Source organism: Mus musculus, chromosome 2 (genome assembly GCF_000001635.26).
Source record: "Mus musculus strain C57BL/6J chromosome 2, GRCm38.p6 C57BL/6J".
Taxonomy (NCBI): domain Eukaryota; kingdom Metazoa; phylum Chordata; class Mammalia; order Rodentia; family Muridae; genus Mus; species Mus musculus.
The window spans coordinates 89,501,242-89,573,330 of NC_000068.7; the positions used below are offsets into that span (position 1 = coordinate 89,501,242).

Below are 72,089 nucleotides of genomic sequence, written 5' to 3' on the forward strand. Positions count from 1 at the left end.
CTGAGACAGGAAGGAAATATATGAGAAGAACAATATTAGAACCTGGTCCTCAGTTACAATGGTGTTCATGGCAAACAGAAGGGGCTAAGGAGATAGAAAAGAGAAATAAGACCAGAGATATTAATATTTCTTAAGATCAGCCTAGTTGTATGCTGAGGTCCAGATGAAAATAGGATATGATGAGACAACCTTGAAACTAAGTAGCATGGTAACTTAAAGAACCTGGGACAAGATTGAAGAAACAAAACAGACTTGAACCATTTACTCAGATTATGCAAGGTTCAAAAGAAAAATTCACTGATTTTTTTTTATTAAGGGTGACTTTAAATATAGATAGAAGGGTATAACATCTACAAGGTATTAAAGCACTGATTGAATCTTTTGCCTTTGAAAATGCTAATGTTGAATGCAAGGGGGTGATCAGACTCTTAAAGGGAAGATCAGCAGCACTAGATGAATGAATTAGAAATTTAGTGGGTGATAGAACTCATTTATATAATATGACTTTATTGAAAAAAAGTGATTCTCACTTGGGCCCTTCAGCTTGTCAACCTTCTTGAGTTCTGTGGACTGTGTCCTGCGCATCCTGTAATTTTTTGGCTAATATCTACTTATTAGTGAGTACATGGCATGTATGTCCTCTTAGGTCTGACTTACCTCACACAGAATGATATTTTCTCTTTTTTTGATATTCAAAAATATTTCTCCTTTTATTAGATATTTTCTTTATTTACATTTCAAATGTTATCTCCTTTCCTAATTTCCCCTCTGAAAATCCCCTCTCCCCTCTCCCCTCTCCCCTCTCCCTGCTCCTCAACCCAACCTCTCCCATTCCTGCCCCTGGCATTCCCCTATACTAGGGCATAGAGCCTTAACAGGACCAAGGGCCTCTCCTCCCATTGATGACCGACTAGGCCATCCTCTGATACATATGCAGCTAGAGCCACATCTGTTTCCTTTGAATGGTAGTATAGTTCCAAGGAGCTCTGAGGGGTACTGGTTAGTTCATATTGATGTTCCTTCTATGGAGCTCCAGTCCCCTTCAGCTCCCTGGATATTTCTCTGGCTCCTTCATTGGGGGTCTTATACTCTGTCCAATGGATGACTGTGAGCATCCACTTCTGTATTTGCCAGGCACTGGCAGAGCCTCGCAGAGAGAGCTATATCAGGCTCCTGTCAGCAGGCTCTTGTTAACATCTACCTAGACTCTGGGTTTGGTGGTTGTTTATGGGGTGGCTCCCCAAGTGGGACAGTCTCTGGATGGTCATTCCTTCAGGCTCTGCTCCAAACTTTGTTTCTGTAACTTCTTCCATGGGTATTTTGTTCCCCATTCTAAGAAGGAACGAAGTATCCACACTTTGGTCTTCCTTCTTCTTGAGTTTCATGTGTTGTGTAAATTGTATCTTGGGTATTCTAACTTTCTGAGCTAATATCCACTTATTAGTGAGTGCATATCATGTGTGTTCTTTTGTGATTGGGTTACCTCACTCAGGATGATATCCTCCAGATACATCCATTTGCCTAAGAATTTCATAAATTCATTGTTTTTAACAGCGGAGTAGTACTCCATTGTGTAAATGTACCACATTTTCTGTATCCATTCGTCTGTTGAGGGACATCTGGGTTCTTTCCAGCTTCTGGCTATTATAAATAAGGGTGTTATGAACATAGTGGAGCATGTGTCCTTATTACAAGTTGGAACATCTTCTGTGTTATGACCAGGAGAGATATTGCTGGATCCTCAGGTAACACCATGTCCAATTTTTTGAGGAACCACCAAACTGATTTCTAGAATGGTTGTACCATCTTGAAGTCCCACCAGCAATGGAGGACTGTTTCTCCATATCCTCACCAGCATCTGCTGTCACATGAGTTTTTGATCATAGCCATTCTGACTGGTGTGAGGTGGAAAATCAGGGTTGTTTTGATTTCTATTCCCCTGATGATTAAGGATGTTGAACATTATTTAGGTGCTTCTCAGCGATTCGGAATTTCTCAGTTGAGAATACTTTGTTTAGCTCTGTACCCCATTTTTAAATAGGTTTATTTGATTTTCTGCAGTCCAGCTTCTTGAGTTATTTGTATATATTGGATATTAGTTCCCTATCAGATTTAGGATTGGTAAAGATCCTTTCCAATCTGTTGGTGGCCTTTTTGTCTTATTGACAGTGTCTTTTGCCTTACAAAAACTTTGCAATTTTATTTATTGTATTTATTTTTAAATTTTTTTATTAGGTATTTTCCTCATTTACATTTCCAATGCTATCCCACAAGTCCCCCATATCCTCCCCCTCCAACTCCCCTACCCAACCACCCACTCCCACTTCTTGGCCCTGGCGTTCCCCTTTACTGAGGCATATAAAGTTTGCAAGACCAAGGGGCCTCTTTTCCCAATGATAGCAGACTAGGCCATCTTCTGATATATATGCAGCTAGAAACACAAGCTCTTGGGGGTGGGTTACTGGTTACTTCATATTGTTGTTCCTCCGATAGGGTTGCAGACCCCTTTTGCTCCTTGGGTACTTTCTCTACCTCCTCCATTGTGGGCCCAGTGGTCCATCCAATAACCGACTGTGAGCATCCACTTCTGTGTTTGCCAGTCCCCGGCATAGCCTCATAAGAGACAGCTATATCAGGGTACTTTCAGCAAAATCTTGCTGTTTTATGCAATGGTGTCAGCGTTTGGAGGCTGATTATGGGATGGATCCCTGAGTGTGGCAGTCTCTAGATGGTCCATCCTTTCGTCTCAGCTCAAAACTTTGTCTCTGTAACATGGGTGTTTTGTTCCCAATTCTAAGAAGGGGCAAAGTGTCCACACTTTGGTCTTCTTTCTTAAGTTTCATGTGTTTTGCAAATTGTATCTTGTATCTTGGGTACTCTAAGTTTCTGGGCTAATATCCACTTATCAGTGAGTACATATTGTGTGAGTTCCTTTGTGATGGGGTTACGTACTCAGGATGATGCCCTTCACGTTCATCCATTTGCCTAGGAATTCATAAATTCATTCTTTTTAATAGCTGAATAGTACTCCATGGTGTAAATGTACCACATTTTCTGTATCCATTCCTCTGTTGAGGGACATCTAGGTTCATTCTAGCATCTGGCTATTATAAATAAGGCTGCTATGAACATAGTGGAGTATGTGTCCTTATTACCGGTTGGGACATCTTCTGGATATATGCCCAGGAGACGTATTGCTGAATCATCCCATAGTAGTATGTCCAATTTTCTGAGGAACTGCCAAACTGATATCCAGAGTGGTTGTACCAACTTGCCTTCCCACCAGCAATGGAAGAGTGTCCCTCATTAGCCACATCCTCACCAGCATCTGCTGTCACCTGAATTTTTTTTCTTTTTCTTTTTTTTTATTAGGTATTTTCCTCATTTACATTTTCAATGCTATCCCAAAAGTCCCCCATACCCACCCCCCAATCCCCTACACACCCACTCCACCTTTTTGGCCCTGGGGTTCCCCTGTACTGGGGCATATAAAGTTTGCAAGTCCAATGGGCCTCTCTTTGAAGTGATGGCCGACTAGGCCATCTTTTGATACATATGCAGCTAGAGACAAGAGCTCCGGGATACTGGTTAGTTCATATTGTTGTTCCACCTATAGGGTTGCGGTTCCCTTTTTTCTAGCTCCTCCATTGGGGGCCGTGTGACCCATCCAATAGCTGACTGTGATCATCCACTTCTGTATTTGCTAGGCCCCGGCATAGTATCACAAGAGACAGCTATATCTGGGTCCTTTCAGCAAAATCTTGCTAGTGTATGCAATGGTGTCAGCATTTGGAAGCTGATTATGGGATGGATCCTTGCATATGGCAATCACTAGATGGTCCATCCTTTCGTCACAGCTCCAAATTTTGTCTCTGTAACTCCTTCCATGGGTGTTTTGTCACCTGAATTTTTTATCTTAACCATTCTGAGTGGTGTGAGGTGAATCTCAGTGTTGTTTTGATTTGCATTTACCTGATGATTAAGGATGTTAAACATTTTTTCAGGTGCTTCTCAGCCATTTGGTATTCCTCAGTTGAGAATTCTTTGTTTAGCTCTGTACCCCATTTTTATAGGGTTATTACATTTTCTGAAATCCAACTTCATCTGTTCTATATATCTATTGGATATTAGTCCCCTATCAGATTTGGGATTGGTAAAGATATTTTCCCCATCTGTTGGTGGCCTTTTTGTCTTATTGACAGCATCCTTTGCTTACAGATGCTTTACAATTCTATGAGGTCCCATTTGTTGTTTCTCACAAGCATGGATGTCCTGTTCAAGAATTTTTCCCCTGTGCTCATATCTTCCAGGCTCTTCCCTACTTTCTTTTCTATAAGTTTCAGTGTCCCTAGTTTTCTGTGGAGTTCCTTGATCCACCTAGACTTGAGATTTGTACAAGGAGGTAAGAATGGACAAATTTGAATTCTTCTACATGTTAACCTCCAATTGAGCCAGTACCATTTGTTGAAAATGCTGTCTTTTTACCACTAGATGGTTTTAGCTCCTTTGTCAAAGATCAAGCGACCATAGGTATGTGGCTTCACTTCTGGGGCTTCAATTTTATTCCATTGATCTACCTGTGTATCTGTCGCTGTACAATTACCATGCAGTTTTTATCACAATTGCTCCGTAGTACAGCTCAAGGTCAGGAATGGTGATTCTACCAAAGGTTCTTTTATTGTTGAGAATATTTTTTGCTATCCTAGGTTTTTTTGTTTTTCCAGATGTTTTTGCAAGTTTCCCTTACTAACTCAGTGAAGAATTGAGTTGGAATTTTGATGGGGATTGCATTGAATCTGTAGATTTCTTTCAGCAAGATAGCCATTTTTATTATATAAATCCTACCAATCCATGAGAATGGGAGATCTTTCCATCATCTGAGATTTTCTTTGATTTCTTTCCTCACAGACTTGAAGGTCCTATCATACAGATCTTTTACTTCCTTAGTTAGAGTCACACCAAGGTATTTTATATGATTTGTGAATATTGTGAAGAGTCTTATTTTTCTAATTTATTTCTCAGCCTGTTTTTCCTTTGTGTAGAGAAAGGCCATTGATTTGTTTCAGTTAATTTTATATCCAGCTCTTGCACTTAAATTGTTTATCAGGCTTAGGAGTTCTTTGGTGCAATTTTTAGGGTCACTTAAATATAGTATATCATCTGCAAATACTGATGTTTTGACTTCTTCCTTGACAATCTATCCCCTTGATCTCCTTTTGTTGTCTAATTGCTCTGGCTAGGACTTCAAGTACTATATTGAATAGGTAGGGAGAAAATGGGCAGCCTTGTCTAATCCCTGATTTTAGTGGGATTGATTCCAGTTTCTCTTCATTTAGTTTGATGTTTGCTACTGGTTTCATGTATATTGCTTTTATTATGTTTAGTTATAGGCCTTGAATTCCTGATCTTTCCAAGACTTTTATGATAAATGGGTTTTGGATTTGGTCAAATGTTTTCTCAGTATCTAATGAGATGATCATGTGGTTTTTGTCTTTGAGTTTGTTTATATAGTGGATTACATTGATGGATTTCCATATGTTAAACCATCCCTGCATCCGTGGGAAGAAGCCTACTTGATCAAAATGTATGATCGTTTTGATGTGTTCTTGGATTCGGTTTACAAGAATTTATTGATTATTTTTGCATCGATATTCATAAGGGAAATTGGTCTAAAGTTCTCTTTCTTTGTTGGGTCTTTTAGCTTTAGGTATCAGAGTAATTGTGGCTTCAAAGAATGAATCGGGTAGAGTACCTTCTGTTTCTATTTTGTGGAATAGTTTGAGAAGAATTAGAAATAGGTCTTCTTTGAAGGTCTGATAGAACTCTGCACTTTTTTTGGTTGGGAGACAATTAATGACTGCTTCTATATCTTTAGGGGATATGGAACTGTTTAGATCGTTAATCTAATCCTGATTTAACTTTGGTACCTGATATCTGACCAGAAAATTGTCCATTTCATCCAAGTTTTCCAATTTGGTTGAGTATAGGCTTTTGTAGTAGGATCTGATTATCTTTTGTATTTCCTCAGATTCTGTTGCTATGTCTCCCTTTTCATTTTGATTTTATTAATTAGGATACTGTCCCTGTGCCATCTAGTTAGTCTGGTTAAGGGTTTATCTATCTTGTTGATTTTCTCAAAGTACCAGCTCCTGTTTTGTTGATTCTTTGTATAGATCTTTTTTGTTTCCACTTGGTTGATTTTAGTCCTGAGTTTGATTATTTCCTGTCCTCTTCTCCTCTTGGGTGAATTTGCTTCCTTTGTTCTAGAGCTTTTAGGTGTTTTGTCAAGCTCCTAGTGTATGCTAGCTCCAGTTTCTTTTTGGAGACACTCAGAGATATGAGTTTTCCTCTTAGGATGCTTTCTTTGTGTCCCATAAGTTTGGGTATAGTACAGCTTCATTTTCATTAAACTCTAAAAAGTCTTTAATTTCTTTCTTTATTTCTTCCTTGACCAAGTTATCATTGAGTAGAGTGTTGTTCAGTTTCCTCTTGTGTGGGGGCTTTCTATTATTTATGTTGTTATTGAAGATCAGCCTTAGTCCATGGTGATCTGATAGGATGCATGGGATAATTTCAATTGTTCTGTATCTGTTGAAGCCTGTTTTGTGACTAATTATATGGTCAGTTTTGCAGAAGGTACCATGAGGTGCTGAGAAGAAGCTATATCCTTTTGTTATAGGATAAAATGTTCTATAGATATCTGTTAAATCCATTTGGCTCATAACTTCTGTTAGTTTCACTGTGTCCCTGTTTACTTTCTGTTTCTAAGGTCTGCCCATTGATGAGAGTGAGACGTTGACTTCTATTGACTACTATTATTCTGCCATGCAATGTGTGCTTTGAGCTTTATTAAAGTTTCTTTAATGAATGTGGATACCTTTCATTTGGAGCATAGATCTTCAAAACTGTGAGTTCCTCTTGGTAGATTTTACCTTCTATCCCCAAAGCCCCCTTATACCCTCACCTTGCCCAACTCCCGAACGCACCCACTTCTGCTTCCTGGCCCTGGCATTCCCCCATACTGGGTCATGATAAAAAAATAACAGTAAAAAAATAAAGAAGGCAAAAAATATTGAACAATAAAAGAAAGCATCTTCAACAAAAAAAGAAATGTAAATGAAGAAAATATCTAATAAAAAAAGGAAAGGAAAGGAAAGGAAAGGAAAGGAAAGGGAAGGAAAGGAAAGGAAAGGAAAGGAAAGGAAAGGAAAGGAAAGGAAAGGAAAGGAAAGGAAAGGAAAGGAAAGGAAAGAAAAGAAAAGAAAAGAAAAGAAAAGAAAAGAAAAGAAAAGAAAAGAAAAGAAAAGAAAAGAAAAGAAAAAACTTGAGTCCCAAGGGTCAGAGCACTCCCTGGATGCCAACTCTTCTCTGGCGGGGAAGGTGCACACAGGTCTGAGGATCACCTCTGCCTCCTGGCTGAGGATGAAGGCCCTAAGGGACCCTTTCCAAAAGCTCTGTTGCTACTGCTACCTGCATGCTCTCCTGCAAAGACCAGCCTCAGAGAGACCCTGGATAGGTGGAACAACAGTATGAACTAACCAGTACCCCCCAGAGCTCGTGTCTCTAGCTGCATATGTAGCAGAAGATGGCCTAGTCGGCTATCATTGGGAAGAGAGGCCCCTTGGTCTTGCAAACTTTATATGCCCCAGCACAAGCAAATGCCAGGGCCAAGAAGTGGGAGCGGGTGGGTAGGGGAGCAGGGCGCGGGGAGGGTATAGAGGGCTTTCGGTATAACATTTGAAATGTAAATGAAGAAAATATCTAAAACATTGAAAAAAACATTAAAAAAAGAAAATCTCTATTTACTTTTTTTTTCAGTTTTTTTAATGGGTATTTATTTCATTTACATTTCCAATGCTATCCCAAAAGTTCCCCACACGCTCCCCCACCCACTCCCCTACCCACCCACTCCCACTTCTTAGCCCTGGCATTCCCCTGTACTGAGGCATATAAAGTTTACACGACCAATGGGCCTCTCTTTCCATTGATGGCCGACTAGGCCATCTTCTGATACATATGCAGCTAGAGACTCGAGCTCCAGGGGGGTATTGGTTAGTTCATATTGTTGTTCCACCTATAGGATTGCAGATCCCTTCAGCTCCTTGGGTACTTTCTCTAGCTCCTCCATTGGCGGCCCTGTGATCCATCCAATAGCTGACTGTGAGCATAATTGTTTCATTTATTTACATTCCAAATGTTGCCCCCTTTTCAGTCCCCAGTCCAAGAGCTCTTCACCCCATCCCCCCCTATCCATTTGCCTCTGAGAGGGTACTCCCCAAACCTCCCACTCACCTCCCTCATCCATGTCCCCCACCCCAATTCCTTGGGGGCATCAAATATCTACAATATTAACCAAATCCTCTCCCACTGAGGCAAGTCAAGAGAGTCTTCTTCTACATACATGCCATGATCCACAGAGTATTCCATGTATGCTCTTTGGTTGGTGCCTTAGTCCCTGGGAGCTCTTAGGGGTCTAGATTAGTTGATACTGTTGATCTACCTATGGGGTTGCCATTTCCTTCAGCTCCCTCAGCTCCCTCAGCTCCTTCAGCTCCTTCAGCTCCTTCAATTCTGCAATCCTTTCCCTAACTCTTCCATAGCGATCCTCAACCTCAGTTCAATGGTTGCCTCTAAGTATCTGCATCTGTCTTAGTCAGCTGCTGTTAGCACTTCTCAGAGGAGAGTCATGCTAGTTTCCTCTCTACAAGCACAATACGTCTGTATAGGGTCAGGGTTTGGTGCCCACTTACAGGATGGATTCCACGTTGGATTGATGACTCGATGGCCTTTCCTTCAGTTTCTACTCCATTTTGTTCCTGTATATAGTTTTTTAGACAGGAACAATTCTGGGTTAAATATTTAAAGGTAGGCTGGGCAGTGGTGGTACATGCCTTTAATCCCAGCACTTGGGAGGCAGAGGCAGATGGATTTCTGAGTTCGAGGCCAACCTGTTCTACAGCCAGGGCTACACAGAGAAACCCTGTCTAGAAAAACAAACAAAAAAATGTTTTTGAAGGTAGGTAGGATGGAGTCTCCATGCCTGCACTGAAGGACCTGTCTATCTACTGGAGGTAGTGTCTTCAAGTTTCATCTCTCCACTGTTAAGCATTTAGGCTAAGGTCATTCTTACTAATTCCTGGGAGCCTCTCACATCCTAGTTCTCTAGGACTTTTTAGAGGTTCCCCTGCTGTCCACATCCTGTAGCTACATGTTTCTATCCTTTCTCCTGGCCCTCTGGGCTTCTCTTCTGTCTCAGTCCATACCAGGTCTTGCCCCTGTTACCCCTCTACCTCCCCTTTCACATCCATGTCCTTTCCTTCCTCATCCTCCCATGACTATTTTGTTCCCCTTTCTCAGTGAGATTGAAACAACCTCACTTGGGCCTTCTTTCTTGTTAAAAATTTTTATGGTCTGTGGGGTGAATAATGGGTATTCTGTACTTTGAGTCTAATATCTACTTATCAGTGAACACATAGCATGCATACTGTTTTGGGTGTGGGTTACCTCACTCAGGGTGATATTTTCTAGTTCCATCTATTTGCCTGAAAAATTCATGATGTCCTCATTTTTAGTACCTGAATAGTATTCCACTGTGTAAATGAACCACATTTTCTGTGTCCATTCTTCACTTGAGGGACATCTGCACTGTTTACAGCTTTGGGCTATACAAATATGGTTATTATGAACATAGTGGAACATGTGTCTTTGTGGTATGGTGGGGCATCTTTTGGGTATATTCCAAGGAGCTATATAGCTTGGTCTTCAAGTAGAACTATTTCCAATTTTCTGAGGAAACACCAGATTGATTTCTACAGTGGTTGTATCTATCAGTTTGCAATCCTACCAGCAATGGAGAACCATTCCTCTTTCTCTATATCTTTTCTAGCATGTGATGTCACTTAAATTTTTGGTCTTAGCCATTATAATTGGTATAAGATGGAATCTCAGGGTCATTTTGATTTGCATTTCTCTGATGACTAAGGATGTTGAATTTTTTTTAATCTTTAATCTTTTCTTATAGTCCAGTGGCTACTCTCCTCTTCTTTCCTCCAACTATTATTCCTCACCCCATTCATCTTCCTCCATCTCTAAGAAGATGTTCCCACCCTCCCATACCCCACCCTACCAGACCTCTCCATTCCATGGGGCCTCAAGTCTTTCAAAGGTTAGGTTACCTTCCCTCACTGAGGCTAGACCAGGTAGCCCTCTGATCTATAAATGTCAGGGGCCTTGGACCAGCTAGTGTATGCTGCTTGGTTGGTGACTCAGTGTCTGAGAGATCTCAGGGGTTCAGGTTTGTTGAGAGAGTTAGTCTTCCTATAGATGTGCCCTTCTCTTCAGCTTTTTCCAGCATTTCCCTAATTCAAACACAGGAGTCCTCGACTTCAGTCTATTGGTTTGGTGTATCTGCTTCTGTCACAGTCAGCTGCTTTTTTGGGCCTCTTGGAAAACAGCCATGCTAGGCTCCTATCTGTAAGCACAGTAATAGTGTCAGGGCTTGGAGCTTCCTTCAAGGTGTATCCCAATTTGGGCCAGTCACTGGACTTCCTTTCCCTCAGTCTCTTCTTCATTTTTGTTCCTGCAGTTCTTTTAGACAGGAACAATTCTGGGTCAGAGTTTTTAACTGTGAGATGGCAACCCCCTCCCTCCACTTGATGCCCTGTCTTTCATAAATGTATGGAAATATGCAACATTGGGAGGTGGTAAGTGGGGGGACCCTCTAGACCATAGCAGAGACCTGGGAAGTGAGAGAATCTTAGTACACAAAGGGAGGAACCTTAGCTGAAATACCCAACAGTGGAGAGTGCAAACTTCTTAACTCCACCTCCAGTAGAAATACAGGGCTTCACTCCTGCCCCCCAATATCCAATCATAGTCCCCCTTTTGCCTGCCTTGACCTCTCTTTTCTCACATCCAGTTTCCTCCATCCCTCTGCCCTCTGATTTCTTCTCCCTCCCAAGTTGGATGGAAGCATCCACACATGAGCCCTTCAGTGTGTTAACCTTGAGCTCTCTGGATTTTATCCTGGATATTCTGTACATTTTTTTGGCTAATATCCATTTATTAGTGAGTACATACCACACATGTCCTTTTGGGTCTGAGATAACTTACTCAGAATGATATTTTCTAGTTCCATTCATTTGCCTATAAATTCATACTGTCCTCATTCTTACTAGTTGAATAGTATTCCAATGTGTAAATGAACCACATTTCCTCTATACATTCTTCCATTGTGGAACATCTGCATTGTTTCCACCTTCTGATTATCACAAATAAGGCCGCTATGAACATAGTGAAGCACATGCCCTTGTGGCATGGTGGGGCATCTTTTGGGTGTGTACCCCAAATTGGTATATAGCTGGGTCTTCAGGTAGATCTATTTCCAGTTTTCTGAGGAACCTCCAGATTGATTTTCAGAGTGTTTGTACAAGTTTGCAATCCCACCAGCAATGAAGGAGTGTTCCTCCACATTCTCTCCAGCATGTGATGTCACTTGAGTTTTTTATCTTAGCCATTATGATTCATGTAATGTGGAATCACAAGGCATTTCCCTGATGACTAAGGACTTTGAACATTTCTTACGTGCTTCTCGGCCATTCAAGATTCTTCTGTTGTGAATTCTCTATTTTGTTTTATACCACCCCCCTTTTTTTGATTGAGTTATTTGGTTTTTAGGAGGTTAGCTTCTTGTGTTCTTTATGTATTTTGGATATTAGCCCTCTTCAGATGTGGAGTTAGTGAAGATTATTTCCCAATCTGTAGGTTGCCAGATTGTCCTATTAACTATGTCTTTGCCTTACAGAAGCTTTTCAGTTTCATGAGGTCCCTTTTATCAATCCTTGACATTAAGAGCCTGGAGTTCTATTTAGGAAATTTCCCCCATGTCCATAAGTTTGAGGCTCTTTCTCACTTTCTCTTCTATTAAATTCAGTGCATCTGGTTTTATGTTGAGGTCCTTGATCCACTTGGACTTGAGCTTTGTGCAAAGTGATAAATATGGATCTATTTTCATTTTTCTACATACACACTGACTGACAGTTAAACTAGCACAATTTATTAAAGATGCTTTCTTTTATCCATCTTATATTTTTGACTTCTTTGTCAAAGACCAAGTGTCCATAATTGTATGGTTTGATTTCCGGGTCTTCATTCTATTCCATTGATCAATCTGTCTGTCTCCGTACCAATACTGTGCCATTTTTGTCATATTGCTCTCTGTAGTATGATGATTGAGGTCAGGGATGATGATTCTCCAGAAATTATTTTATTGTTAAGAATTGTTTCCACTATTCTGGGATTTTGCTTTACCAGATGAATTTGAGAATTGCTCTTTCCATATCTATGAAGAATTGTGTAGGAATTTTGATGAGGATTGTGTTGAATTTGTATATTGCTTTTGGTAGGATGGGAATTTTTTACTATAATAATCATACCAATCCATGAGCATGAGAGTTCTCTCCATTTTATGAGGTCTTCTTCAATTTCTTTCTTGCAAAACTTGAAGTTTTTGTCAAACAGATTTTCACTTGTTTGGTTAGAGTTTCCCCAAGACATTTTATACTCTTTGTGATTATTGTGAAAGGTGTCATTTCCGTAATTTCCTTCTTAGCCTGTTTATCATTTGTATAAAGAAAAGCTACTGATTTCTTTGAGTTAATTTTTACATTGCTGTAGTTGTTTGTCAGCAGTAGAAGTTCTCTGGTAGAATTTCTGCAGTTTCTTTTTTATTTTTTTTCCCATTTTTAATTAGGTATTTAGCTCATTTACATTTCCAATGCTATACCAAAAGTCCCCCATACCCACCCACCCCCACTCCCCTACCCACCCACTCCCCTTTTTTGGCCCTGGCGTTCTCCTGTACTGGGGCATATAAAGTTTGCATGTCCAATGGGCCTCTCTTTCCAGTGATGGCCGCCTAGGCCATCTTTTGATACATATGCAGCTAGAGTCAAGAGCTCCGGGGTACTGGTTAGTTCATAATGTTGTTCCACGAATAGGGTTGCAGATCCCTTTAGCTTCTTGGGTACTTTCTCTAGCTGCTTCATTGGGGACCATGTGATCCATCCAATAGCCGACTGTGAGCATCCACTTCTATGTTTGCTAGGCCCAGGCATACTCTGACAAGAGACAGCTATATCAGGGTCCTTTCAGCATAATCTTGCTAGTGTATGCAATGGTGTCAGCATTTGGAAGCTGATTATGGGATGGATCCCCGGATATGGCAGTCTCTACATGGTCCATCTTTTTATCTCAGCTCCAAACTTTGTCTCTGTACCTCCTTCCAAGGGTGTTTTGTTCCCACTTCTAAGGAGGGGCATAGTGTCCACACTTCAGTCTTCATTTTTCTTGAGTTTCATGTGTTTAGGAAATTGTATCTTATATCTTGGGTATCCTAGGTTTTGGGCTAATATCCACTTATCAGTGAGTACATATTGTGTGAGTTCCTTTGTGAATGTGTTACCTCACTCAGGATGATGCCCTCCAGGTCCATCCATTTGGCTAGGAATTTCATAAATTCATTCTTTTTAATAGCTGAGTAGTACTCCATTGTGTAGATGTACCACATTTTCTGTATCCATTCCTCTGTTGAGGGGCATCTGGGTTCCTTCCAGCTTCTGGCTATTATAAATAAGGCTGCTATGAACATAGTGGAGCATGTGTCCTTCTTACCAGTTGGGGCATCTTCTGGATATATGCCCAGGAGAGGTATTGCTGGATCTTCTGGTAGTACTATATCCAGTTTTCTGAGGAACTGCCAGACTGATTTCTAGAGAGGTTGTACAAGCCTGCAATCCCACCAACAATGGAGGAGTGTTCCTCTTTCTCCACATCCATGCCAGCATCTGCTGTCACCGGAATTTTTGATCTTAGCCATTCTGACTGGTGTGAGGTGGAGTCTCAGGGTTGTTTTGATTTGCATTTCCCTGATGATTAAGGATGTTGAACATTTTTTCAGGTGCTTCTCTGCTATTCAGTATTCCTCAGGTGAGAATTCTTTGTTCAGTTCTGAGCCCCATTTTTTAATGGGGTTATTTGTTTTTCTGAAGTCCACCTTCTTGAGTTCTTTATATATGTTGGATATTAGTCCCCAATCTGATTTAGGATAGGTAAAGATCCTTTCCCAATCTGTTGGTGGTCTTTTTGTCTTATTGACGGTGTCTTTTGCCTTGCAGAAACTTTGGAGTTTCATTAGGTCCCATTTGTCAATTCTCGATCTTACAGCACAAGCCATTGCTGTTCTGTTCAGGAATTTTTCCCCTGTGCCCATATATTCAAGGCTTTTCCCCACTTTCTCCTCTATAAGTTTCAGTGTCTCTGGTTTTATGTGAAGTTCCTTGATCCACTTAGATTTGACCTTAGTACAAGGAGATAAGTATGGATCAATTTGCATTCTTCTACACGATAACAACCAGTTGTGCCAGCACCAATTGTTGAAAATGCTGTCTTTCTTCCACTGGATGATTTTAGCTCCCTTGTCGAAGATCAAGTGACCATAGGTGTGTGGGTTCATTTCTGGGTCTTCAATTCTATTCCATTGGTCTACTTGTCTATCTCTATACCAGTACCATGCAGTTTTTATCACAATTGCTCTGTAGTAAACCTTTAGGTCAGGCATGGTGATTCCACCAGAGGTTCTTTTATCGTTGAGAAGAATTTTTGCTATCCTAGGTTTTTTGTTATTCCAGATGAATTTGCAAATTGCTCCTTCTAATTCGTTGAAGAATTGTGTTGGAATTTTGATGGGGATTGCATTGAATCTGTAGAGTGCTTTTGGCAAGATCGCCATTTTTACAATGTTGATCCTGCCAATCCATGAGCATGGGAGATCTTTCCATCTTCTGAGATCTTCTTTAATTTCTTTCTTCAGAGACTTGAAGTTTTTATCATACAGATCTTTCACTTCCTTAGTTAGAGTCACGCTGAGATATTTTATATTATTTGTGACTATTGAAAAGGGTGTTGTTTCCCTAATTTCTTTCTCAGCCTGTTTATTCTTTGTGTAGAGAAAGGCCATTGACTTGTTTGAGTTAATTTTATATCCAGCTACTTCACGAAGCTGTTTATCAGGTTTAGGAGTTCTCTGGTGGAATTTTTAGGGTCACTTATATATACTAACATATCATCAGCAAGAAGTGATATTTTGACTTCCTCTTTTCCCATTTGTATCCCCTTGATCTCCTTTTGTTGTAGAATTGCTCTGGCTAATACTTCAAGTACTATGTTTAAAAGGTAGGGAGAAAGTGGGCAGCCTTGTCTAGTCCCTGATTTTAGTGGGATTGCTTCCAGCTTCTCTCCATTTACTTTGATGTTGGCTACTGGTTTGCTGTAGATTGCTTTTATCATGTTTAGGTATGGCCCTTGAATTCCTGATCATTCCAAAACTTTTATCATGAATGGGTGTTGGATCTTGTCAAATGCTTTTTCTGCATCTAATGAGATGATCATGTGGATTTTGTCTTTGAGTTTGTTTATATAATGGATTACACTGATGGATTTTCGTATATTAAACCATCCCTGCATCCCTGGAATAAAACGTACTTGGTCAGGATGGATGATTGCTTTAATGCGTTCTTGGATTCGGTTAGCGAGAATTTTATTAAGGATTTTTGCATCGATATTCATAAGAGAAATTGGTCTGAAGTTCTCTATCTTTGTTGGATCTTTCTGTGGTTTAGGTATCAGAGTAATAGTGGCTTCATAAAATGAGTTGGGTAGAGTACCTTCTACTTCTATCTTGTGAAATAGTTTGTGCAGAACTGGAATTAGATCTTCTTTGAAGGTCTGATAGAACTCTGCACTAATCCCGTCTGGTCCTGGGCTTTTTTTGGCTGGGAGACTATTAATAACTGCTTCTATTTCTTGAGGGGATATGGGACTGTTTAGAAGGTCAACTTGATCCTGATTCAACTTTGGTACCTGGTATCTTTCCAGAAATTTGTCCATTTCGTCCAGGTTTTCCAGTTTTGTTGAGTATAGCCTTTTGTAGAAGGATCTGATGGTGTTTTGGATTTCTTCAGGAACTGTTGTTATGTCTCCCTTTTTATTTCTGATTTTGTTGATTAGGATTTTGTCCCTTTGCCCTTTAGTGAGTCTAGATAAGGGTTTATCTATCTTGTTGATTTTCTCAAAGAACCAACTCCTCGTTTGGTTAATTCTTTGAATAGTTCTTCTTGTTTCCACTTGGTTAATTTCACCCCTGAGTTTGATTATTTCCTGCCGTCTACTCCTCTTGGGTGAATTTGCTTCCTTTTTTCTAGAGCTTTTAGATGTGTTGTCAAGCTGCTAGTATGTGCTCTCTCCCGTTTTTTTTTTTTTTTTTTTTTTTTTTTTTTTTTTTTGGAGGTACTCAGAGCTATGAGTTTCCCTCTTAGAAATGCTTTCATTGTGTCCCAAAGGTTTGGGTACGTTGTGGCTTCATTTTCATTAAACTCTAAAAAGTCTTAATTTCTTTCTTTATTCCTTCCTTGACCAAGGTATCATTGAGAAGAGTGTTGTTCAGTTTCCACGTGAATGTTGGCTTTCCATTATTTATGTTGTTATTGAATATCAGTCTTAGGCCATGGTGGTCTGATAGGATACATGGGACAATTTCAATATTTTTGTATCTGTTGAGGCCTATTTTGTGACCAATTATATGGTCAATTTTGGAGAAGGTCCCGTGAGGTGCTGAGAAGAAGGTATATCCTTTTGTTTTAGGATAAAATATTCTCTAGATAAATGTCAGGTCCATTTGTTTCATAACTTCTGTTAGTTTCACTGTGTCCCTGTTTAGTTTCTGTTTCCACGATCTGTCCATTGATGAAAGTGGTGTGTTGAAGTCTCCCACTATTATTTTGTGAGGTGCAATGTGTGCTTTGAGCTTTACTAAAGTGTCTTTAATGAATGTGGCTGCCCTTGCATTTGGAGCGTAGATATTCAGAATTGAGAGTTCCTCTTGGAGGATTTTACCTGTGATGAGTATGAAGTATCCCTCCTTGTCTTTTTTGATAACTTTGGGTTGGAAGTCGATTTTATCCGATATTAGAATGGCTACTCCAGCCTGTTTCTTCAGGCCATTTGCTTGGAAAATTGTTTTCTAGCCTTTCACTCTGAAATAGTGTCTGTCTTTTTCCCTGAGATGGGTTTCCTGTAAGCAGCAGAATGTTGGGTCCTGTTTGTGTAGCCAGTCTGTTAGTCTATGTCTTTTTATTGGGGAATTGAATCCATTGATATTAAGAGATATTAAGGAAAGGTAATTGTTGCTTCCTGTTATTTTTGTTGTTAAAGTTGGCATTCTGTTCTTGTGGCTGTCTTCTTTTGGGTTTGTTGAGGGATTATCTTCTTGTTTTTTCTAGGGTGTGGTTCCCGTCCTTGTATTGGTTTTTTTCTGTTATTATCCTTTGAAGGGCTGGATTCGTTGAGAGATAATGGGTGAATTTAGTTTTGTCGTGGAATACTTTGGTTTCTCCATCTATGGTAATTGAGAGTTTGGCTGGGTATAGTAGCCTGGGCTGGCATTTGTGTTCTCTTAGTGTCTGTATATCATCTGTCCAGGCTCTTCTGGCTTTCATAGTCTCTGGTGAAAAATCTGGTGTAATTCTGATAGGCTTGCCTTTATATGTTACTTGACCTTTTTCCCTTACTGCTTTTAGTATTCTATCTTTATTTAGTGCATTTGATGTTCTGATTATTATGTGTCGGGAGGAATTTCTTTTCTGGTCCAGTCTATTTGGAGTTCTGTAGGCTTCTTGTATATTCATGGGTATCTCTTTCTTTAGATTTGGGAAGTTTTCTTTAATAATTTTGTTGAAGATGTTTGCTGGTCCTTTGAGTTGAAAATCTTCATTCTCATCCACTCCTATTATCCGTAGGTTTGGTCTTCTCATTGTGTCCTGGATTTTTTGGATGTTTTTAGTTAGGATCTTTTTGCATTTTCCATTTTCTTTGATTGTTGTGCCGATGTTCTCTATGGTGTCTTCTGCACCTGAGATTCTCTCTTCCATCTCTTGTATTCTGTTGCTGATGCTGGCATCTATGGTTCCAGATTTCTTTCCTAGGGTTTCTATCTCCAGCGTTGCCTCACTTTGGGTTTTCTTTATTGTGTCTACTTCCCTTTTTAGGTCTAGTATGGTTTTGTTCATTTCCATCACCTGTTTGGATGTGTTTTCCTGTTTTTCTATAAGGACTTCTACCTGTTTGGTTGTGTTTTCCTGTTTTTCTTTAAGGACTTGTAACTCTTTAGCAGTGTTCTCCTGTATCTCTTTAAGTGAGTTATTGAATTCCTTCTTTATGTCCTCTACCATCATCATGAGATATGCTTTTAAATCCAGGTCTACCTTTTCAGGTGTGTTAGGGTGTCCTGGACTGGGCGAAGTGGGCGTTCTGGGTTCTGATGATGGTGAGTGGTCCTGGTTTCTGTTAGTAGGATTCTTACGTTTACCTTTCGCCATCTGGCAATCTCTGGAGTTAGTTGTTATAGTTGTCTTTGTTAAGAGATGGTTCCTCTGTTGATTTTGTTACCCTCAATCAGCAGGCGTGGGAGACAAGCTCTCTCCTCTGAGTTTCAGTGGTCAGAGCAGTCTCTGCAGGCAAGCTCTCCTCTTTCGGGGAAGGTGTACAGTTATCTGGTGTTTGGACCTCCTCCTGGCTGAAGGTGAAGGCCCAAAACAGGATCTTTCCCAGAAGCTCTGTGGCTCTCGCCAGGAAGGTGGCTGGTTATCTGGAGCCGAAGATGGCGCCGCCCCAGAAGCTCTGCGACTCTCGCCCGTACCAGAAACGGCTGGCCTCTTTATTCCACACAGTCACCCGTGCGAAGGCTCCCGCCGGCGCCTGTGGCACAAACCTCTCAGGCCAGGCAGACCCCCGTGCTCTCACCAGGAAGGTGGCCGGCTGTCTGGAGCTGAAGATGGCGCCGCCTCAGAAGCTCTGTGCTCTGCAGTTTCTTATGTACACTATTATATCATCTGCAAAGAATGATACCTTGATTTCTTCCTTTCCAATTTGTATCCTTTTGATCTCCTTCTGTTTTCTTATTGCTTTAGCTAGATCTTCAAGTACTATATTGAATAGATACTGGAAAAGTGGGCATCCTTCCCTTGTCACCAATTTTAGTGGGATTTCTTCAAGTATCTCTCCATTTAAATTGATATTGGCTATTGCTTTGAGGTATTGCTTTTATTATTGTTAGCTATGGGCCTTGAATTTCTGATCTCTCCAATATTTTTAACATGCATGCTAAGGATGATTCTTTGTATCTTTCTCTTTGTTTCTATTTGGTTGATTCCGGCCCTGAGTTTGACTATTTCCTGCCTTCTTTTCCTCTTGGGTATGTTTGCTTCTTTTTGTTCTAGAACTTTCAGGTACGCTGTTAAGTTGCTAGTGTAAAGTATCTCCCATTTCTTTATGAGGGCATTCAATGCTATGAATTTTCCTCATAGCACTGCTTTCATTGTGTACCACACATTTGGGTATGTTGTATTTTCATTTTCATTGAATTCTAGAAAGTCTTTAATTTTTCATTATTTCTTCTGTGACCCAGAGATCATTGAGTAGAGATTTGTTCAGTTTCCATGAGTGTGTAGGCTTCCTGGTATTCTTGATGTTGCTGAAGTCCAGTTTTAATTCATAGTGGTTGATAGGATATATGGGAGTAGTTCAATCTTCTTGTATCTGTTGAGGCTTGCTTTGTATCCAATTATATGGCTAATTTTTGAGAAGGTCTCACGAGTTACTGAGATGAAGTTATATTCTTTTGTGTTTGGGTGAAATATTCTATAGATGCCTGCTAGGTCTGTTTGACTCATAATGTCTGTTAGTTTCATTATTTTCCTGTTTAGTTTTATCTGGATGACCCATCAATTGGTGAGAGTGGGGTGTTGATGTCCCCCACTATTAATGTGTGGGGTTTGATGTGTCAGTTAAACTTTAGCAATGTTTCTTCTTAAAATGTGAGTATCTTTGCTTCTGGGGCATAGATACTCAGATTTAAGATGTCATCTTGTTGAATATTTCTTTTGATGAGTATGACGTGTCCTTTCATATCTCTTTTAATTACTTTTTGGTTGAAAGTCTATTTTATTATATACTGTAATGACAGATCTATATGTTACACATATAGCTCAGTATCCAAAGAGGATGTGCAGAGAGGTCGCAGAAGAACAGATGTCTGCCTGGGATAGTAGGCTTCACAGGGCATCTGAGCTTGCTCTAGAGGACTCAGCAAGCAGGGAAGATGGGTGGGGAAAGGGAAGGTTACCTGAATGGTTCAGGCTCAGCAGGTCTGATGAACGTGGGAGGGGAGGTGGTGGGGGAATGAAAATCCCACTGGGATAACAGGATGGAGTTAGAAACTTTACATTTGGCATTTTCTTTGTCTGAAGTATAGATTTCTTCTAGGATATCTTCTATGCCTGAATTCTTTCCATCTCTTGTATTCTGTTGGTGATGATTCTGTCTATAGTTACTGTTCTCTTTCCTAGATTTTCCAAGATTGCCTTCATTTCTGTTTTCTTTATTGTTTCTATTTCCATTGTTAGGTCTTGGAACATTTTATTCATTTTCTTCAGGCAGAGCTCTGGTACTAGGGTATGAAGTTCAGATCCTTGACTGCAGGTGAGGTTTGGACTTTCAGGAAGATGGATGGTCAGAGATTATGGATTCTGGGTTTAATAGATTCCTAGCAGGTGTGTGTATTTGAATTCACGGGTGTCTCACCTGGGTGTCCTGTGCTGGAGCAGGCCTTCTGGGAGGCAGATGTACCTATGGGTTGGGACACCTAGAGACAATCTAGGATTCTAGGTGGAAGTGTTGACCAGAAGGAAGATAGAGCTCTGATTGAGTGGTAGCTTGATTTTTGATTGACTTATATCAAGAAATGCCCCATACAGATACATTCTACATGCTTCCTCAGGACATTGTAGCATGTTACTTTATGATTAGTAGCATATTCAGTGAGAAGATTTTTTTTCTCTTATTGAAATGGATTTTTCTATACAGTATATCCTGATTACAGCTTTCCCTCCCTCAACTCATATTGCTGCACTCCCTCTGCTCCCAATGCAGATCCACTGCCACTGAGTCTCTGATTAAGAAACAAAATGCCATCTAAGAGATAACTATAAAATAAAACATAATAAGGGAAAAACAAGCAGAAGGAAAAGAACCTAAGAAAAGCACAAGAGTCAGAGACCTACTCATTCACACACGCAGGAATCTCATAAAAAGGCAAAACTGAAAGCTATAATATATATGCAGAACCTATAGAATAAAATAATAAATAAACAGCAAAAATAAAACTTAAAATTAAAAGAAAAAATCCATGATATGAAATTATGAGGCAGGAACCTCCAAAGATGTCATTGAATCTGTGTTCATTCAGAAATGATACACTTAACCATCAAAAGACTGGAGGCCCCAGGGAGTTTAGAGATCAGGTGGAGTGAGGGGTGGGACTATCCACTTGGAGACAAGAGGGTGGAGAGGAGGAGTGGGATGTGGAGCAGACAGAGGGTGGATGGGGTGTGAGGTGGGGAGTGGAATATGGAGTATAAAAAATAAATTAATTTTTTTTAAAAATTGGGAAAGAGGACACTCCTCTATTGTTGTTGGGATTGCAAGCTGGTACAACCACTCTATACCAGCTAAACCACTCCTGGGCATATACCCAAAAAATATTCCAACATATAACAGCATATGCTCCACTACCTTCACAGCAGCTTTATTTATACTAGCCAGGAACTGGAAAGAACCTAGAAGTCCTAAAACAGAGGAATGGATACTGAAAATGTGGTACATTTACAAAGTGGAGTAGAACTCTGCTAATAATAACAATGACTTCATGACATTAGTCAGAGACTTGAAGTTCTTGTAGTATAGTACTCTCTCTTGCTTGGTTAGACTCACATCAAGATATTTTATATTATTTGTGACTATTGTGAAGGTTGTTGTTTCTCTAATTTCTTTTTCAGCCCATTTATCCTTTGTGTAGAGGAAGGCTACTGATTTGTTTGAGTTAATTTTATATTCAGCCACTTTGCTGAAGTTGTTTATCAGCTGTAGGAGTACTCTTGTGGAATTTTTAGGGTCGCTTAGGTATACTATCATAACATCTGAAAATACTGATATCTTGACACCCTCCATTCCAATTTGTTTCCCTTTGATCTACTTTTATTGCCTAATTGCTCTGGCTAGAACTTTGAGTACTATATTGAAGAGAGAGAAAGAGAGAGAGAGAGAGAGAGAGAGAGAGAGAGAGAGAGAGAGAGAGAGAAGCCTTGTCTAGTCCCTGAGTTTATTGGGATTGCTTTAATCCATTTCTCTCCATTTAGTTTGATAATGGCTATTGGTTTGTTATATATTCTTTTATTATATTTAGGTATGGGCCTTGACTTCCTGATCTCTCCAATATTTTTATACTAAAGGGATGTTATATTTTGTCACACTTTCATAGCATCTAATGAGATGATTGTGTGTTTTATTTTCCTTTCAGATTGTTTATATAGTGGTTTATGTTGATGGGTTTCCATATATTGAACCACTTCTGAATCCCTGGAACGAAGCCTACTCGATCATGGTGAAGGAGCATTTTGATGTGTTTTTGAATTCGGTTTGCAAGAATTTTATTGAGTAGTTTTTTGCATTAATATTCATAAGGAAAATTGGTCTGAAGTTCTCTTTCTTTATTGGATCTTTGTGTGGTGTAGGTATCAGAACAAATGTGGCTTCATAGAACATATGTTGTGTTGGGTAGTATTCCTTCTGTTTCTATCTTGTGAAATAGTTTGGGAAGAATTGGTATTAGGTCTTCTTTGAAGGTCTGATAGAATTCTACACTAAACACATCTGGCCCTGGGTTGATTTTGGTTGGGAGATTTTTAATGACTGCTTCTACTTCCTTGGGGGTTATAGGACTGTTTAGATGGTTTATCTGGTCCTGATTTAAGTTTGGCATCTTGTATCTGTCTAGAAAATCCTCCATTTCATCTAGATTTTCCCGTTAAGTGTAAGTTTTTGTAGTAAAAATCTGATGTTGTTTTTAATTTCTTCAGTTTCTGTTTTTATGTCTCCCTTTTCATTTCTGATTTTGTTAGTTTGGGTTCTATCTCTGTGCCTTCTAGTTTGTTTGGCTAAGGGTTTATCTATCTTGTTACGGTCCTGGAAAAAAACAAAAAGCAAACAACAACAACAACAACAACAAAAAACAGTTCCTACTTTTGTTGATTCTTTGTATAGTTTTCTTGGTGTCAATTTCAGTCCTGAGTTGGATTGTTTCTTGTTGTCTAATCCTCTTGGGTGTATTTGCTTCTTTTTTGCTCTTGAGCATTCAGATGTCCTGTTAAGTTGTTACTGTAAGATCTCTTCAGTTTCTTTATGGAGGCACTCAGAGTTATGAGTTTTCCTCTTCGCATTGCTTTCATTGTGTCCTATAAGTTTGGGAATATTGTGCCTTCATTTTCATTAAATTCTAGAAAATCTTTAATTTCTTTATTTCTTCCTTGACCAAGTTATCGTTGAGTAAAGAGTTGTTCAGCTTCTGTGTCCATATAGGATTTCTGTTGTTTTTGTTGTTATTGAATTCCAGCCTTAGTCTGTGGTAGTCTAATAGAATAAATGGGATTAATTCAATGTTCTTGTTTCTGTTGAGGCCTGCTTTGGGCCCAATTATGTGGTCTGTTTTGTAGAAGGTACCATGAGGTATTAGCAAGAAGGTATATTCTTTTGTTTAGAGTGAAATATTTTGAAGATATCTATTAATTTGGTTTGCTTTACATGTTTATATCTGTAGGGATATAAACCTCATCTGAACCTCATTTTGAGGTTTTCCAACAGCTGCAAATTTCTGCATTACTAGAGTCAATATTATTTTAATTGTGTCTTGATTATGCAAGGTTTATTCTTAAATTTATGTGTATGTGTAGGTATGATTCACTGAAAATATGTGTGCCATGAGCATTCATATACCCGCAGAAACTCAAGGTCATCAGATCCCCCTGAAACTGTATTTAGACATCTGTAATCCAACCGCTAAATGTGCTTGGAACCAAACCTCCATACACTAAAAAAGCAGATAGCATTTTCTTAACTGATTAATCCTTTCTGCAAAGTTCAGATATTTAGTAAAGTCCTAATATTTACACAAATAATTTTCAGAAGATAGAAAATCTTTAGCTTTTAGACAGGGATAGATTGCAAATTATGGAGAAAATATACGCTGAAAATTGCAGTAGAGAACAGTTGATTGTGTTCTTAAATATAGTTCTTCCTGGGTAGGCTAAAATACAAATAATATGTAATACCCAAGATCAGCATAATAAAAGGAATAGTTAATATTCACAATAAGAAGACATAGGTCTGGATCACTTCATAAATGAAATTACAAATATGCCTCGGGAGGTACATCAAAAATATATGATATTAAACAAGGCAATTCTATAACCCATTGTACAGAAACTGTGTACACAAATGTCTTGACAGACATTCTTCTTTCTGTTTAACCAACAACTCCCTTAGTCACACAAAAGAATTCATCTCCCAGAGCAAGGAGCCTAGAACAGTCTAAATGTAGTTCCATATGTATTTCTCGAGTCATACAAAAATCTTTGGGCTTTTACTTTTCTGCATAATTGCCATCTAATGTAAATAAAATGAAATGAAATAACTACTGTGACCAAATAGTGACTCAAATTTTTCTAGGAAGAACATAGGGAAATAACCTAAGACAATGGTAAATATGTGGACTCTGGATCCATAACGATTGTTACAAAATTATTTGTATGCCATGAATTTCATTTATTATCAAAAATTAATAAAAGCCACAAAATATATTTTAATGATACATAAATGTGATGTTAAACTGATTAAGTTTGTAAAAAAAATACAAGGATAGCATAAGAAAGGTACATAAATTATATTCAGTAATTTTCACAATAGGTAATCCCCTTTAAAATTAGAAATGAGCTACATACACTACAGGGAAGTGTGATTAATAAAATATTTCTAAATGATGAAATTTATAAGCACAGGTTCATCTATAGCTCCAGAATTGTTCTTCTTATGTATATGAATTTTCTATTTGTCCCATCTAGTGAATACTTATAAAACTGTAGGTAATACAACTAAACTGTACTGGGAGTGATGCTAAAATAGTAGATTTGGCTAGATTTACAAAGAAGTAAACAATATAAAAAGCAACATGTGAGATATTGAGAAAATGTAATTTCTTCATTGGAGCAATCTCTTTATTATGGATTGTATGTTTATCATAACATCACATTGTAGACTTTTAATAACACATTATTATTTTATTATATAAAGCAAACCATATCAAAGCATAAATGCAACTGTATGTAATGTTTCATACTGGAATCAAAATAATGTTACATCACTTTTTGATTTGTGATCTCCTGAAATGGTTGAAGACTGAAAATAAATTTAGTAGTTTTTTGTTATTTTTACAGAAAATACAAAATAAAATATTGATTATAGCAAAACAAAGTGCTTTTAAGTTTGTTAAGTAAAATTGAAGTAGCATGTAACTTTTAGTAAGCTTGCTATTTACACATAAGTGTTCATTAATAAAATCTTCACCAACATTAAGATAACATGAGAGATACATATAATTTGAAAATATAAATAAGTGTATTGATAATAAATATTATAGAAATATGTGTACACTTCACCTTAGCTTGTTCTTCAAGAAAATTTGACATTGTTTGCAGTGGCATGTGATCATTTAAAATTGTTAAATGCTGGTCATCAACTAAATAGTGTTTCACAGCTATCCAAATACTTGAAAATAAAATAGCAGAGACCTTGAGGCAAGAAAAGAGAACACTCATAATCAATGTATATAACATAGACACACAAGTCCACTATATTGATTCATCAGTGAACAATTGCTATCTCAAGTCTTGTTTTTGTTTTACTCATGAATATAGAAGTTTCAAATTTTCTCAAAATGACATTATTTTTAATCTCACCTCAGTGCTACCTGAAAATTAAAGTTCAGGGTGAATTTGTTTTATTGTTATTTGTAATGTGAAAGAGTCGCATAATCTTCATCTTCTAAACATTCTTTAGGCTAAACCACCAAAGGATAATAGTGCTCACAAACACCTTAATAATCTCAACTGAAAATGTATTCTTCATTTTCAATGACTTTGTATGATATCAACATGCCTACATGAGGAGAGCACAGCATCCCTTGTTAGAATTTACCTCTGATTTTCAATTTACAGTTAATAATATTCAGTGAAAAAAACAAGCTTCTTCTATGCTAGTGTTTTACACCAGAGCTTTTTTATAGAATTTTTCATCTCTGAATTTCTCAAGGTATATATCAATGGATTAAGCATAGGACTAACAACCGTATAAAACACAGCAATATATTTATCAATGGAAAAATTGGAAACAGGCCTAGCATATATAAAAATACAGGGAGCAAAAAAGCAGACAACCACCATGATGTGGGAACTACAGGTGGACAGAGCTTTGCGCCTTCCTTCCTGGCTGTGGGTCTTAAGAGAGTTTAGAATGATTCCATAGGAGACTAAGAGAAAGGTGAAAATTCCCACACAGATTACTCCACCATTGGCAATGACAGTGATGCCAAGGAAGTAGGTGTCAGTGCATGCAAGTCCCAGTAATGGATTCATATCACACATGAAGTGATCAATGACATTGGGACCACAAAAAGGAAGTTTATACACAGTGAGAACTTGAATCAATGAGTGTAAGATGCCTCCAACTCCAGCTACCAGCAACAGAAGAATGCACACCCGCTGATTCATGATGGTCAAATAGTGCAGTGGCTTACAGATGGCCACATAGCGATCATAGGCCATGAATACCAGAAGGAAGACCTCAACACCTCCAAATAAGTGCTCTACAAAGAGCTGGAGCATGCAAGCTCTGAAGGAGATATTATTTTTATCTTTTAATAAACCTATAATCAAATTGGGTGAGATAGTATTGCAATAAAAAGCATCCAGGACTGACAGACAGGCAAGAAAGAAGTACATTGGGGAGTTTAAGGAAGGGCTGGCAATCACCGTCACTGCAATGAGCAGGTTACCCAGCATTGTCACAATGTAGGTAAGTGAAAACAAGACAAATAAGGCTTTTTTCCCAGCAGGATCTTGAGTAAGGTCCACAAAAATGAATTCTGTGACATTGTAGCTCTGTCCCATTGACCTTTGTAGGAGAATTATTTCAGAGATGAGAGCTTAAACAAGGACTGTCCTGAAGCATGTATATGACTATAAACAATTGTCTCCTTAGCTTTTCCAATGGTGAACATAGAGTAGGCATTCAGTGACCAGTGAGTCCTCGTATAATAATCACAGTAGACCTAAGGTTGATGTCTACTCTTCCTTGGAAATTTTAGTTGTGCCTAAAAGTACAAGGGTTTATGTTAAATCTTACTGTATCTCTATACTATAATCATGTATTTTAAATGACTTACATAAATTTTTTGCTTTTAGCCACATGCTTGAAAAGTTAGAAAAGGGCACCTGCTTTTCAGAAATATACTGTCTATAATGTCAACACCCATCAATATGAGGGTGGAGAAATACCTCAGTGATCAATATCACAATTTTACTTTACGTTATTTATTTTATTTTATAGAGGACCCCAGTTCAATTCTAGCATGTATAAAGTGGTTCACAGCCCTTTGCAACTACAGTTCCCATGGGCCCAATGTCTGACCTACACACCACCAGGCATGCGTATAGTGTACAAACATACTTGCAGACATTCAAATAAAATAAAATATTTTAAAATGAGTATATAAATTAATATAGTGTCATTACTTGATACTGTTGTTTTGTGGAGAACATATTTAAAGCATCATCTGGATATCTATGAGCATCCAACTTGTCATTGCTTTTGCATTATTAAATATCTGTATATACTTCTTAAAGGCTTGCAGCCTTTACAAACAGCCCATTGAACTTAAAAGAATGGGTTTAAATTGTGTATCCAGACAGGTTCTTGGACATTCTTGCAACAGAAGTGTCATCACTAATGTGACTAATGTGAACTCTGGTGCAATGCACCTTCTGATGCTGTTTCAGGTTCTTTTCTATGAAGGTAATGTTGGGCCACATGATAAACCTCACTGTACCTCAACTTCATCATTTCTACCATTGTAATATTCTTAAATATACATTCCATAATACTTTGTTTGTGGTAGTGGTGCTAGTAGTGGTAGTATATGTAATGGTTTTTAAGTACTCCTCAACACCTGATGAGATTTACATAGATAGCAGTTATCAGTGCTTTGAGTGACTCCCAGACCAAAGAAAATAAGTCATCTTTATCATCCACAATACAGATAACAGCCATAGAACAGAACATATTATGTGGTGGGCTGAGTTTATTGGTGTTCATGTGAGTGTGTGTAATATATATGGGATAACATATTAAAAATTGATGAACACTGCTAAGGTGCACAGATAAATCATAGGGCATAGAAACATTAGGAATTTTCTATGATATCAGATATACATAGATGATAGATGATAGATATAGATAGATAGATAGATAGATAGATAGATAGATAGATAGATAGAGATGATATAGATATATGCAATATTTTCCTATGCAAAAATCTATCTGATCTAGAAGAAGGAAGAATGCATTTCTGGGGATGTCAGAGTGAGATAGAACACATGAAGCAAATCTGGGCTTTATTTAGAAGCTGACCGTAAAGGTCCTTTTGTGTGTATCATTCCCAGTACTGTCTGATTCACAAGATCTGCACTTGCAGAAGTCATAGACTGGAAACAGCACACTATTGAATAACATGAGTAAAATATTCTATATTTACTGTTTCTGATTTCACCTTCCATGAAGTAGTACTTCTTTAACTATCCATGTTGTATTTCCCTAGGACAAATCTATTATTGCTCAATTTAACAATCCTATAATATAGCAAAAGATATTTATGGAACCATGTTATGCTATAAAAGCTATCAAGGATCTGATACTTTGAAAGGGCTGGACTAGTTATACTACACTTTCAATAATAGCAGAACACAGTTTCAGAAAAATAATTTATAGTGTAAGAGCATAGTAGTATGTTAACATTTATGTGAATTTAGGTGCCAGTAGATATGAAAGTCTCTGGTCATGAATTTCCCTCTGTATATGCCTTAACATGTTAATAGACATCATTTTAAGATCCATACATAAAATCCCATAAGAAACCTCAGAACATAAACAAATATATTTCTTTCCTTATACTCTAATATACTTGGTATATGGGATTTAAATTATTTGTATAAACATCCCTTATAACCCACATTTCTTTGTTAATATGCCATAAGAAATGTTACACAAATGAATCAATGTTAAATAAATGAATTGAATTTATCTGACTACTATTGTAACAGATAAATGTTAATTTCCTATATAAAAATGGGGGATTCTGGAGTGGAACCCAGGAAAGGGGATAACATTTGAAATGTTAATAAAATAGCCTATAACAAAAAGGACAACAATCAGACCATAATATTATATAACAAACATACCTCTGATTAAGTTTTGTGTCCTAACCATTTTACAGTTCAGATACTTTTGGGAGTAGAATCTAATATTTAAATTACTAGTTGTACTTCATGTATCACAAAATTATTTACATACCATGCCTACTCCATTAACTCAAGAACTCATACATTGGATTTCTTGATGGATTTCTCATTGGTTGAGAAAATAATTACCTCTTTTATTGACAGTGACTGCAGCAGATAAAATTGATAACATATTTATAAAATCTTACACAAGAGCACTTAAATATAATATCAATATTTAATTTATAAAGCTAACTGAACATTCTTACCTGTTCTGAAAATACTTTTGTAGAAATAAAAATGATGCCGTGATTTGCAATATTATGAATGAAATTGACATAATTTTTGAAAATAAAGGTTTTTGACCCCCACTTTAAAGATGCTAGTAAGCAAAGGTGTTTTTAAAATGCTAATATCAGTTATGTGAAATTTTCTCCTTGCCGCAAATTACAAGGAGACATGATTCACATGAAAGATATACAATAACTTCCATGTGACTATCTACTGTAGTTCTATGTAATGGTGGACAGATTCATATTTGCCCCTATATACAACAGGAAAACACTTTTATCTTGAATAGAGTAAAATATTTTCAACCACTCATTAACTAAAATTAATTTTATAATACTTTTCTAACCTTACTTAAATCATACTCCCATATTTCCACAGTTTCACCTTAAAGCAACTGAGATTATCCATGAATATATGACAATATATAAGTGAGTCTAAGGTCATTATATATTTTTTTGTTAAAATATTGGATCAAATTCAAATGAAGAATTCTCTTCTGAAAAGGTTTCTTTTATTGAATAATCTCTAGGGAGAAAAGACTTGGTTGATACAACAACAAAATTATTTAACTGCCAAGTGACATAGACTTTACTATGAAAAGAACAATTCCAAAGTAAGACTCTTAATAAACTATTATGAGTTTTTATAAATGTATTAGTATAAAATACTTAGATAAGACAAGTCGTACATGAACCAAAGTAAAAAGAAAGGCATCCCTAGCCTATTATCAGCCACATACCAGCAGAGAACTGCTTTACTCTACAGTGAAAGAGACTGTCCAAGAAGCTCTGAGTCCCTGCGCAGGGGAATATATATATACATATACATATATACATACATACATACATATATATATATATATATATATATATATATATATATAATCAGTATTCACTTTACATTCTGCTCACTACCCCCCAATTCTTCCCCCAACCCACCTCCCCTTCTTCTCTAAGTGGGTGAGGATTCCTGGGAATCCCCCTACGCTGCACATCAAGTCTACAAGGCTAGTGTCATCTTCTCTCACTGAGACTAAACAAGTCAGCCCAGATAGAAGAACATGTATGTACAGGCAACAGCTTTTGGGGTAGCCCCTGCTCCAGTTGTTCAGGACCCACGTGAAGACCAAGCTGCACACCTGCTACATATGTGCAGGGAGACCTAGACCAACCTGTGTATGTTCTCTTGTTGGGGATTCAGTCTCTGAAGCACCTGGGGTCCAGCTTAGTTGACTCTGTTGGTCTTACAGTGGAGTTCCTATCCCTTTCAGACCTAGAATACTTCCTCCTATTCTTTTTTATTACATATTTTCTTTATTTACATTTCAAATGTTATCCCCTTTCCTCATTTCCCCTCTAAAGATCCCTTATCCCACCCCACCCCCTCCACCTGCTCACTAGTTCACCCACTCCTGTTTCCCTGTCCTGGCATTCCCCTACATAAAAATGTATATACTTTGGTCCTTCTTAGAAGGGGGATCAAAATACCCATGGGAGGAGCTACAGAGACAAAGTGTGGAGCAGAGACTGAAGGAAAGGCCATCCCATCTGGGGATTCATCCCATATATAATTATCAAACACAGGCACTATTCTGGATGCCAACAAGTGCTTGCTAACAGGAGTCTGATATTGCTGTTTCCTGAGAAATACAGAAGAGGATGCTTTCAGGCATCCATTGGACTGAGCACAGGGTCCCAAATGGAGGAGCTAGAGAAAGGACCAAAGGAGCTGAAGGGGTTTTCAGCCCCATAGGAAGAACAACAATATCAAACAACCAGTGTCCCCAGAGCTCCCAGGAAATAAACCACCAACCAAAGAGTACACATGGAGGGGACACATGGCTCCAGTCACATATGTAGAAGAGGATGGCCTCGTGGGGCATCAATGAGAGAAGAGGCCCTTGGTCCTGTGAAGGCTCGATGCTCCAGTGTAAGGGAATGCCTTCTTCCTTCCCCCTAAAAGTCACAGAAATTTTAAACTGCAGAATCTGTTGTCATTGACATCAAAATTATTGAAAAGACAGCCAGTCAAAGTTCTGAACATTTGAATGGAATAGAGACATTTGAATGATTCCAGATTCTCTATGGAGCTGTAGTGAATTTAGTCTACTCATTTGGCCCCTCACATTAACGCAATACTAGTGGAATAACTGTTTCTGATCATGAGATGTTGATCACTACAGTGCCTAGAGTTTCCAGTATTGTCCCTATAACTATACCTGCCATTCACTTCATTGAGTCCAGTTCATCATGGTTTTATTTGTAAATTGTTATTATGTGTCACAACAGCCTCACAGATTCCACAAAAATTCAGCTATTTCAGTTTATCTAATATACAGATAAAATAACATCCTCCAACATTTCTAGTTATGTCATTATTATGCTTCTCTCTCACTGGTAAGTTTTAAAAGATATGTTAAATGTATATTCAACATGAGATAACAATCTAACATAATAAAACTTCTGAGAGTTTAATTATTACTTAAAGAAATTAGACATTCACATGTTATTCTCTTTCCTATTGAGTTCACAGAAAAATGATATTTCTTTCTTATCTGATTGAAGTTGCTATATCACATGATACTTGTGAGTTACCATCAGTAACCATCAACCACCAGAGACCACCATTACCAATCTACATGCAGCAGCTCAGCAGCTTTTATTAAATGCACTGAAGATATCTTGGAACACAGAAAGAACAAATCCTGGAATGATCATTGCAACTCCTGGCCTGTGAAAGCTGTCATTTTCAGATATACCATGTCCACAATCCTAGGAAATCAGGAGTTACATGTCTGGTGGCTGAAAACGCCACCCAATTAATGAACTCATCCCTGAAATCATAGCAACACATTCCAGTCCTGTGAAAGCAGACATCCCTGAAATCATGAGAGTGGACACCAGCCCAGGAAAACATCAATATCAGGTTGCCAGTCAGTCATTGCAAGGGGACCCAAAATTTTTTTATCCTTTCATTTTTTATTGGATATTTTCTTTATTTACATTTCAAATGTTTTCCCAATTCTAGGTCTCCCCTTCTGAAACTCCCTCCCCTACCCCTCCACCCCAGTCTCTATATGGGTGGTGTTTCCCCACCCATCTACCCTACTCCAGTCTTCTGGTCCTTGCATTTCTCTACACTAAGGCATTGAACACTCTCAGGCCAAAGAGTCTCTCCTCCCACTGATGTCCAACAAGGACATCATGTGCCAGATAAGTGGCTAGAGCTGTGTGTCCCTCCATTCCATGTGTATTCTTTTGTTGGTAGTACAGTCCCCAGGGATTTCTAGGCGGTTTGGCCAGTTAAAACTGTTGCTCTGTCCATGGGGCTGCAAATCCCCTCACCATCTTCAGTCCCTTCTCCAACTCCTCCATCAGGGACCTCATGCTCAGTCCAATGGTTGGCTGCAAGCATCCACCTCTGACTTTGTCAGGCTCTGGCAGAGTCTCTCAAGAAACAGCCATATCAGGCTCCCTTCAGCAAACACTTTCCAACAACCATAATAGCATCAGGATTTGATGACTGTATATGAGATGGATCCCCCGGTTGGGGCAGTCTCTGTATGGCCTTACCTTCAGTCTCTGCTCCACACTTTGTCTGCCTGTGACGATGTACCATATTTTCTCCATTCCTCTGATGAGGGACATCTTGGTTGTTTCCAGCTTCTGGCTATTATAAATATTGCTGCTATGAACATAGTGAAACATGTGTCCTTATTACATGTTGAAACATCTTCTGGGTCTAGGTCCAGGAGTGGTATAGGTGGGTCCTCAGGTAGTTCTATGTCCAATTTTCTCAGGAACCACCAGACTGATTTCCAGGGCTGTTGTACCAGCTTTTAGCTCCTTTGTCAAAGATCAAGTAACTATAGGTGTGTCCCGTCCAGCAGGACCTAGTTATTCTGTGGGTCGAGGAGGACCGAGGCCTGCAAGAGAAGCAGGCCGAGAAAGGGGAGCAAGACCAAGCAAAGCGTTGTCAAGGTCTGTTTAATGAAGGCTAGGAGCCTGATTATAAGCACACAGTGAGAGAAAATAGGGAGGGGTCGAGGAGGCATAATAAAATACAGAGAAAGGGATGGACATCTGGGACATGCTGATTACAGGCTTCTTGCAACTTATCTTGGAATGTGGAGCCTAAAACAGTCCCGGGCAGCCTTCAAACATTCTGCAGTTTATCTTGGAGTGCCCGTCCTGACTAAACAGTCCCAGGCACCAAATGGAGACAAGAAGGAGAGAGTGAACCTGGCAGTCCCAGGCGCCAGGTGGAGACAATGAAGGAGGGGGTGACATAATTCCCTTCAAAGGGTCAGCAGATCTTTAGGGTGAGAGTAACTTCAGGACCTAGTTTCCCACAGTTTGGTCTCTCACATAGGTGCATAGGATCATTTCTGGGTCTTCAACTGATCTATCTTCTTTCTTTGTTCCAATACCATACAGTTTTAAATCACTATTGCTCTGTATTGCTCTGTAATAATACAGACTGAGGTGAGGGGTGGTGGTTCTCCCAAAAGTTCTTTCCTGTGGAGAATAGATTTTGCTATTCTGTTTTTTTTTCTCTTTCTCTTTCTCTTTCTCTTTCTCTTTCTCTTTCTCTTTCTCTTTCTCTTTCTCTTTCTCTTTCTCTTTCTCTTTCGTTTTCGTTTTCTTTTTCTTTTCTCTTCTTTTCTTTTCTTTTCTTTCTCTTTTTGTTATTCTAAATGAATTTGAGAATTGCTCTTTCTAACTCTGTGAAGAATAGAGTTGGAATTTTGATGGGAATTGTATTGCATCTGTAGATTGCTTTCAGCAAGATGGCCATTTTTATTATATCAATCCTGCCAATCCACAAGCATGGGAGATCGATCTGTTTTCTGAGGTCTTCTTCAATTTCTTTCTTCAGAGTCTTGAAGTTCTTGTCATACAGATCTTTAACTTGTTTGGTTAGAGTCACACCAAGATATTTTATATTATTTGTGACTATTGTGAAGGGTGTTGTTCCCCTAATTTCTTTCTCAGCCTGTTTATTCTTTGAGTAGAGAAAGGTTACTAATTTGTTTGAGTTAATTTTATATACAGTCACTTTGCTGAAGTTGTTTATCAGCTGTAGGAGTTCTCTGGTGAAATAGTTGGGATCACTTATGTATACTATCATATCATCTGCAAGTAGTGATATTTCGACTTCTTCCTTTTTGATTTATATCCCTTTGACTTCCTTTAGTTGTCTAATTACTCTAGCTAGAACTTCGAGTACTATATTGAATAACTAGGGGGAGAATGGGCAGCCTTGTCTAGTACCTGATTTCAGTGGGATTGCTTCAAGTTTTTGTCCATTTAGTTTAATATTGGCTACTAGTTTGCTGTATATTGGTTTTACTATGTTTAGCTATAGGCCTTGAATTCCTGATCTTTCCAAGACTTTTAACATAAAGTGATGATGAATTTTGTCAAATGCTTTCTCAGCATCTAATGAAATGATCATGTGTTTTTTTTTCCTTTGAGTTTATTTATGTAGTGACTTACATTGATGGATTTCTGTATATTGAACCATCCCTGCATCCCTAAAATAAAGCCTACTTGATAGTGACGAGTGATCATTTTGATGTGTTCTTGGTTTTGGTTTGCTAGAATTTTATTGAGTATTTTTGCATTGATATTCATAAGTGAAATTGGTCTGAAGTTCTATTTCTTTGTTGGATCTTTGTGTGGTTTTGGAATCAGAATAATTGTGGCTTCATGAGTGAATTGAGTAATATTCCTTTTGTTTCTATTTTGTGTAATGGTTTGAAGAGTATTATTGGTGTTAGGTCTTCTCTGAAGGTCTGATAGAATTCTGCACTAAACCTGTCTGGTCCTGGGCTTCTTTTGCCTGGGAGACTCTTAATGACTGCTTTTATTTCCTTAGGGGTTATGGGACCATTTAGACAGTTTATATAATCCTGATTTAACTTTGATATTTGGTATCTGTCTATAAAATTGCCCATTTCCTGCAGATTTCACAGTTTTGTTGAATATAGGCTTTTGTCATAGGATCTGATGATTTTTTAAAAATTTTTTCTCAGTTTCTATTTTTATATCTCCCTTTTCATTCTTGATTTTGTTTATTTGGATACTGTATGTGTGTCCTCTGGTTAGTCTGCCTAAGGGGTTATCTATCTCGTTGATTTTCTCAAAGAACCAGCTCCTGGTTTGGTTGATTCTTTGTATAGTTCTTTTTGTTCCTTTTTGTTTGATTTCAGCCCTGAGTTTGATTATTTCTTCCCACCTACTCTTCTTGTCTGTATTTGCTTCATTTTGTTCTAGAGCTTTCTGGTGTGCTGTTAAGCTGCCAGTGTGTGTTCTCTCCAGTTTCTTTTTGGAGTCACCCAAAACTCTTAATTTACAATTCTTGTTTAATAACCAATAACATGTCTAATGAGGAGATAGTCTTATACTATCTATAATTCAGAGTCTATACCAGAGTTTTTGCACAGAATTAATTATTTCAGACTTTTTCAAGATGTTAAAGGATTTAAAAGAGGAGCAATAACTGCATTTAAAAAGCTATAGATTTATCAATAGCAAGTTCTTATACTGGATACATGAAATAGTCAATGGCATTAGGGCTACAGAAATGAAAAATTATTAAGAAAGAGAATTTAACCAAAGAGTCTATAACCCTCCCTAGCCCATGTCAATTAAATAAAACAATGCGAACAAATCCAACAGACTTTCTGCTCATCATACAGTTCACTGGCTTACAGATGGCCCCATAGAAATTATAGGCCATCAGCACCAAGAAAAAGATCTGAGGACCAATAAATAAATATTGGCTAAGGAGTTGTCCTATACAATGTGTGATGAAAATAGTAGTTTGTCAGAGATTAAGTCTATGATCAAATCTTGTTAGAGGGATGTGGCACAAGCAACATGTGAGGGTAGCAGGCAGGAAGAAGTACAATGAATAACCTAAGGAATGGCTACCAATCTCTTTCTCTGCAATGGTCACATGGCTCACAGTTATCAAAATGAAGGTGAGTAAAACATTACAAACCGTGCTTTTGCCAAACAGGATCTTGAGTGAAGCCTAGCAGGATAAATTTCATAAAATCGCTGCTTTTTCCCATTCAGAACAGGATCTGTCATGAAGTTGTGAACACAGTTGTCATTCCATCAAGACATAGAGCATATCTTCATCATGATCTACTGTTAAAGTTAAGGCCTGGTTTTTCATTCCATTTCGATACTGCCAGAAATAAGACTCAGATGCAAATATACTTATAATTAAGTTGGCCATATAGCTAGGCTCTTCTCTGACTAGACCACATTAGAATTTATCCATGTATTTTAACATACATTCTGCCACAGGACTGGTTACCAGTGTTCAGTTACCAAGTGTCTGTCTCCTCACATCTTCCCAAGCATATTATCCTATACCTGACTCTATCCCAGAATTCCTTCTCTCTCCTGGATGTCTCACCTCCTAGTGCCTGCCTAAGCCATAGGTCATAAGCTTTTTAATTAACAGGTAATATAGCCATAAAATACACAAGATATTCTCTCTACAATCTTCTATGGTGGTAAGCATGCAGTTAACATTTAATAAGCAGTTCTGAGTTCATCTCTCAAGAAATATGGTAAAGCTTCTAAAGATGATTCTATTTGACCTCAAATGTTTTAGTTTAGTTTCCACACACAAAGAACTACCTTGTCTTTGAGAGCCTCTGCACAATAGTTACTTGTACATTTAAACTTATTTTTAAAAGGTTACCCTTAGCATTATATCAAATAAAACAATGAGAGTGGTCCTACTATTCAGAATGTACTCTCTATGATGAAGAAAGAGACAATATATCAACTAATATAGAGTCATAAGTTACAGATGGTTGTATTGTGAAGAATATCTTTAAAATTTTTGCATCTCCAGAAACATCAGTTCATTGCTGATACTGCCCTAGGTGGAAATTTCAGAGGTTGTAGCTTCATGGAGCTGCAATTTCATGTTAAGAGAATTCATTTTAAACTTCATTATATATTTACTTAGAAAATTATCTTGAAGATTTATCTGATTCTGACAAGTGTTGCAAAAGCAGTAACAAGTTCATCTATGCCTAAACACAATTCAGAACACAATTATATTCACTATCCTGATTGTGTACAAATATGAACTCATTCAGGTGTTCTACCATCACTGCCACCAACTATTTAAGCAATGGTTAATAATTTTTAATCCTGAAATTACTTGGTTGCTAAAACTAGAGAAAATAGAAACTGGGAAATAGAGAATTATAGATCTTGGTATAATTCATAAATAATACTGAGTACAGATATTCCAGGTCTCATAGAGCACCAAAATAAATGGTAAAACTCATACCAGCTAAAAAAAAATACATGAACTGCATTATTTATGCACAAATCAGTATATAAATTACAAAATAAAAGATAAAAGAAGATGTAGTCAGGATCTTCTCCAAAGAAGCACTGCCTCTTCTATTCAGACTGTTTTTGTCCTTTTTTTCACTTATAAATAATGTTAAAAAAAATCCAAGCTTAGATTATTACTTTAAATTGCTGATCAATCACAAAGATGTTGTGATGAATACTGTAGTCAAATAATGCTTTCAATTTTCAGCAGGTAATAGAGACAAGAACCAGTGCAATTTGACAGAAAAGTGAACAATGGAAAATAAATTATCTTGGAGATTTAATTTATCTGATATGAAAGAACTCCATAGTGTAGGCTTAGATTTTTAAAAACCTACTTTTAAGGGGGGTTCTCAAATGCTTCAATCCCTCTTTTAGCCCACCATCCAAAGTAGGTGAGAAAAGATGGTAAATTAGGACAAAAGGATGTGGACACATTTAGGAGGAGTTCTTTGGGGTGATTCCAATCTCAGTTTGTCAGGATTCCAGCAATCCAGTATAGTAGTGTCAAGATGCCAAACATGAATCAGCAACAGTGGCACAATCCAGCAGACAAGCTAGACACCCTTACACACACACACACACACACACACACACACACACACACACACACACTGAATCAGCATAAGTCTGTAAGAGTAGCCAGAACCAGCCAGCTGGGTATCCAGGAAAAGTTCCCTGCCATGCCTTTCCCAAAGAAGTGAAGATTAGATGAGGTGTGAAAGCAAGGAAGTGTTGCAAAGCGAGGTATGCAAGCTCCCCCATCACTGTCCATTGAGTCATATTTATACTCTCTCCAAACATCACATGTCCTCCCATGGGTCTTGCCTCAGCAAAATATCATGTGAGTGTTTATCATATGGCACTACCAGACACTTCCACCTCTTCACAGTCTGTGGTTTGTGTTGAAACTTGAGGTTCTTTCACTCTTAGGACAATAACAATGAACAACAAAGCCAACACCCTAATACCTTTATTTAATCATATCTATCAGAGAGACATGATTTGCATGTAGTTCCCTGATTAGTTGTTGCGGAAGCTGCTGCTAGTGTTGTGTTATTATTGCACTTAATTATTATTATTATTACACTTAATAATTATTCTAGCCTAGCTGGAAGATAAATAATAATATATTTTAATTAGTAAACACTATACTAGAGATTAAATTCATAGGAATTAACTATTTTATCATTTGAAAGTGGAATAAATATTTACCTATGATGAAATGTGTTTAATCTATAGTCAAACAATACGATTTTGTTTGTATGGATTTAGTAGTGGTAGGGGCATGTGAAGTGAGATTTAGAATTTTATTTAAAAGAAGTTTGAGATGCTCCAACAAGAATTATAATTCCCATATAGCCAACTTATTCATGAAATTTGCACTTACAGCCCTATTGAGTGACATAAATATGAAAGTCATTTCTAGTTTTCAAAATGTTTAGTTCTGTAATTCCCATTACCTTTCAGTGCCATTTTTCAGCTTAATGTTCACTCATTAAAGTAAAATATAGTCGTTGGACTATATGGTACATTACGAACTTTATGATTTCAATTATTTGATTCGGTACTCTATAAACAGTTGAAGATGAATTATTTTTCAAAACCAACAGTTAAAAAACACGTTCTTGCTTTATAACCAGCCTCATAGTCAGTTTTGGAGAAGGATACATGAGGTACTGAGAAGAAGGAATATTCTTTTGTGTTTGGGTGAAATATTTTATAGATGTCTATTAGGTCAATTTGATTTATGTTGCTTAAGTTTTGGTTTTTCTCTGTTTAGTTTTTTCTAGATGACCTGTCAATGAGTGAGCATGGGATGATAAAGCCCCACACTACTAGTAGTGTTTTTGATGTACTTTTAAGCTTTAATGATGTTTCTTTTTTGAATGTGGGTGCCCTTGCTTTTGGGGCATACATGTTCAAAACTGAGATGTCATCATGGTAGATTTTTCATTTGATGAGTATGAAGTGTTCTTCATCATCTCTTTTTTTGAACAATTTTCACTAAATATTTACTTTACTAGATATTAGAATGGCTGTCTTGCTTCTTGGGTTTGTTTGCTTGGCAAACCTTTATCCAGCCCTGAACCCTGTAGTAATATTTATTTTTATTGTTGAGATATGGTTTTTGTGTGCATCAGAATGTTGAATCCTATTTTTCATCTAGTCTGTTATCCTGTGTCTTTTTATTAGGGAATGTATCTCATTGATGTTGAGAGATATTAATGATCAATGATTATTAATTCCTGTTATTTTGATGTCAGTGGTGTTACTCTCTGTGTCTCTTTCTCTCTCTGTCTCTTTCTGTTTCTCTGTGTCTCTGTCTCTCTCTCTGTCTCTCTCTCTCTGTGTCTGTGTGTGTGTTTGTGTGTGTGTGTGTGTATGTATTTCTCTTATTTTGTTTTTGCTATTGGGGAATTATTTATTTCCTGTGTTTTCTTGTGTGTAGCTAACTTCCTTGGTATGCTGCTTTCCTTCTAGTATTTTCTGTAGGGCTGCACTTGTGGATTGATATTGTTTAAACTCGTTTTTGTCTTAGAATATCTTGTTTTCGCCATCCAAGGTAATCAAGAGTCTTGTTGGGTATAATAGTTTAGATTGGCATCTGTGGTTTTTTAGAGGTACAAGATATCTGTCCAGGCATATCTACCCTTTAAAGTCTGTGTTAAGAAGTAGCCTGTAGTTCTGATAGGTCTGCCTTTGTATGCTATTTGGTAGTTTTCCTTTGCAGCTATGAATATTCTTTCTTTGCTTTGTAGATTTAGGATGATATCCTTTTCTGCTCCAATCTAACTGGTGTTCTGTAAGCTTCTTGTATATTTATAGTCATCTCTTTCTTTAGATTGGGGAAATTTTCTTTTATGATTTTGTTGAAAACATGTTCTGGATCTCAGAACTGGGACTCTTCACTTTCTTCTATCCCTACTATTTTTAGGTTAGGACTTTTCATTGTATTCCATATTTCTTGGATGTTGTGTGACAGGAATTTAACATTTCCTTTGACTGAGAATCAGTTTCTTTTATCATATCTTTTATGCCTGAGATTCTCTGTTACCATCCCTTCTGTTAGTGGTGCTGTGTCTGTAGTTCCTGTTCTCTTACCTAGCTTTTCCATCTCCAGGATTCCCTCAGTTTTTATTTTCTTTATTGCTTACATTTCCATTTTCAAGTCTTGGACAGTTTTGTTCCTTTTCTTCACCTGTTTAATTATATGTTCTTATATTTATTTAAGGGATTTATTTGTCTCCACTCTAAAGCCCTTTGTTTGATTTATTTTCTTATATTCCTTTAAGATATTTATTCATTTCATTTTTAAAGGCCTTTATCATCATTATAAGATTGAATTTAAGGTCATCTTCTTGTGCTTCAGTTTCTTTAGGCCATCCATGGTTTGTTGTCGTGTGATAGCTTGCTCTGCTGGTACCATATTGCCCTGGGACTTGTTGTGTTTTTACTCTGTCCTTTAGGCATCTGGTTTTCTCTGGTATTGACTTGATAATCCTGATAGCAGCAGGACTTCTCAGGAAGGTAAGGTAAGCCATAGGCCTGATAATGCAGATCAGGGTACCCTTCTCTGCTGACTGTGCCTCAGGCAGACCCCACTCTGCAGGCCTTATCCTGGGTGGACCCTACTCTTCAGGTTGTGCCCCAGTCAGACTGGACTGGGATCCAAACTGGTTAGTTCTTGGGCCCCATGAGGGCTTCCACAAGGACACAGGACACTCTTGGGGATCCATTATACTCTGAAAAACTTACCATATAAAATTTAAATTTTACCATATAAATATACCTATAATACTGAAGGAGACATAACAGGCTATATGGCAGAAAGTAGCTTAGAATAAATGAATTAAGTAAGTTATATATAAGCTAGTTGAGAACAAGCTTAAGCTATAAGGCCTAGCATTCATAAATAAATATTTGTCTCTCATTATTCATGCTGGTGGGTCAAAGACAGTAGTCAATGGCATCCAAATATGAGAGCATATATATCCAAGCTTCCGACCTGAGAAATGTCATGGGTAGAAAGTGGGTAAAACATTTCCCTAGCAATCTAGCAGGTTGGGAGGCTTGACTCCCTTAAGAGTGAACAGAGTTTTAGGGTACAGACTGCTACAAATTCTCTCAAGCCTGCAGTATGGTTAGTTGGCCCCTTACTCTCCTAAGGGACATGTGAGCACTCACAGAGTAGAAGTACAACCACCCTCCTGGACCATGCTGCTCCATATGAGGCTATTGCAGGTCCAGAGTGGGCAGAGGTCAGAGGCACCAACCTAGCCCTGTGTGGGAAAGAGCTAGATGGTAGACAGAGCCCAGGAGTTGGCAGCACAGCGGGCAGAATAGGTCCCTGCACAAAAGCTAAGGCTTCTCTGGTCAGTTGCTACAAGAGCTGAGAGGTAGAACAGCCCCTGTGAGCGGAGTAGCCTATGGGTAAAAGCCTACACCCGTGGACAGGGCTATAAGAGGAAAAGCTTGGCAAGTGGGCTTGCAGCGAGCTGAGCCAGAATAGAGCAGAAGTCTAGACCAACCTGAGAGGGCAGCAAAGCTAAATCTCAGAAGGGCAGAAGAAACATTTTCCCAGAGCCAGGGCCAGAGTGAGAAGCCCTGAACTTCTAGCCTGATAAGGTATTAAGTTTGAAAAAGAGGAGGGAAAAAAAACCCTCATGTAAAGAAAAAAAAATCATAGAAAAAATAATTTGAAAATAATAAAGTGAAGTCTCTGAAGAAAGGAGAGAGTTAGAATAAAATTTAAAAATGTATTCTGTGTTAAAATAAAATGGAAATCATAATGACAAAGGGCATTGGGATCCTATAGCATTTTGTTTTGATTATCAGCATATTAATGATTTTTGGTAATGATTGCAATTGTATATGTCCTTTTAAAAATAGATTAGAATAAAACAGACTTGGATTAAAAAAGGGCTAAAGAAATCCGTGCTCGTCGGCCATCACTGGAAAGAGAGGCCCATTGGACATGCAAACTGTATATGCCCCAGTACAGGGGAACGCCAGGGCCAAAAAAAAAAAAAAAATGGGAATGGGTGGGTAGGGAAGTGGGTGGGAGGGTATGGGGGACTTTTGGGATAGCATTGGAAGTGTAATTGAGGAAAATATGTAATAAAAAAAAGAGTCAAAAAAAAAAAAAGAAAAAGAAATCCGTGCTCAGTTACAAAAAAATGGAATAAAAATTAGACAATCCTTTGAATCATAAAGGATTTTCAGATGAATCCAAGCTAAAGCCTACACTGCCACCTTGTGATAAGACTGCAAAAGTGACAGTCTAAATCCATTAAAAACCCTAAAATGATTTTTCTAGCTATGATAAGGGAATTAGATGCATATGTGAGAAATCCATTTTATGACGAATTCAGGTGCAGCCTATAGATGCACTAGGCTTAAAAGATTTTAAAAAGCAGCAATGAACTATGGCTTACATTCACCATATATTAAAACACATAATTAGTAACTGGGCCACACATAAATCAGATAATTCCAAAATACTCGAAAGATCTGATGACAGCCATTTTAGCCCTAATCTATAATGTCTAACATGACAGAAGGATGAGGCTTTGGTTATGAAGCAACAAAATAAAATTAGAGGTACTAATATTGTCAAGGATCAGTAACTAAGTGAAGACCCACATTCTGAGTTAACAGTACAGGTTATGGCCAGCCCCTCCATTTTCCACCTGAACCAGTCGGAGGCCACCAGGGTCCCCAGTGTACTCTCCATGAGGCGGGACCTCGGAATCACCTCGGGATCACAGGTGAGTAGAATGCAACATCAACTCCAAAGAATCACAGAGGGTCTTGTGACAGCAGGAACAGGGACAGAGGAACCCCACCCCACCAGAGGCTGGGATCAGTTCCAGTCAGGGCCAGCCCCTCAATCTTCTGCTTGAACCCAGCCGAGGGTGCCAAAAGCCCCAGAGGACTCTCCACTCTGCAGGACCCCTAGCACACCCAGAACCTCATGATCACAGGAGAGCACGTGGGCAACAGAAGCAACAGAGCTTCTTGGAAAGGGTCCTGTTGGGCCTTCATCATTAGCCAGGAGTCAGAGCTGAGACCCAGACAGCTGGGCACCTTTCTTGCCAGAGGAGAGTCAGCCTACAGGGAGGGCTCTGACCCCAGGATTCAGGTGGTAGATCAGAGCTCCAGACTTCTGGACACCTGCCCTGCACGAGGAGAACTTGCCTGCAGAGAGTGCTCTGAACAATGGGACTCAGGTGAGAGTTGGATCCCCAGGATGCTGACTGACAGAGGCTAACAGAATCAAAGGAGGATCAAGCTGTACCAACAGACAGCTTGAACATTAACACCAGAGATTAACAGATGGCAAAGGGCAAATGTAAGAATCTTACTAACAGAGACAAAGAACACTGGGCATCATCAGAACCCAGTATGCCCATAAAGCAAGGCCTAGATACCCCAACACATCCGAAAAGCAAGACACGGATTTAAAATCATATCTCATGATGGTAGTAGAAGATTTTAAGAAGGGTGTTAATAACTCACTTAAAGAAATATAGGAGAACACTGATAAAAAGGTAGAAGCCCTTAAAGAGGAAGCACAAAAATCCCTCAAGAAATTACAGGAGAACACTGCTAAACAGGTAGAAGTCATTAAAGAACTACAGGCAAACACTGCTAAACAGGTAGAAGTTCTTGAAAAAGAAACACAAAAACCCCTTAAAGAATTACAGGAGAACAAAACCAAACAGGTGATGGAATTAAACACAACCATCCAAGAATGAAAAATGGAAGTAGAAAAAAATGAAGAAAACACAAAGGGAGACAACTCTGGAGATTGAAACCCTAGGAAAGAAATCAAGAAACATAGATGAGAGCATCAGCAACAGAATACAAGAGATGGAAGAGAGAATCTCAGGTGCAGAAGATTCCATAGGGAACATGGACACAACAATCAAAGAAAATGCGAAATTCAAAAAGATCCTAACTCAAAATATCCAGGAAATCCAGGACACAATGAGAAAACAAAACCTATGGATAATAGGAGTAGATGAGAATGAAGATTTTCTACATAAAGGGCAAGCAAATAACTTCAACAAAATTATAGAAGAATATGTCCCATACCTAAAGAAAGAGATGCCTATGAACATAAAAGAAGCCTACAGAACTCAAATAGATTGGACCAGAAAAGAAATTCCTCCTGACACATAATAATCAGAACAACAAATGAACTAGATAAAGAGAGAATATTAAAAGTAGTAAGGGAAAAAGGTCAATTAACATATAAAGGCAGGCCTATTAGAATTATTCCAGACTTCTCACCAGACACTATGAAAGCTAGAAGATACTGGACAGATGTTATACAGACACTAAGAGAACACAAATGCCAGCCCAGGCTGCTATACCCAGCAAAACTCTCAATCACCATAGATGGAAAATCCAAAGTATTCCATGACAAACAAAATTCACACAATATCTTTCTATGAATCCAGCCATTCAAAGGATAATAATGGGAAAACACCAACACAAAGACAGAAACTACACCCTAAAAAAAGCAAGAAAGTTCAACAAACCTAAAAGAAGACAGCCACAAGAACAGAATCCCAACTTTTACAACAAAAATAAAAGGAAGCAACAATTACTTTTCTTTAATTTTTCTTAACATCAATGGACTCAGTTCCCCAATAAAAAGACATAGATTAATAGACTGACTACACAAAAAGGACCCAACATTTTACTGCTTGCAGGAAACTCACCTGAGGGACAAAGACAGACACTACCTCAGAGTAAAAGGCTGGAAAATAATTTCCAAGCAAATGATCCAAAGAAGCAAGTTGGAGTGGCCATTCTAATATCGAATAAAATAAACTTCCAACTCAAAGTTATCAAAAAAGACAAGGAGGGGAAGTTCATGCTCATCAAAAGTAAAATATACCAAGACGAACTCTCAATTCTAAATATCTATGCTCCAAATGCAAGGGCAGCCACTTTCATTAAAGAAACTTTAGTAAAGCTCAAAGCACACTTTGCTCCTCATACAAAAATAGTGGGAGACTTCAACACCCCACTCTCACCAATAGACAGATCCTGGAAACAGAAACTAAACAGAGATACAGTGAAACTAACAAAAGTTATGAAATAAGTGGATTTAACAGATATCTACAGAACATTTTATCCTACTACAAAAGGATATACTTTCTTTTTTTTTTTCCATTTTTTATTAGGTATTTAGCTCATTTACATTTCCAATGCTATACGAAAAGTCCTCCATACCCACCCACCCCCACTCCCCTACCCACCCACTCCCCCTTTTTGGCCCTGGCGTTCCCCTGTACTGGGGCATATAAAGTTTGCATGTCCAATGGGCCTCTCTTTCCAGTGATGGCCGACTAGGCCATCTTTTGATACATATGCAGCTAGAGTCAAGAGCTCCGGGGTACTGGTTAGTTCATAATATTGTTCCACCTATAGGGTTGCAGATCCCTTTAGCTCCTTGGGTACTTTCTCTAGCTCCTCCATTGGGAGCCCTGTGATCCATCCATTAGCTGACTGTGAGCATCCACTTCTGTGTTTGCTAGGCCCCGGCATAGTCTCACAAGAGACAGCTACATCTGGGTCCTTTCAATAAAATCTTGCTAGTGTATGCAATGGTGTCTGCGTTTGGATCCTGATTATGGGGTGGATCCCTGGATATGGCAGTCTCTACATGGTCCATCCTTTCATCTCAGCTCCAAACTTTGTCTCTGTAACTACTTCCATGGGTGTTTTGTTCCCAATTCTAAGGAGGGACATAGTGTCCACACTTCAGTCTTCATTCTTCTTGAGTTTCATGTGTTTCGCAAATTGTATCTTATATCTTGGGTATCCTAGGTTTGGGGCTAATATCCACTTATCAGTGAGTACATATTGTGTGAGTTCTTTGTGAATGTGTTACCTCACTCAGGATGATGCCCTCCAGGTCCATCCATTTGGCTAGGAATTTCATAAATTCATTCTTTTTAATAGCTGAGTAGTACTCCATTGTGTAGATACCACATTTTCTGTATCCATTCCTCTGTTGAGGGGCATCTGGGTTCTTTCCAGCTTCTGGCTATTATAAATAAGGCTGCTATGAACATAGTGGAGCATGTGTCCTTCTTACAGGTTGGGGCATCTTCTGGATATATGCCCAGGAGAGGTATTGCTGGATCCTCCGGTAGTACTATGTCCAATTTTCTGAGGAACCACCAGACTGATTTCCAGAGTGGTTGTACAAGCCTGCAATCCCACCAACAATGGAGGAGTGTTCCTCTTTCTCCACATCCACGCCAGCATCTGCTGTCACCTGAATTTTTGATCTTAGCCATTCTGACTGGTGTGAGGTGGAATTTCAGGGTTGTTTTGATTTGCATTTCCCTGATGATTAAGGATGTTGAACATTTTTTCAGGTGCTTCTCTGCCATTCTGTATTTCTCAGGTGAGAATTCTTTATTCAGTTCTGAGCCCCATTTTTTAATGGAGTTAATTGATTTTCTGAAGTCCACCTTCTTGATTTCTTTATATATGTTGGATATTAGTCCCCTATCTGATTTAGGATAGATAAAGATCCTTTCCCAATCTGTTGGTGGTCTTTTTGTTTTATTGACGGTGTCTTTTGCCTTGCAGAAACTTTGGAGTTTCATTAGGTCCCATTTGTCAATTCTCGATCTTAGAGCACAAGCCATTGTTGTTCTGTTCAGGAATTTTTCCCCTGTGCACATATCTTCAAGGCTTTTCCCCACTTTCTCCTCTATAAGTTTCAGTGTCTCTGGTTTTATGTGAAGTTCCTTGATCCACTTAGATTTGACCTTAGTACAAGGAGATAAGTATGGATCGATTCGCATTCTTCTACATGATAACAACCAGTTGTGCCAGCACCAATTGTTGAAAATGCTGTCTTTCTTCCACTGGATGGTTTTAGCTCCCTTGTCGAAGATCAAGTGACCATAGGTGTGTGGGTTCATTTCTGGGTCTTCAATTCTATTCCATTGATCTACTTGTCTGTCTCTATACCAGTACCATGCAGTTTTTATCATAATTGCTCTGTAGTAAACCTTTAGGTCAGGCATGGTGATTCCACCAGAGGTTCTTTTATCGTTGAGAAGAGTTTTTGCTATCCTAGGTTTTTTGTTATTCCAGATGAATTTGCAAATTGCTCCTTCCAATTCGTTGAAGAATTGAGTTGGAATTTTGATCGGGATTGCATTGGATCTGTAGATTGCTTTTGGCAAGATAGCCATTTTTACAATGTTGATCCTGCCAATCCATGAGCATGGGAGATCTTTCCATCTTCTGAGATCTTCTTTAATTTCTTTCTTCAGAGACTTGAAGTTTTTATCATACAGATCTTTCACTTCCTTAGTTAGAGTCATGCCAAGATATTTTATATTATTTCTGATTATTGAGAAGGGTGTTGTTTCCCTAATTTCTTTCTCGGCCTGTTTATTCTTTGTATAGAGAAGGGCCATTGACTTGTTTGAGTTTATTTTATATCCAGCTACTTCACCGAAGCTGTTTATCAGGTTTAGGAGTTCTCTGGTGGAATTTTTAGGGTCACTTATATATACTATCATATCATCAGCAAGAAGTGATATTTTGACTTCCTCTTTTCCAATTTGTATCCCCTTGATCTCCTTTTGTTGTCGAATTGCTCTGGCTAATACTTCAAGTACTATGTTGAAAAGGTAGGGAGAAAGTGGGCAGCCTTGTCTAGTCCCTGATTTTAGTGGGATTGCTTCCAGCTTCTCTCCATTTACTTTGATGTTGGCTACTGGTTTGCTGTAGATTGCTTTTATCATGTTTAGGTATGGGCCTTGAATTCCTGATCTTTCCAAAACTTTTATCATGAATGTGTGTTGGATATTGTCAAATGCTTTTTCTGCATCTAATGAGATGATCATATGGTTTTTGTCTTTGAGTTTGTTTATATAATGGATTACATTAATGGATTTTCGTATATTAAACCATCCCTGCATCCCTGGAATAAAACCTACTTGGTCAGGATGGATGATTGCTTTAATGTGTTCTTGGATTCGGTTAGCGAGAATTTTATTGAGGATTTTTGCATCGATATTCATAAGAGAAATTGGTCTGAAGTTCTCTATCTTTGTTGGGTCTTTCTGTGGTTTAGGTATCAGAGTAATAGTGACTTCATAAAATGAGTTGGGTAGAGTACCTTCTACTTCTATTTTGTGAAATAGTTTGTGCAGAACTGGAATTAGATCTTCTTTGAAGGTCTGATAGAACTCTGCACTAAACCCTTCTGGTCCTGGACTTTTTTGGCTGGGAGACTATTAATAACTGCTTCTATTTCTTTAGGTGATATGGAACTGTTTAGATGGTCAACTTGATCCTGATTCAACTTTGGTACCTGGTATCTGTCCAAAAATTTGTCCATTTCGTCCAGGTTTTCCAGTTTTGTTGAGTATAGCCTTTTGTAGAAGGATCTGATGGTGTTTTGGATTTCTTCAGGATCTGTTGTTATGTCTCCCTTTTCATTTCTGATTTTGTTAATTAGGATTTTGACCCTGTGCCCTTTAGTGAGTCTAGCTAAGGGTTTATCTATCTTGTTGATTTTCTCAAAGAACCAACTCCTCGTTTGGTTAATTCTTTGAATAGTTCTTCTTGTTTCCACTTGGTTGATTTCACCCCTGAGTTTGATTATTTCCTGCCGTCTACTCCTCTTGGGTGAATTTGCTTCCTTTTTTTCTAGAGCTTTTAGATGTGTTGTCAAGCTGCTAGTATGTGCTCTCTCCCGTTTCTTCTTGGAGGCACTCAGAGCTATGAGTTTCCCTCTTAGAAATTCTTTCATTGTGTCCCATAGGTTTGGGTACGTTGTGGCTTCATTTTCATTAAACTCTAAAAAGTCTTTAATTTCATTCTTTATTCCTTCCTTGACCAAGGTATCATTGAGAAGAGTGTTGTTCAGTTTCCACGTGAATGTTGGCTTTCCATTATTTATGTTGTTATTGAAGATCAGTCTTAGGCCATGGTGGTCTGATAAGATATTTGGGACAATTTCAATATTTTTGTATCTGTTGAGGCCTGTTTTGTGACCAATTATATGGTCAATTTTGGAGAAGGTCCCGTGAGGTGCTGAGAAGAAGGTATATCCTTTTGTTTTAGGATAAAATGTTCTGTAGATATCTGTCAGGTCCATTTGTTTCATAACTTCTGTTATTTTCAATGTGTCCCTGTTTAGTTTCTGTTTCCACGATCTGTCCATTGAAGAAAGTGGTGTGTTGAAGTCTCCCACTATTATTGTGTGAGGTGCAATGTGTGCTTTGAGCTTTACTAAAGTGTCTTTAAGGATATACTTTCTTCTCAGCACCTCATGGTACCTCCTCCAAAATTGACGATATAATTGGTCACAAAACAGGCCTCAACAGATACAAAAATATTGAACTTATCCCATGCATCCTATCAAATCACCACGGAGTAAGGCTGATCTTCAATAACAGCATAAATAATAGAAAGCCAACATTCAAGTGGAAACTGAAAAACACTCTACTCAATGATACCTTGGTTAAGGATGAAATAAAGAAATTACTCTTTAGAGTTTAACAAAGCCACAACATACCCAAAATTATGGGACACAATGAAAGCAGTCCTAAGAGGAAAACTCATAGCCCTGAGTGCCTACAGAAAGAAACTAGAGAGAACACACACTAGCAGCTTGACAGCACACTTAGAAGCTCTAGAATGAAAGGAAGCAAATTCACCCAAGAGGAGTAGATAGTAGGAAATGACCAAGTTAGGGGCGAACTCAAACACAGGGGCAAAGTCAACCAAGTGGAAACAAAAAGAACCATTCAAAGAATCAACCAAATGAGGAGCTGGTTCTTTGAGAAAATCAAAAAGATAGATAATCCCTTAACCAGACTAACTAGAGGGCACAGGGAGAATATCCCAATAAACAAAATCAGAAAAGAAAAAGGAGACATAAAGACAGAACCCGAGGAAAACCAAAACATCATCAGATCCTACTACAGAAGGATATACTCAGCAAAACTGGAAAACCTGAATGAAATGGACAACTTCCTAGACAGATACCAGGTACCAAAGTTAAATCAGGATCAAGTTAACGACCTAAACAGTCCCATATCCCCTAAAGAAATAGAAGCAGTCATTAATAGTCTCCCAGCCAAAAAAAGCCCAGGACCAGATGGGTTTAGTGCAGAGTTCTATCAGACCTTCAAAGAAGACATAATTCCAACTCTTCTCAAACTATTCCACAAAATAGAATCAGAAGTTATGCTACCCAATTCATTGTGTGAAGCCACAATTACTCTGAAACTTAAGCCACACAAAGATCCAACAAAGAAAGAGAACTTCAGACCAATTTCCCTCATGAATATCGATGCAAAATACTCAATAAAATCCATCACGACAAAGTAGGCTTCATCCCAGGGATGCAGGGGTGGTTTAATTTATGGGAATCTATCAACATAATCCATTATATAAAAAAACTCAAGGACAAAAATCACATGATCATCTCATTAGATGCTGAGAAAGCATTTGACAAAATCCAACAACCCTTCAGGACAAAGTCTTGGAAAAATCAGGAATTCAAGGCCCACATCTAAATATAATAAAAGCAGTATACAGCAAACTAGTAGCCAACATCAAACTAAGTGGAGTGAAACTGGAAGCAATCCCACTAATATCAGGTTCTAGACAAGGCTGCCCACTTTCTTTCTACCTATTCAATACAGTACTTGATGTACTACCCAGAGCAATTCGACAAAAAAGGAGATTAAGGGGATACGAATTGGAAAGTAAGAAGTCAACATATCACTATTTGCAGATGATATGAGAGTATATATACATGTGTGTGTGTGTGTGTGTGTGTGTGTGTGTGTGTGTGTGACCCTAAAAATTCTATGAGAGAACTCCTAAACCTGATAAACAACTTCAGTGCAGTGGCTTGATATAAAATTAACTCAAACAAATCCGTGGTCATTCTCTACACAAATGATAAACAAGCTGAGAACAAAATTAGGGAAACAACATCTTTCACAATAGTCACAAAAATTATAAAATATCTTGGTGTGACTCTAACTAAGGAAGTGAAAGATCTGTATGATAAGAATTTCAAGTCTATGAAAAAAGAAATTGAAGAAGATCTCAGCAGATGGAAAAATCTCCCATGCTCATGGATAGGCAGAATTAATATAGTAAAAATGGCTAGCCTGTGGAAAGCAATCTACAGATTTAACGCAATCCCCATCAAAATTCCAACTAAATTCTTCACTGAGTTAGAGAGTACAGTTTGCAAATTCATCTGGAATCACAAAAATACTAGGATAGTAAAAATGATTCTCAACAATAAAAGAACCTCTGGAATCACCATGCCTGACCTCAAGCTGTACTACAGAGCAATTGTCATAAAAACTGCATGGTACTGTACAGCGACAGAGGATAGATCAATGGAATAGAATTAAAGACCCAGAAATGAACCCACACACTTATGGTCACTTGATCTTTGACAAGGAAGCTAAAACCTTCCAGTGGAAAAAAGACAGCATTTTTCAACAAATGGTGCTGGCAGTGATCATATAGAAGAATGTGAATTGTTCCATTCTTATCTCCTTATACAAAGCTCAAGTCTAAGTGGATCAAAGACCTCCACATAAAATCAGAGACACTGAATTTTATAGAGGAGAAAGTGGGGAGTAGCCTCAAAGATATGGGCACAGGGGAAAAATTCCTGAAGAGAACAGCAGTGGCTTGTACTGTAAGATCTATAATCAACAAATGGGACCTCATCAAATTGCAAAGCTTCTATTAGGCAAAAGATACTGTCAATAAGACAAAAAGACCACTAACAGATTGGAAAAGGATTTTTACCTATCCTAAATCTGATAGGGGCCTAATATCCAATATACACAAAGAGCCCAAGAAGCTGGACTCCAGAACATCAAATAACCCCATTAAAAATGGGGTACAAAGCTAAACAAATAATTCTTCACTGAGGAATACTGAAGGGCTGAGAAGCACTTGAAAAAATGTTCACCATCCTTAATCATCAGGGAAATGCAAATCAAAACAACCCTGAGATTCCACCTCACACCAGTCAGAATGGCTAAGATAAAAAATTCGGGAAACTGCAGATGCTGGCAAGAATGTGGAGAAAGAGGAACATTCCTCCATTGCTGGTGGGATTGCAAGCTTGTACAACTACTCTGGAAATCAGTCTTTGGTTCCTCAGAAAATTGGACATAGTACTACCGGAAGATCCAGCAATACCTCTCCTGGGCATATACCCAGAAGATGCTCCAACATATAACAAGGACACATGCTCCACTATGTTCATAGCAGGCTTATTTATAATAGCCAGAAGCTGGAAAGAACCCAGATGTCCCTCAACAGAGTAGTGGATACAGAAAATATGGTACATTTGCACAATGGAGTATAACCTCCAACAAGCCTGCCTCCCTAGATCACTCTATTTTTCAGTCACTGTTGCTGCTGCTACCTGCTGGGAGTCCACCTAGCTATTCAGGAGACTACATGTGGTCACCTGCAGCTGAGCTCCAAGGAGGAATTGGCCAGAATGGGCCTCCCCTCTCCTTTATAAAGCATGTCCACCTCCATTAAAGATTAGAACCTTGAGCAGACTAGCATGTCTTGGTTCCATTATTTCTCTACCCGCCTAGGTTCCCTCTTGTTTTTCAGCTCCAGCTGCCTCCCAGACATGAGAGCTGCAGGCAGGCCCCAACAATGGATTACTACTCAGCTATTAAAAACAATGAATTTAGGAAATTCTTGGACAAATGCATGTATCTGGAGGATAACATCCTGAGTGAGGTAACCCAATCACAAAAGAAGTCACTTGATATGCACTCACTGATAAGTGGATATTAGCCCAGAAACTTAGAATCCCCAAGATACAATTTGCAGAACACAAGAAAATCAAGAAGAAGGAAGACCAACGTGTAGATACTTCATTCCTCCTTAAAATAGGGAACAAAATACCCATGGAAGGAGTTACAGAGACAAAGTTGGGAGCTAAGAAGGAAGGATGGACCATCCAGAGACTACCCCACCAGGGGATTCATCCCATAATCAGCCCCCAAACACAGACGTTATTGCATATGCCAGCAAGATTTTGCTGAAAGGTCGTCTCTTGTGAGGCTCTGCCAGTACCTGGCAAATACAGAAGCGGATGTTCACAGTCATCTATTGGATGGAACACAGGGCCCCCAATGGAGGAGTTAAAGGAAGTATCCAAGGAGCTGAAGGGGTCTCCAACCTTTTAGGTGGAACAACAATATGAACTAACCAGTACCCCTAGAGCTTGTGTCTCTAGCTGCATTTGTAGCAGAAGATGGACTAGTCGGCCAACATTGGGAAAAGAGGTCCCTTGGTCTTGAAAACTTTATATGCCTCAGTACAAGGGAAAGCCAGGGCCAAGAAGTGGGAGTGGGTGGGTAGAGGAACAGGGCGGGTGGCAGGGTATAGGGTACTTTCAGGATAGCATTTGAAATGTAAATGAAGAAAAATCTAATAAAAATTTAAAACAAAAGAGTACAGGTTACATGTGACTATGTCATCTTAGAACAATGTCTTAATAGCTTTAAATGTTTGGATACAGTTGAACAACAAGGATAATATGAATCACTTGAAAAGATAACCTAGGATTCAAATGAATCTTTCACTGACAAATAGGGCAATATAAGGTCCAAATGCTAGAGAAATTTTAATTGAAACTTTAGCTTTTGAAATGCTAATGCTGAATGCAAAAATTGAGTACATCTTTAAAGGCAAGATCCTCACCTCTTTGTAAATGGATTAAGACTACTGAAAACATTGGATCTAATGCTCACAATTCAGTTGTGGTTGGACAATTACAAAAGATATGAGAGCTCAAAATGTCAATTGCTGTGGATATAAAAGATCGGGTCTTTTCCTAAAGGGATAAGAGCAAACAGTTCCTAAGGATAATGTTTTCTCTAATAGTAATTCAGGGAGAAACTTTTCTGTGATATGTAGAAGATGTGGAAGGAAAAGACACAGGACTTATGAATGTAGGTCCTCCAAAGACACTCCAGGCAGTTCCTCGATATCAGAAAACTGACTAAGGAGCCTCACTCTCACTCAAGGCCTGACCAAAAAACCAAAATCCCAAAACAACAGTAACAACAAAACAAACAAACAAACATAACGTGAGCCATTTATTTTCTGCCAGCCAAGGAAAAACTTTTCTGTAAAGCAACTATATATTTTCAATAATTTCTTTGTTATTATAATGTCCTTTGATTTTCCAGGATGTAGGTTCAAGGCAATGATATAAACATAAATTAAATTCCTGCCCACAAAACCAAAACCAAAAACAGCAAGAACATTATAATGCTCCAACATTCAGTAAAATACAATTTAAATGTTATAATATAAAATATATTACTGGTATACCTTACAATCCTAGAGGATAATCAGTTGTGCAGAGATCTAGCAGTACTTTAAAGGGAGTACTCATTAAACACAAGGGGAATATAACCTATCCCAGAAATAGATTAAATAATGCTTTATTGATTTTTTTTAAATGTCAATGAGATAAAGTAGCATAGCTGTTGGAAAACACTGTATTTTATTTTAGAGTTTTAGAAATGGCTACTGAATTAAACCAGCCTAGATATTTTAAGAATGCATTAACTTCAGAATGGAAGTCAGGAATTGCATTGTGCTAGGTGAAATGTCATGTCTTTGTTTCAACAAGAAACAATGAGCTGTGATTCCTTCAAAATTAATCAAGATTAAATTTGATGGGGAAGAGCTTCCTTAAAATCTTGGCTGCAGACATGAAGGAAGACAAAGAATAACAAAACAAGTAGCATACATACTGATCACTCTACACTGGAACAGGTCTGAGACTAGTTAAGACATGAAGTTCTATGCGTAGCCAGTAAATCTTGTGGACTACAGAGTCCACAGGACTTATTACTACATGAAAATCTTTCATATGGAATGGATGGAGATCTACAATACAGTTTAGTTATGCAGTTCAAATGCACATATAAAGTTGGATATCCTTACTGCTCAAACAAAGATCAGAGAATCATTCATAGCTGATCTGGCCCAACTACACATCCCATATATGTGTTAAGCAGATATGCATATTACTTTTAAAAATTTATGTATTTTCAGAGCAAAAGGACCAGACAACAATGAAGTCGAGACAAGTAGCACAGGTGATCCAACATCACAGAGTGCTTCAATAGCTGTTTCCCCAAAACTACATTCAGGACAACTGCAAAGCAACTAGCTAAGATGGTCCATCCTCACAGACTCTTCCAACCAGGACTTCAGTGAAGCCCTGCACTTTCCCACTACACAGACTGGACAGCAAATGATACAGATAGCTTTCCTAAGACTTGCTCAATATTCCAATTTTCTTTATGCCCCCAAAGAATGCCATTACCCCCAGATGTAGATAATCTTTAAGAGCACAATGGCCCCATTTCCAGGAGTTGGGGTGAGTGGTTTTTGGTCATTAATGGGTAATGGATGTTTGTCATTGTTTAGGAGGGTTGGTCACAAGTTATTAATTGTCTTAGTCAGGGTGGAAAGAAAATAAAGGAGATTAGATTCAGCAATTTTTTCCTCTCTTTCTTTTTTTTTCCCCTCTATCTTTCTTTCTCTCCTGTATAGTGTTAGGAGACACAGAGGGTGGGGAGGGATGTAAAAGAGGTGTAGGAATGATAGGATAAAAGTATAGATTATTGAATCTACAAGCAACAACAAGCCAAGTGTTTTTACATTGGTATGGATTTTTGAATATTGATAGAAATTTAAGGTTGCTTTTGTTATGGGCATACAGGCTATATGTTACCTCCTTCCAGTCTAGTAAGGCTGGCTGTGACCATCCACCACTTAGGCAGAGCCACCTGCTGTGCTGCTTCTCATCACTCTCCTTTGATGTGCCACTACCTGCTACCCGCCTGAGGCCAAACTGGTTCTCTGAGATTTTCTGGAGTTAGCACCAAGGCTGATCTGACAACTTCAAAGGAACTTTGCTTGACTAGGAATGGGCCTCCCCTCTTCTTTATAAAGCGTGTTTGCCTACATTAAAGTTGAGTCTTGATCAGAATACAGTCTTGACTCCATTTCTCTCTTTACCCGCCTAGATCCCCTCTTTTCTTTCAGTTCCAAGATGCATCCCAGGCTCGAACCCAGACATGAGAGCTGCAGGCCTGCCCCAACAAATTGGCGTCCCACACGGGGCCTGAGAAAGGCAGAGGACACTGGAAGAAGCACTGCTGGTTTGGAGCTCCATGGAAGAAGAAAATAATTAAAGAAAATTTGTACCTGAACAGGAGAAGCAACAGGCATAAGGTTTCCAGGTGTGGTACAGTCTAAGCTGGAAGGGTGCTAAACCTGAGCACTGGATTCACTTAGGTGCAGCAGTGAGATTATCAGAATCTAGGAACATAACAGGCAGTTAGCTGCAGCTTCCAGAAGCTGCTTCTTAGGTGAGAGAGAAAAAAAGGTTTAGATTTAATAATTAGGCAGATTGGCCACAGTCAGAAACTGCATCAGGCGGGAAGAAAATGTCCCAGAAGCAGAGAGAAATTGTAGGGGTGCCCCACCTTGTTCTCTCTGGGTCCTACAGCAGAAGTTCTCTGCCCTCTTTGTGTTTTTGTCTAAGGTCTTGTCTAATGTCTGGTGCATCAGTCTGTTCATGTGTTCAATTCATGTATGTTCGTGTCTAGTCTGAATGAATGAATGTTCTGTGTTTTCATGTTGGTAGATAAAAGATGACTAAAACTTTCTCTGCTGATATAGCAAAGCTGAGAGTGGCCACAGGCTTTAGCCAAGATAAGGCACAGCAGGAGGGCCCCTCCTGGAGTTTTGTTGTTGTTGTTGATTGTTTGTTTGTTTGTTTTTTAAGAGAGTCTGCTGCCTTATGGTATTGGGGCAAAAAAGCTGATAGATGGTTTTTTCCTAAGAAAAATCTCTGCATTCGTGATTATTGCGTTTAGCTAATTACAAAGTGCTTTTTATTTTATAATTATAGCTAGAAAAATTAATATTCTCTGATTGGTCTAAGTGTAGCTGCTTCATTGGGTTTTTTTTACTGGTAATGTGCTCTGCATGTCTTCACAATTAGCTCATAAGTTATTGGCTATGATTAAATAATTGTTACATTGGTAACAGAGGGTTAGTCTTAAACTGGCAATTCAGGAGTTTTTCAAACACGTGACATAAGCAGGCCCAAAAAACTGGGCCTCCTAAGATACTTCTAGCAGAGATAATATTTAATGTGATTCATATTCTAAAAAAGTAGGATTAAGATAAGATTTAAAGCAATGTCTCTTTAATGAAGCATTAAAGAATACTGTCATGTATTCATAGGTATAAATTGGCAGTCAAACTTTGTAATATGATAGTAATGCTTCTAATATTGATTCTCAAAATGATAAATTGTTTTGAAATTGGGTTTTGCTTTCCCAAATTATAGTTATGGTCTAATATTGCAAAAGAAACTTAAAAGTTCTAAAATCTGATTTCTTGGCAGGAGGAACTAAGCTCGGAGCAGCCTCAGTGAGGTTTGTGTGACTTTCTTTTGTGTTACAAACAGTGACTAAAGAAGCTCTCCTTGCCCCTCTTTGCCTCCAGGGAAATTTTCTTTTAGCTAAAAGAGCACCTTTGCAGATCTAGCCAGATGCTGTTTTAATAAAGTTCTATTCATAGTTTATAAAGGGTCAATGAGACTGTAGAATTTATAAAGGCATTACAATCTGGTTTGCCTACTTTTTATATAGTTATTATAGATCCAAAAGTTTTTTTTTTTCCTTTTTATCTTAATAATTATAAAGGTTTTGCTTCTAATGAGTTTGTAATAACTGGAAAGTTTTGCCTCTAGTTATGGCTAAATATAGATCTACATTATGTAAGAAATTTTTATCATTTCTGCTTCTATACAAGAAGCCAAGAGTTTGAATCTTTCAGTGTATATTGCTTTCTAAGTGGAAAGTATTTCATTAGCTAATGCCTCTCAAGGGGAGTTTACTTAAAACCTTAGCTGTCATTAAGCTAACCCTAAACAGAGCCACTTAATCCTTACTGTAAACATTTATCTGGTTCCTGTTAATCCTTTTAAAGACATTCCTTTGTTTCCTGTCAGGTAATGTCGAAATATGTTGTCTGCTGTGACTTTCAACCCCCTTTTATTATCTGTATTCTTTGGCTCCAGGCCAGCCAGTAGCTGGCAGCTGTGGGGCAGGACCTTGGGCGTGCAGCAAGGTGATGCGAAAAGCCGCCAAAAAGCAGGCGGCTTTGTAGCGAACTCAGGGGAGGGCTTTGATTGCCATCGGCCCATGAGCCTCCACCTATCTCTGCTGGAGTAGCTGTATTTTTCCCGCTAAGGCCCGGGGTACCGCTGCCAGTGCCAGGGCTGCAGAGTTGCCGCTTGACATCAAGGCGAGCACTGCCTCGGCTTCAGAGATGCAGGGCTCAACAGTGGGTTAAAATTCAGAGTCCTTTTCAGAGTGACTCTGCATGCTAGGGTTGCAGGCCACCAGGACTAAGGAGGACTTAGGGCAAATGCCCCCCACCAGGTACCCTGTGGGTGTCAGGCCTGAGACTGCGGAGCCATGATGAGGCAGGTGGGTAGGGCGGAGGTAGCACTCACCTCAAAGCACAGTTTCAAAAATCTATTAAAACTACTGTGGTGCTAATAAAGAATTGTAAGATATATTCGTGTATTTTGGAAAACCTATAACAAAAATTGTGTCTTAGGAACCTGACAAAATGTCTGTTCCTTGTTCCAAACAGCATTTAATTTGGTTATTACAGAATATTAATAATTAATCTATTGCATACCATCATCTTTAATAAAATTGACAATCAGTATCCCAAAGATAAGTTAAAAATTGTTTTTATGCATGCTTCTATATCTTCTATAAATTCATGAATGCTGCATCCCAATTATTGTGTTTAAAAACAACCCCTCTATGGGAAATAAGTAGATGTAAATTAGATCACACACTTATTCTTTTCAGCTTCCCCCTGCTTCAGCACAGATAATTAAGCTGTGTGTTGTGGATGGTGTTTTAAAATGATGAACAATCAAACCTTAATTTGTATATTAATAGTCAATATTATATCTCAGAGCTCACAATTGCTTAAGATTGTTTGTCCCTCAGATGCTATTAATTCTCAAATTTGCAATTTCTTATGCATATACAACTCATAAGAAAAATGCTGTCCTTTTAAGAAGGCTGTTTTTAGACATTTAATAAATTGTTCTGGATTGTCTGGACATCTTAAAGCAATGCCATGCTAGATTTATATCTTAGGCAATCTATAGGTCCTACATATAAGATAGATTAGATATATAATATTGTTCTTTATATATTCAAAACAGTTATGGTTTAAGATAATATTTTAACATTCTTGGAAATTGTGCATGTCAATTTCTTTCCTATTAGCGTCCTCAATTACTACTTGTTTCCACATAAAAGTTATCCTTGAGGATAATCCTTGAGGACATATACATAATAAATTGCTACAAATAAATGCTCTTATTTCTAAGTTAATAAATAAATAAATTATGCACATGTGACTATTAATAACTTTTCAAGCTTTCTAGTTACAACCACTCTTTAAGAGAAACAATTGAAAGTGCTATTTGTCACTGCTCATATTACACTAAAACTGATTATAACAGTTAAGTATTTGAGATGTTTTGTCAACAAATTATTAATTCTCAAGGACAAGGTATTGTAGAACTTTAAAACTCTAGATTCTTAAAGACAAAGAAGGGGGAAATTATATCCCCATGCATATTATTTAGAGCATTTCTGTGCAAATTATTTAAATCATATTTTTATTTTAGAATTTTGAAATTTAGATGTCAAAGAATTTAATAAATGCTTTATAGTATCTTAAAAGGATCTACTTATTGGCATATGGCTTGATCCTGAACAGCTACCTTATTAGGAAAGGGAAAAACATAGGTTCTCTCCACAGAACACTGTAGAAGCATGATGGCTAATTCATGTGACAAGCTGGCAGGTGAGTTGGCTCAGTGCCATGACTGAAGTGACAAGGGAGCTAAATTGGGTACATGCTTTCCACCCATCCTTGCTTGCCATTTTTCCAGTTTGGACAAGTGAAGCTGCCTTGCTTCAAGCTTTTTAACTTTATGGCAAAGGAACATCAGAGACTGTATATTCTGACTTAGTAAGATTAGACATATAATATAGTCATAATGATTTTTCTCTTTTCTTCAATGTGACCAGTTATTCTAACTCAATCTTAGACTGGTCTAGTAATAATTCTAATATTAGAGATTCCTATTGTAGATAGCTAAAATTCTAATTACCTAGCAAAGTTAATTTAGAGCTCAGCCTCCACTTCCAGAGAATCTCTGGCCTTTCTGCTAAACAAAGCCAGTTCCCCCACACCTGGAGCTTAAAGCCTGAGCTTGGTCGTTGCTAATTTGCAACTGAATGGAGTACCTAGACTTCTTCAAAGAAGCTTTTATACTGTTGCCTTTCACTGTCCCACCTTTGTTTTTCAAGCAGGTCAGTTAACACCTTTCAGCCTGACTGCAGCAGGAGTAAAATCTTGCTTCCAACAACGCAGGTGGCAGTTATTATTATTGTCCATCAAGAAGCATTCTAGTACATATTGTGGCTTTGGTCTGATTGGGAATATGGTGTGCAATGAAGGCCTGACAGTCAGTGACAGGCCACCATATCACGGAATCATACCAATCTAAGACAGGGGTACATGCCAAAAGGCCATGGCTGTTGATAATACACCACAGAGCCATGTTTGTGTGAATTATTACACAAACTAGCTGCACATAGCCTCATATGACGGAATTGGATGGTTTGGGAGGATCTGAGATCCTAAGACAGGCGGGGCCACCAGCCACCATAATTCCCAGGCAGTACTTTAGAGCATAAATAAATTTTATGCCTCAGTCCAGTTTTGTTTAATATTATTTAAAGGGAGGAAAATGTTACCTCCTTCCAGCCTAGCAAGGCTGGCTGTGACCATCCACCACTTAGGCAGAGCCACCTGCTGTGCTGCTTCTCATCACTCTCCTTTGATATGCCACTACCTGCTACCTGCCTGAGGCTGAACTGGTTCTCCAAGATCTTCTGGAGTTAGCTATGAGCTGTGATTTTCGTGGGTTCCTACTAAAAGGCTGATCTGACAATTTCAAAGGAACTTTGTGTGACTGGGAATGGGCCTCCCCTCTTCTTTATAAAGCGTGTTTGCTAACATTAAAGTGGTGTCTTGATCAGAATATAGTCTTTACTCCATTTCTCTCTTTAACCGCCTACTTCCCCTCTTTTCTTTCAGTTCCAAGATTCATCCCAGGCTCGAACCCAGGCATGAGAGCTGCAGGCTGGCCCCAACAGCTATATATGTTTCAAATCTTGTCTAAGGTTTTGTGCTCATAACCACTGGGCAAAAGAGTGTTCTTGCCTTGCTTGCTGATCACATGCTGTCTAAACTGTGAACAAGCAGGGCTCTGGGAAGCTGATGGCTGAACTTTGCCAAGACAAGGTAAATCAATCCTTCATAATTGTTGCTTCACAATAAATCTGTCAGATATTCTGGGTCTGTAGGCTTGTATTCATCTTGGATGAATATCCAGGCAGTCAAAAGTCTCTGTCATTTCTATCGTTTTTGAAGTTGGTTACTATGTACACTGTTTACTTAGATAATATTTATCCTTTTTATCTCTCTGATAGGGTCGAAGGCTATATACTTATAGCCTCATATTAAGCCTAAGTTGCTTAAGATTTTAGAAACTGTTTTGCAGTTTAAAAGATGTTTTTAGGTTGATAAATGCAAGTTTTGATAGAAAGTGATTTAGGTACAAAATTTTGGACTCATCAATGTAGGATAGAGAGTGAAGTACTTGCTATAAGTTAGCTAAGTACAAATGATATTGTAGCTGTAATTCTTACCTGATAGTTCTTGTAATTGTTTTTATTATATATAGTTTATACTATATATATAGTTTATAGTTGATGGTAGAGCAATAGTTTTTTATTGAAAAAAAGAGGGGGAAATGTTGGGAAATCCTCTTGTGTATTGTGTAGAAGTTGTCTTTATATTATTTCAAATGTTGATTTTTGCATCAGTAGAGTGCTGAGTACTGTCTGTACTTTGGTGCTGCCAGTTTTATGAAGCACTACTTATCTCAATGTTTTATAAATATTCTTCTTCATCACCTTCTGACTTATCTAATGAACATATGACAGCCTATATTGGGGCAGAAGAGAAAAGGTAACAGAGATAAGATCGCTGGGAAAGAATCAAGAGCAAGAATTTTTTTGTCATCCAGACCCAGAGGAAGGAATGGGTACAAGGAATGAAGGAGAGATAATGGGCCACGTGGCAGAATTTATATTAGAATAGATGGATTAATAAAATTATACAAGCTAATTAGGAACAAGCCTAAGCTGTAAAGCCTAGCATTCATAAATAAATATATGTCAAGCTGTTGCATCAGAGACTTTGGTGGAACCAGATAAAGATGGCATATTCACAAATAATTTATATAATTTAATTCTAAAGTTCATCTGACATTTTAGAACAACACCAAAAAAATCAACAATACAATGACTGACTAGCACATACATTTCAGTAACTTTTAAACATCAATAGCTTCAATTCTCCAGACAAGTAACATAGAATGAGTGAATTGATTAGGAAACAAAATGCATCTATCTGCTGCCTATGAAAACCACATATCAGTTTAAACATGGGAAACACCTTAGAATAAAGGGATAAATAAAAGTAATCTAGTCACAAGGAACCAGAAAGCAAGCAGGCATCAATATCCTAATATCTGACAAAGTAGACTTGAAGCTAAAGCTAATCAAAAGAGAAAAAAAGAGATACTTCAGTCTACTCAAAGGAACTGTGGTGGTTTGAAAGGAATGGTACCCATAGACTCATGTGTTTGAATGCTTGGTCCAATATAAATGGCACTATTAGCAAGTGTGGCCTTGTTGGAGAAGGCATTATTTTGTTGGAAGAAGTGTGTCACTAGAGGGTGGGCTTTATGGTCTCAGAAACTCAAGCTATGTCTGATGGTTCAGTTCACTTCCAATCATGCCAATCCAGGTATAGAACTCTCAGCAACTTCTACAGCACCATGTCTGCCTGTATGCCTCATACTTTCTGCCAATGAGAATATTCATTTACACCTCTAAAACTGTAAGCCAGCCCAAATTGAATGTTTTTCTTTAGAAGAGTTGCCATAATCATGGCATCTCTTCACAACTAAGACAGGAACAGTTAACAAGAAAACATGGCTATCCTAAGTACATATTCACCAAACTCAGAAAAACACAATTTCATAAAAAATACTACCAGAATTAAAGAAATAGATTAACATTAATAAATTAATACCAGGTGACAGCAATACAACATTCTCTCCAATAGACAAACAAATAAAAAAAATCAGAATTCATTGATAACATGTATCATTTGGATTTAACAGATAACTACAGAATGTTCTACACAAACTGGAAGGAAAACACATTCTATCCAGCAGCAATGGAAGTTTTTCTAAAGTAGACCACATCCTAGGAGACAAAAACAAATCTTTGCAAATTTAAAAAGACTAAAACCACTGCATCCTATCTCACTTAAAACTTGGCAGCGAGAAAATCTCTAGTAAATATGAAATCTCATGAAGTCTCAACAGCTTACTACTTAATAATGAGTCAAAGAAATCAAGATAGAGATAAAAATTTTCCTAGAATCAAAGAAAAATAAAACAATAGAATCTCTAGAACACACTGAAAACAAACCAACAAGGCAAATCATGACTCTATGTGCCTACATAAAAAATCAAAAAGTTCACAAATAAATGGCTTAATTATACAATTCAATATTTAGAAAAACAAGAAAAAACTAAACCAAATCCAGTTGATGGTAAGAATTAATAAAAATCAGCACACACACACACACAAAAAAGATAAAATGGAACCAAAAACCAAAACACAATAATAAAGACATGGCAACAACTAATTCAGGAGGGAGTTCATTAAGAAGATTAAAAAAAAAAAATTGACAAAACTTTCCTCCACAAAACAAAAGAAAGAAAGACAGAAAGAAAGAAAGAAAGAAAGAAAGAAAGAAAGAAAGAAAGAAAGAAAGAGAGGACCTAAGTTAGCAGAATCAGAAATGTGTAAAAAACATTACAAGAATGTTATAATGTAATATTTTTAAATCCTAAATATCATGAAGCTGAAAAACCTTAAAGAAATGAATTTCTAGATTCAGCCAAACCACCAAGATTAAATAAGAAATCAGCAACCTAAATTGACCCATAAAAAATGAGGACATTGAAATATAAATAAAAAGCCTGCCACATGAAAGAAGAAAGAAAGAAGGAAAGAAAGAAAGAGAGAGAGAGAGTGAGAGAGAGAGGAATGGAGGGAGGGAGGGAGGGAGGGAGGGAGGGAGGGAGGGAAAGGAAAGAAAGAAAGAAAGAAAAAAGAAAGAAAGAAAGAAAGAGGGAGAGAGAGAGAGAGAGAAAGAGAGAAGGAAGGAAGGAAGGAAGGAAGGAAGGAAGGAAGGAAGGAAGGAAGGAAGGAAGGAAGGAAGGAAGGGTCCAGTATCAGATTAATTCACAAAATTTTGACAAGACATTCAAAGAACTGCAGTCACTCCTTCTTAAACTATTAAATAATGGAAGAGGAGGAGGAGGAAGAAGAAGAGGAGGAGGAGGAGGAGAAGGAGGAGGAGGAGGAGAAGGAGGAGTAGGAAAGAAGAAGAAGAAGAAGGAGAAGAAGAAGGAGAAGGAGAAGGAGAGGGAGAGGGAGAGGGAGAGGGAGAGGGAGAGGGAGAGGGAGAGGGAGAGGGAGAGGGAGAGGGAGAGGGAGAGGGAGAGGGAGAGGGAGAGGGAGAGGGAGAGGGAGAGGGAGAGGGAGAGGGAGAAGGAGAAGGAGAAGGAGAAGGAGAAGGAGAAGAAGAAGAAGAAGAAGAAGAAGAAGAAGAAGAAGAAGAAGAAGAAGAAGAAGAAGAGAGAAACCTCTCAAATTTCTTCCATAAATCCAGTATCATTTTACTTTCTAAGCTAGGGAAAAAAACATAAAAAATGAAAGACAGAAAGTACTGGCCAATATCAATGATAATCATTGATTAAAAATACTCAATAAAATACTCGTAATCATAATACAGGCAAATATCAAACATATTGCTTACTATAATCAATTTTCCTTCATGCCTGAAATGCAGGAAGGTTCAATACATAAATAATATATGCAATAAATTACATAAAGTGACTTAGAGACAATCACATGATCACCTAAACAGATGCTGGAAAAACCTTTGACAAAATCCAAAATGCTTTCATGACTAAAAGTCCTAGAGAATGTAGAGCTAGAAGGCACATTTCTCAAAACAATAAAAACTAGATAGGAGAAACTCTCATCCAACATCACCCTAAATGGAGAAAAGATTGATACAATCCCACTGAGATAGGAAAGGAGACAGGAATGCCCACTATTTCCTCTCATTCTCAATATTGTGATCAAATTATTAGTTTGAGGAGAAGGCAAGGGAAGAAACTTAAAGAGATGCAAATAGGGAAGAAAGAAGTCGCACATCCCTATTTGTACATGATATCCTATTATATATTAGAGATCCCAAAAATTGTACTAGTGAACATTTAGAAATGATGAAAAACTCAACAGTGCGAAAGGATACAGAACAACATGCAAAAATCAAATGCTTTTTCATACACCTCCACCAAAATACAGAGAAAAGTACCGTTGGTACAATCCAACGCACAATGACCTCAAAGAAAATTAAGTATCTATACATAACCCTAACTAAGGGAATAAAGGTCATCTACAATTAAAACTTCAAACTTATGAAAAAATAGATAGGAAAAGACACTACAAAATGGAAATACACCAAATGTCCATAAGGTGTTGGAATTACTACGGTGAAAATGACCATTCTGCCAATATCTATTTATAGTATTCAATGAAATCAAGTCAAAATCTTCATCTCATTATCCTCAGAAATAGAAAAATACTACAATTCTAAAATTCATATGGAACCACAGAATACTCCAGTTAGCAAAGACAAACCTCAACCCAAACAAATATTCAAACAAATAAAAAAAAAGCAAACCCACAATGTTGTGTTTATTAAAATTCCAGATCTTAAAATACATTTAAAAACCATGGCAATAAAAACAATATGGCATTGGCACAAAAATATTTCTGCATACCAATGGAGCAAGATTTAAGACCAAATACAAGGATACATCATTTGGATCCATTTAATATCTGACAAAGGCAACAAATATATACCCTGGTAAAAGGACTCATCTTTAACAGATGGTGCTGAAAATAGCAGATGCCGGTCTGTAGAACAAAAGGTAAACTTAGTCTTGTATTTATCACCTTGTACAAAACAAACAAACAAACAAACATACAAATGGATCAAACACCTAAACATGAAGCTTGAGACACTGAAAGTACTAGAAGAAAATATGTGCAATACTCTACATGATGGACAAATATGAAAGGACTTTTGAATAGAGCTTCATTTGTCCATGAATTAAGTCCAATAATTGACAAATGGGACTTTATGAAACCAACAAGCTTCTTTACAATAAAAGAAGCAATCATTCAGGTGAAAAAAAAATCCCACAGAATGGATGATAATGCTTGCTAGCTTTATATCTGACGAGGCTTAATATCCATGATATACAAAGAACACTAAAAACAAAAACATCAAATAGGAAAGACCAGAGGGAGAAGGGGTAGGGAGAAGGGAGAGGGAGAAGGGGGAGGTAGAAGGGGAAGGGAGAGGGGGAGGGGGAGGGGGAGGGGAAGGGGGAAGGGAGGGAGAGGGAGATAAAACATATTAAAAAACAAAATGGGCTTAAGACCTGAATAGAGAGTGATCAACAAGAAAAACAATGGCTAAGAAATATCACAAAAATTGTTTATCAACCCTAGTAGTAGGAAATGCAAATCAAAACCACTTGAGATTTTATTTTACCCAGTCAGAATGATCAAGATCAATGGAAAAGGAGAAAACAAACTAGGAGGGGATACTGGAAAAGTAGAACTGTTATTCACTGTTGGTGGATTGCAAACTGGTATAGCTACTTGGGAAATTAGTGTGAAGAACTCTCAAAAAGCAAAAATTAAATCTGCCACTGAAAGTATAACAACGTAAAAACAGAATTCTAGGCCTTTAGGCCCAGGCTTGGGAATGTGGCCTTTGTAAAGGTATGTTAATCATAAAAGAGATAGCGACATTCCTCTACCCACCCGCTTCCTGGGTTCAAAGAGTGCTCATTCAAAGAAAGTCACCCTGGCCATTACCAGAACCTGCAATGCAAATGTGCTATTGTTAGAGGCTCTTAGAAGCTGTCTTGAGAGTTAACAATTACCAGGTATTCCTTGTGACTCTTGTAACTTTACACTTCCTGTGACTCTTAACTGGTATCTTTGGTATCTTCCAACAACGCCCTCCCCACTTCCTTGAGTTTCGGTTTCTTCCTTTAAATACCCCCTTACCCAGCTACTCGGGGCGCCATGGTCCTCTACCCCTGCGTGGTGTATGAACATGGGCCCGAGAGCGCTCTTGAATAAAAATCCTCTTGCAATTTGCAGCAAGACCCGTTTCTTGTGGGTGATTTTGGGGTGTCACCTCTCCTGAGTCAGAACGTGGGGGAGCCCTCACATTGTGGGTCTTTCACCACATGACCCAGCTATACCACTCCTTAGCATATCCTCAAAGGACATTCTAATCACCACTTGTTAAGCTATGTCATTGCTTCCTTAGTCACAATAACTAGAAATGGAAGCAACCTTAATGTCCTACAACTGATGAATGAATAATAAAAATGCGACACATGTACACTATAGAATACTACTCAGCAGTAAAGAAAAATAAAATTACAAACTTTGCATGTGAATACCCAGAACTAGTAAAGATCTTACTGAGTGATGTAATCCAGATCTAGAAAGACTAAACTTGTATGTTCTTTCTCATTGGAGGTACTAACCTCTAATTTTTCATTTATGAGTAAATAGACTATAGTAACTACAGAAAACAAGACAGTAAATAGAGACCATTGCCAGGCTACAGGTGCTGGAGAGCAATATAGAAAGGAATAACAGAATACAAGTAATGTGATGAGGGAAATTGGCAAATGCCAGTGCTCATTAGAAGGGAGGAGGGAGTTAAATACAGAGAAGGGGTAAAGGGAATAGCAGTGTACATGTAATCTGAGGGGGAAAAGGGGAAACAGAGGAATTGTTAGAGAAGGGGGTAAGAGGTAAATACTGGGGGAGGGAAGTAGGTAAAATAACAATGTGGATAGCTGAAAAAGCAAAAAGGAGTCATACTAGTGAGTATTTACCTAAAATCCTAAAATGCATATAATTCAGTATATAACCATACAAATATAGATTTAATGATTTTTTTCTCATCTGTGTTAATAGTGTTCCCTCCAAAAGCCCAAGACCCCAATACCAGTCATGAGAAGCCCAATTTTGAGTTATCGCTAGTGCTATCTAAGAGATTTCCAAATATATGACTTATTCCTGCTGCCCTTGGTTACCAAATGTAGTAGCAGGTAGTGAAGACACAACAAAACCAGGGCCCCGAAACCCTGAGCTAGAACAAATTTAAATGTATTCTCCCTGAGAACTAACTTTTGTGGTAACAAAAGGCACCATACTGAATTCCAAAGTAAAGAGTTAATTAACAATCCTATCCAGCAATAACACCTATGAACAACACAAACTTCCAGCACATCAGGATATTCTGCCATCATAGCAAGCAACATAGCAGAGTACACCAATATCACACATGCCTTGGCGGTAAACAACAGCTCTCTAAACGGACTTATGATCAGATCACCAAGAGAAAAGGAATGTTGGTACTAGAAACCCAGGTAACTACTCATTATAGGAGAAGAAGCTGCAGCCATTAATTTACCAAACCCCATAATCCCCTAACAATAAACACTAATCATTATATCCACAGATAAGTATAGTCTTCATCCCTCAGTAGATGGAGACCATTTAAAATAAATTAAAAAAAATCAGAATAGTGACTTGTAGAGCCCATTCTCAATAGATACAGCTCCAAAATCTCCTACACCTAAGGCTCAAGGACTTTGTAAAAGACTTGGAAAAAAGATTCTAAGAACAATAAGATCATAGACTTTGCTGTGAGACTGTGTACTCAGCAATGTAAATCTCATTAACATACTGCCCAAATGAATGTTGACAAAAGTGTACCAAAGACACACCAAACTTGATGGTAAAAGTCCAGGAGGCCTCAATCTTACACAAAGAGCAACAGGCAATTAAGGAAGGTTGGGAAACAGAAGAGCAGTCTTCCCTGGAAAGAGCCTATCAATTGGTTACCTGAAAGCAAATGGTCAGTCTTGAAAACACAAGTGTTAATGTTATTGCACAGACAGAATTTATAAACAGTAATATATAAAATATATATAAGCACATATACACACACACACGCACACACACACACATATAAGAATAAGAATCATAAAAAAGGACATAAATTTTAAAGATAACCAGTACCCCGGAGCTCTTGACTCTAGCTGCATATTATCAAAAGATGGCCTAGTCGTCCATCACTGGAAAGAGAGGCCCATTGGACACGCAAACTTTATATGCCCCAGTACAGGGGAATGCCAGGGCCAAAAAATGGGGATGGGTGGGTAGGGAAGTGGGGGGGAGGGTATGGGGGACTTTTGGGATAGCATTCTAAATGTAATTGAGGAAAATACGTAATAATAAAAATATTTAAAAAAAAAACAAAGAAGGGTATATGAGAGGGTTTTAAGAAAGTTAGGAGAAGGAAGAAATTTTCTCATTATATTATAATTCCCCCAAATTTTAAGTTAAAACAAGATAGCATGTCTTCCTCAAACTCCTACCCTCAAGGCTCAGGAATTTGCATGGAAAAAGAGTCAGAGAGATTATACGAGTTAGAAATGGTGGAATATTTCTAGAAAGGGGTATCTTCCAGACACAACAGGTTTGATATACATATGAACACATGGCATCTGGGACAGAGCACCTAAGACCTACACAGGTTCAATCATACAAAGTCCAAACAAAAAAATAGGAAGTGGACACTGAGTTCAATCCTTACCCAAGGAGCTATTTGCAACTGATACCTCCTGGCTGAAAAGGAAAAAGATACTTTTTGGGTTGTTTTGGTTTTGGGTTTTGGTTTTTTGTTTCTTTTTCAAATGGAGAATTACTGGGTGTATAACCACATTACAGGCTAGGCCCCAGGCTTAGGAGTAGTTGACCAACACCAAAGGGTTCCATGGTTTTATTTGTTGTTTGTTGACTTGGTATTTTTTGCCTTAGATTTTCTTGTTTATTTGTTTTTATTTTCTTTTTTCTTCTTTTATTTTGAGTAAGAAAGAGAGAAAAATGAATATGGATGGAGAGGAAGCTGGGAAAGATCCAGAAGTGTCGGAGTGAGAGAGATGGAAAATTGTAAATATATTGTCTAAAAACCTTTAAGTGAAATTTTATATAAAAAGAAATTAATCTCATCACAATTATCTCTCTAAACTTTTTCTTTTCATCAGATGCTCCAGCTAGTGAATGTAAGATGACAGGTAATGAAATTGACCTGCATTTGATAGATTCCAATGGAGTAGGCATTAGCTGGCCTTGGCCTTAGCCTTGCAACCCAAGCAAAATTAAGACTAAATATGCCAGGTGATGAGATGGCTGAGCTATCCACGTAACAGCCTTCTCATCAGTTAGAGACATAGCACAATAACAGGTACATTCAGTACACAATAAATTTTATTTTAAAAAATACAAAGCAAAACAAGAAAATAAACTCCTGCAAACCATAG

The 72,089-nt window shown here is 38.1% G+C and overlaps 1 protein-coding gene and 1 pseudogene across 1 annotated transcript; both read right to left on the reverse strand.

Moving 5' to 3' along the window:
* Window positions 1-26,249: 26,249 nt before the first annotated feature.
* Window positions 26,250-27,167, reverse strand: Olfr1243 (olfactory receptor 1243). Its single transcript, NM_146969.1, has one exon. The coding sequence runs from the start codon at window positions 27,165-27,167 to the stop codon at window positions 26,250-26,252; it is 918 nt and encodes a 305-aa protein (NP_667180.1).
* Olfr1244-ps1 (olfactory receptor 1244, pseudogene 1) lies at window positions 36,201-36,924 on the reverse strand (annotated as a pseudogene).

What these genes read in the sequence shown, in the direction of transcription:
- Olfr1243 (NM_146969.1), bottom strand. Translation starts at nt 27,167, where the DNA reads ATGGGACAGAGCTACAATGTCACAGAATTCATTTTTGTGGACCTTACT.